Genomic DNA, 72,089 nt, shown 5'->3' with positions numbered 1-72,089 from the left:
CAAAAGACACAATGCCGACTTAAGTACAAGAGGACTGACAGTCTACCTTTCTATGATGTAAACCACTCCTGTGAGTCCAAATTTAGATTCCGATGCTTCACATCAGGTTTACTGTATACTTTGGACCTTCTTATTGACGATGAAACACAGAAAATGCATCCGAATTTAATACAAAAGGCACAATGCCGGCTTAAGTACAAGAGGACTGACATTCTAACTTTCTATGATTTGAACCTCTCCTGTGAGTCCAGTTTTAGATTCCGATGCTTTACTTCAGGATTACTGTGTACCTTGGTCCTTCTTAGTGACGATGAAACACAGAAATTGTATCCGAATTTAATACAAAAGACACAATGCCGCCTTAAGTACAAGAGGACTGACACTCTACCATTCTATGATGTAAACCTCTCCAGTGAGTCCAGTTTTAGATTCCGATGCTTCACATCAGGTTTACTGTATACCTTGGACCTTCTTATTGACGATGAAACGCAGAAAATACTTCCGAATTTAATACAAAAGTCACAATGCCGACTTAAGTACAAGAGGACTGACCCTCTAACTTTCTATTATTTGAACCAATCGTGTGAGTTGAGTTTTAGATTCCGATGCTTCACTTCCGGATTACTGTATAAATTGAACGTTCTTATTGACGATGAAACACAGAAATTCCATACGAATTTAATACAAAAGGCCTAATGCCGTCTTAAGTACAAGAGGACAGACTTCTAACTTTCAATGATTGAAACCTCTCCTGTGAGTCCATTTTTAGATTCCGATGCTTCACTTCAGGTTTACTGTATACCTCGGACCTTCTTATTGACGATGAAACACAGAAAGTGCATCCGAATGTAATACAAAAGGCACAATGCCGACTTAAATACCAGCGGACTGACACTATATATTTCTATGATTTGAACCACTCCTGTGAGCTGAGTTTTAGATTCCGATGCTTCACTTCCGGTTTACTGTATACCTTGGACTTTCTTATTGACGATGAATCACAGAAACTGCATCCGAATTTAATACAAAAGGCACAATACCGAGTTAAGTACAAGAGGACTGACACTCTAAGTTTCTATGATTGAAACCTCTCCTGTGAGTCCAGTTTTAGATTCCGATGCTTCACTTCAGGTTTACTGTATACCTTGGACCTTCTTATTGACGATGAAACGCAGAAATTGCATCCGAATTTAATACAAAAGGCACAATGCCGACTTAAGTACAAGAGGACGGCCACTCTCACTTTAATGATTTGAACCTCTCCTGTCAGTCCAGTTTTAGATTCCGATGCTTCACTTCAGGCTTACTGTATACCTTGGACCTACTTATTGACGATGAAACACAGAAATTGTATCCGAATTTAATACAAAAGACACAATGCCGACTTAAGTACAAGAGGACTGACAATCTACCTTTCTATGATGTAAACCTCGCCTGTGAGTCCAGATTTAGATTCCGATGCTTCACATCAGGTTTACTGTATACCTTGGACTTTCTTATTGACGATGAATCACAGAAATTGCATCCGAATTTAATACAAAAGGCACAATACCGAGTTAAGTACAACAGGACTGACACTCTAAGTTTCTATGTTTGAAACCTCTCCTGTGAGTCCAGTTTTAGATTCCGATGCTTCACTTCAGGTTTACTGTATACCTTGGACCTTCTTATTGACGATGAAACACAGAAATTGCATCCGAATTTAATACAAAAAGCACAATGCCGACTCAAGTACAAGAGGACGGCCACTCTCACATTCTATGATTTGAACCCCTCCTGTGAGTCCAGTTTTAGATTCCGATGCTTCACTTCAGGCTTACTGTATACCATGGACCTTCTTATTGACGATGAAACACAGAAATTGTATCCGAATTTAATACAAAAGACACAATGCCGACTTAAGTACAAGAGGACTGACACTCCACCTTTCTATGATGTAAACCCCTCCTGTGAGTCCAGATTTAGATTCCGATGCTTCACATCAGGTTCACTGTATACTTTGGACCTTCTGATTGACGATGAAACACAGAAAATGCATCCGAATTTAATACAAAAGGCACAATACCGGGTTCAGTACAAGAGGACTGATACTCTAACTTTCGATGATTTAAACCTCTACTGTGAGTCCAGTTTTAGATTCCGACGCTACACTTCAAGTTTTCTGTATACCTTAAACCTTCTTATTGACGATGAAACTCAGAAATTGCATCCGAATTTACTACAAAAGCACAATGCCGACTTAAGTACAAGAGGACTGACACTCGAACTTTCAATGATTTGAACCTCTCCTGTGAGCCCAGTTTTAGATTCCGATGCCTCACGTGAGGTTTACTGTATACCTTGGACCTCCTTATTGACGATGAATCACAGAAATTGCATCCGAATTTAATACAAAAGGCACAATACTGAGATAAGTACAAGAGGACTGACACTCTAGGTGTCTATGATTAAAACCTCTCCTGTGAGTTGAGTTTTAGATTCCGATGCTTCACTTCAGGTTTACTGTATACCTTGGACCTTCTTATTGACGATGAAACACAGAAATGTTATCTGAATTTATTACAAAAGGCACAATGCCGACTTAAGTACAAGAGGACTGACATTCTAACTTTCTATGATTTGAACCTCTCCTGTGAGTCCAGTTTCAGATTCCGATGCTTTACTTCAGGATTACTGTATACCTTGGTCTTTCTTGGTGACGGTGAAACACAGAAATTGTATCCGAATTTAATACAAAAGACACTATGCCGCCTTAAGTACAAGAGGACTGACACTCTACCATTCTATGATGTAAACCTCTCCTGTGAGTCCAGTTTTAGATTCCGATGCTTCACATCAGGTTTACTGTATACCGTGGAACTTCTTATTGACGATGAAACGCAGAAAATACATCCGAATTTAATACAAAAGTCACAATGCCGACTTTAGTACAAGAGGACTGACCCTCTAACTTTCTATTATTTGAACCACTCGTGTGAGTTGAGTTTAGGATTCCGATGCTTCACTTCCGGATTACTGTATACCTTGGACTTTCTTATTGACGATGAAACACAGAAATTGCATCCGAATTTAATACAAAAGGCACAATACCGAGTTCAGTACAAGAGGACTGACACTACAACTTTCTATGCTTTGAACCACTCCTGTGAGTTGAGTTTTAGATTCCGATGCTTCACTTCCGGTTTACTGTATACCTTGGACTTTCTTATTGACGATGAATCAGAAAAATTGCATCCGAATTTAATACAAAAGGCACAATACCGAGATAAGTACAAGAGGACTGACACACTAAGTTTCTATGATTGAAACCACTCCTGTGAGTCCAGTTTTAGATTCCGATGCTTCACTTCAGGTTTACTGTATACCTTGGACCTTCTTATTGACGATGAAACACAGAAATTGCATCCGAATTTAATACAAAAGGCACAATGCCGAGTTAAGTACAAGAGGACGGCCACTCTCACTTTAATGATTTGAACCTCTCCTGTGAGTCCAGTTTTAGATTCCGATGCTTCACTTCAGGCTTACTGTATACCTTGGACCTTCTTATTGACGATGTAACACAGAAACTGTATCCGAATTTAATACAAAAGACACAATGCCGACTTAAGTACAAGAGGACTGACACTCTACCTTTCTATGATGTAAACCTCTCCAGTGAGTCCAGATTTAGATTCCGATGCTTCACATCAGGTTTACTGTATACTTTGGACCTTCTTATTGACGATGAAACACAGATAATGCATCCGAATTTAATACAATAGTCACAATGCCGACTTAAGTACAAGCGGACTGACACTATAACTTTCTATGATTTGAACCACTCCTGTGAGTTGAGTTTTGGATTCCGATGCTTCACTTCCGGTTTACTGTATACCTTGGACTTTCTTATTGACGATGAAACACAGAAATTGCATCCGAATTTAATACAAAAGGCACAATACCGAGTTCAGTACAAGAGGACTGACACTCTAACTTTCTATGATTTAAATCTCTCCTGTGAGTCATGTTTCAGATTCCGACGCTACACTTCGGGTTTACTGTATACCTTAAACCTCCTTATTGACGATGAAACTCGGAAATTGCATCCGAATTTAATACAAAAGCACAATGCCGACTTAAGTACAAGAGGACTGACACTCTAACTTTCTATGACTTAAACCTCTCCTGTGAGTCCAGTTTTAGATTCCGATGCTTCACTTCAGGTTTACTGTATACCTCGGACTTTCTTATTGACGATGAAACACAAAAATTGCATCCGAATTTAATACAAAAGGCACAATGCCGACTTGAGTACAAGCGGACTGACACTACAACTTTCTATGCTTTGAACCACTCCTGTGAGTTGAGTTTTAGATTCCGATGCTTCACTTCCGGTTTACTGTATACCTTGGACTTTCTTATTGACGATGAATCACAGAAATTGCATCCGAATTTAATACAAAAGGAACAATACCGAGTTAAATACAAGAGGACTGACACTCTAAGTTTCTATGATTGAAACCTCTCCTGTGAGTCCAGTTTTAGATTCCGATGCTTCACTTCATGTTTACTGTATACCTTGGACCTTCTTATTGACGATGAAACACAGAAAATGCATCCGAATTTAATACAAAAGGCACAATGGCGACTTAAGTACAAGAGTACGGCCACTCTCACTTTCTATGATTTGAACCCCTCCTGTGTGTCCAGTTTTAGATTCCGATGCTTCACTTCCGGTTTACTGTATACCTTGGACTTTCTTATTGACGATGAAACACAGAAATTGCATCCGAATTTAATACAATAGGCACAATACTGGGTTCAGTACAAGATGACTGACACTCTAACATTCTATGATTTAAACCTCTCCTGTGAGTCCAGATTTAGATTCCGACGCTACACTTCAGGTTTTCTGTATACCTTAAACCTTCTTATTGACGATGAAACTCAGAAATTGCATCCGAATTTAATACAAAAGCACAATGCCGACTAAAGTACAAGGGGACTGACACTCGAACTTTCAATGATTTGAACCTCTCCTGTGAGTCCAGTTTTAGATTCCGATGCCTCACGTCAGGTTTACTGTATACCTTGGACCTTCTTATTGACGATGAAACACAGAAATAGCATCCGAATTTAATACAAAAGGCACAATGCCGACTTAAGTACAAGAATACTGACACTCTAAATTTCTTAGGTTTGAACTTCTCCTGTGAGTCCAGTTTTATATTCCGATGCTTCACTTCAGGTTTACTGTTTTCCTTGGACATTCTTATTGACGATGAAGCACAGAAATTTTATCTGAATTTATTATAAAAGGCACAATGCCGACTTAAATACAAGAGGCCCGACATTCTAACTTCTATGATTTGAACCTTTCCTGTGAGCCCAGTTTTAGATTCCGATGCTTCACTTTAGGCTTACTGTATACCTTGGACCTTCTTATTGACGATGAAACACAGAAATTGTATCCGAATTTAATATAAAAGACACAATGCCGACTTAAGTACAAGAGGACTGACACTCTACCTTTCTATGATGTAAACCTCTCCTGTGAGTCCAGATTTAGATTCCGATGCTTCACATCAGGTTTACTGTATAGTTTTGACCTTCTTATTGACGATGAAACACAGAAAATGCATCCGAATTTAATACAAAAGGCACAATGCCGACTTAAGTACAAGAGGACTGACACTCTAACTTTCTATGATTTGAACCACTCGTGTGAGTTGAGTTTTAGATTCCGATGCTTCACTTCCGGTTTACTGTATTCCTTGGACCTTCTTATTGACGATGAAACACAGAAATTGCATCCGATCTTAACACAAAAGGCACAATGCCGACTTAAGTACAAGAGGACTGACACTCTAAATTTCTTAGATTTGAACTTCTCCTGTGAGTCCAGTTTTAGATTCCGATGCTTCACTTCAGGTTTACTGTATACCTTGGACGTTCTTATTGACGATGAAACACAGAAATGGCAACCGAATTTAATACAAAAGTTACAATGCCGACTTAGGTACAAGAGGACTGACACTCTAATTTTCTATGATTAGTACCTCTCCTGTGAGTCCAGTTTTAGATTCCGATGCTTCACTTCAGGCTTACTGTATACCTTGGACCTTCTTATTGACGAAGATACACAGAAATTGTATCCGAATTTAATACAAAAGACACTATGCCGACTTAAGTACAAGAGGACTGACACTCTACCTTTCTATGATGTTAACCTCTCCTGTGAGTCCAGTTTTACATTCCGATGCTTCACACCAGGTTTACTGTATACCTTGGACCTTCTTATTGACGATGAAACCCAGAAAATGCATCCGAATTTAATACAAAAGGCACAATGCTGACTTAAGTACAAGAGGACTGGCTCTCGAACTATCTATGATTTGAACCCCTCGGGTGAGTTGAGTTTTAGATTCCGATGCTTCACTTGCGGTTTACTGTATACCTTGGACGTTCTTACTGACGATGAAACACAGACATTGCATCCGAATTTAATACAAAAGGCACAATGCCGACTTAAGTACAAGAGGACTGACACTCTAACTTTCTATGACTTAAACCTCTCCTGTGAGTCCAGTTTTAGATTCTGATGCTTCACTTCTGGTTTACTGTATACTTTGGACCTTCTTATTGACGATGAAACACCGAAATTGCATCCGAATATAATACAAATGGCACAATGCCGACTTAAGTACAAGAGGACTGACACTCTAACCTTCTATAATTTGAACCTCTCCTGTGAGGCGAGTTTTAGATTCCGATGGTTCACTTCAGGTGTACTGTATTCCTTGGACCTTCTTATTGACGATGAAACTTAGAAATTGCAACCGAAATTAATACAAAAGGCACAATGCCGACTTAAGTACAAGAAGGCTGACACTCCAACTTGCTATGATTTGAACCACTCGTGTGAGTTGAGTTTTAGATTCCGATGCTACACTTCCGGTTTACTGTATACCTTGGACCTTCTTATTGACCATGATACGCAGATATTGCATCCGAATTTAATACAAAAGGCTCAATGCAGACTTAAGTACAAGAGGACTGACACTCTAACTTTCTATGATTTGAACCTCTCCTGTGAATTGAGTTTTAGATTCCGATGCTTCACTTCCGGTTTACTGTATATCTTGGACTTTCTTATTGACGATGAAACACAGAAATTGCATCCGAATTTAATACAAAATGCTCAATGCAGACTTAAGTACAAGAGGACTGACACTCTAACTCTGTATGATTTGAACCTCTGCTGTGAGTTGAGTTTTAGATTCCGATGCTTCACATCAGGTTTTACTGTATACCTTGGACCTTCTTATTGACGATGAAACACAGAAAATGCTTCCGAATTTAATACAAAAGGCACAATGCCGACTTAAGTACAAGAAGGCTGACACTCCAACTTTCTATGATTTGAACCACTCGTGTGAGTTGAGTTTTAGATTCCGATGCTACACTTCCGGTTTACTGTATACCTTGGACCTTCTTATTGACCATGATACGCAGATATTGCTTCCGAATTTAATACAAAAGGCCTAATGCAGACTTAAGTACAAGAGGACTGACACTCTAACTTTCTATGATTTGAACCTCTCCTGTGAGTTGAGTTTTAGATTCCGATGCTTCACTTCCGGTTTACTGTATATCTTGGACTTTCTTATTGAGGATGAAACACAGAAATTGCATCCGAATTTAATACAAAATGCTCAATGCAGACTTAAGTACAAGAGGACTGACACTCTAACTCTGTGTGATTTGAACCTCTTCTGTGAGTTGAGTTTTAGATTCCGATGCTTCACATCAGGTTTACTGTATACCTTGGACCTTCTTATTGACGATGAAACACAGAAATTGCATCCGAAATTAATACATAAGGCACAATGCCGACTTAAGTATAAAAGGACTGACACTCTAACTTTCTATGATTGAAATCTTTCCTGTGAGTTCAGTTTTAGACTCTGATGCTTCACGTCTGGTTTACTGTATACCTTGGACCTTCTTATTGACGATGAAACACAGAAATTGCATCCGAATTTAATACAAAAGGCACAACGCCGACTTAAGTACAAGAGGACAGACACTCGAACTTTCTATGATTTGAACCCCTCCTGTGAGTTGAGTTTTAGATTCCGATGCTTCACTTCCGGTTTACTGTATACCTTGGACTTTCTTATTCACGATGAAACACAGAAATTGCAGCCGAGTTTAATACAAAAGGCTCAATGCAGACTTAAGTACAAGAGGACGGACACTCTAACTATCTATGATTTAAACCTCTCCTGTGAGTCCAGTTTTAGATTCCGATGCTTCACATGTGGTTTACTGTATCCCCTAGACCTTCTTATTGACGATGAAACACCGAAATTGCATCCGAATTTAATACAAATGGCACAATGCCGACTAAAGTACAAGAGGACTGACACTCTAACATTCTGTGATTTCAACCTCTCCTGTGAGTCCAGTTTTAGATTCCGATGCTTCACTTCACGTTTACTGTATACCTTGGACATTCTTATAGACGCTGAAACACAGAAATTGCATCCGAATTTAATACAAAAGGCACAATGCCGACTTAAGTACAAGAGGACTGACATTCTAACCTTCTATAATTTGAACCTCTCCTGTTAGGTGAGTTTTAGATTGCGATGGTTCACTTCAGGTTTACTGTATACCTTGGACCTTCTTATTGACGATGAAACACAGAACTCGTATCCGAGTTTAATACAAAAGGCACAAGGTCGACTTAAGTACAAGAGTGCAGACACTCTATCTTTCCATGATTTGTACCTGTCCTGTGAGTCCAGTTTTAGATTCCGATGCTTTACTTGAGGTTTACTGTATACCTTGGACCTTCTTATTGACGATGAAACTTAGAAATTGCAACCGCAATTAATACAAAAGGCACAATGCCGACTTAAGTACAAGAGGACAGACACTCTATCTTTCCATGATTAGTACCTCTCCTGTGAGTCCAGTTTTAGATTCCGATGCTTCACTTCAGGCTTACTGTATACTTTGGACCTTCTTATTGACGAAGATACACAGAAATTGTATCCGAATTTAATACAAAAGACACAATGCCGACTTAAGTACAACAGGACTGACACTCTACCTTTCTATGATGTTAACCTCTCCTGTGAGTCCAGTTTTACATTCCGATGTTACACATCAGGTTTACTGTATACCTAGGATCTTCTTATTGACGATGAAACACAGAAAATGCATCCGAATTTAATACAAAAGGCACAATGCCGACTTAAGTACAAGAAGACTGACACTCCAACTTTCTAGGATTTGAACCACTCGTGTGAGTTGAGTTTTAGATTCCGATGCTACACTTCCGGTTTACTGTATACCTTGGACCTTCTTATTGACCATGAAACGCAGATATTGCATCCGAATTTAATACAAAAGGCTCAATGCAGACTTAAGTACAAGAGGACTGACACTCTAACTTTCTATGATTTGAACCTCTCCTCTGAGTTGAGTTTTAGATTCCGATGCTTCACTTCCGGTTTACTGTATATCTTGGACTTTCTAATTGACGATGAAATACAGAAATTGCATCCGAATTTAATACAAAAGGCTTAATGCAGACTTAAGTACAAGAGGACTGACACTCTAACTCTCTATGATTTGAACCTCTTCTGTGAGTTGAGTTTTAGATTCCGATGCTTCACATCAGGTTTACTGTATACTTTGGACCTTCTTATTGACGATGAAACACAGAAATTGCATCCGAAATTAATACAAAAGGCACAATGCCGACTTAAGTATAAAAGGACTGACACTCTAACTTTCTATGATTGAAACCTCTCCTGTGAGTTCAGTTTTAGACTCTGATGCTTCACGTCTGGTGTACTGTATACCTTGGACCTTCTTATTGACGATGAAACACAGAAATTGCATCCGAATTTAATACAAAAGGCACAACGCCGACTTAAGTACAAGAGGACAGACACTCGAACTTTCTATGATTTGAACCCCTCCTGTGAGTTGAGTTTTAGATTCCGATGCTTCACTTCCGGTTTACTGTATACCTTGGACTTTCTTATTGACGATGAAACACAGAAATTGCAGCCGAGTTTAATACAAAAGGCTCAATGCAGACTTAAGTACAAGAGGACGGACACTCTAACTATCTATGATTTAAACCTCTCCTGTGAGTCCAGTTTTAGATTCCGATGCTTCACATCTGGTTTACTGTATACCTTAGACCTTCTTATTGACGATGAAACACCGAAATTGCATCCGAATTTAATACAAATGGCACAATGCCGACTAAAGTACAAGAGGACTGACACTCTAACATTCTGTGATTTCAACCTCTACTGTGAGTCCAGTTTTAGATTCCGATGCTTCACTTCACGTTTACTGTATACCTTGGACATTCTTATAGACGCTGAAACACAGAAATTGCATCCGAATTTAATACAAAAGGCACAATGCTGACTCAAGTACAAGAGGACTGACACTCTAACCTTCTATAATTTGAACCTCTCCTGTGAGGTGAGTTTTAGATTGCGATGGTTCACTTCAGGTTTACTGTATACCTTGGACCTTCTTATTGACGATGAAACACAGAAATCGTATCCGAGTTTAATACAAAAGGCACAAGGTCGACTTAAGTACAAGAGGGCAGACACTCTATCTTTCCATGATTTGTACCTGTCCTGTGAGTCCAGTTTTAGATTCCGATGCTTTACTTGAGGTTTACTGTATACCTTGGACCTTCTTATTGACGATGTAACTTAGAAATTGCAACCGAAATTAATACAAAAGGCACAATGCCGACTTAAGTACAAGAGGACAGACACTCTATCTTTCCATGATTAGTACCTCTCCTGTGAGTCCAGTTTTAGATTCCGATGCTTCACTCCAGGCTTACTGTATACTTTGGACCTTCTTTTTGACGAAGATACACAGAAATTGTATCCGAATTTAATACAAAAGACACAATGCCGACTTAAGTACAACGAGACTGACACTCTACCTTTCTATGATGTTAACCTCTCCTGTGAGTCCAGTTTTACATTCCGATGCTACACATCAGGTTTACTGTATACCTTGGACCTTCTTATTGACGATGAAACACAGAAAATGCATCCTAATTTAATACAAAAGGCACAATGCCGACTTAAGTACAATAAGACTGACACTCCAACTTTCTATGATTTGAACCACTCGTGTGAGTTGAGTTTTAGATTCCGATGCTACACTTCCGGTTTACTGTATACCTTGGACCTTCTTATTGACCATGAAACGCAGATATTGCATCCGAATTTAAACAAAAGGCTCAATGCAGACTTAAGTACAGGAGGACTGACACTCTAACTTTCTATGATTTGAACCTCTCCTGTGAGTTGAGTTTTAGATTCCGATGCTTCACTTCCGGTTTACTGTATATCTTGGACTTTCTAATTGACGATGAAATACAGAAATTGCATCCGAATTTAATACAAAAGGCTTAATGCAGACTTAAGTACAAGAGGACTGACACTCTAACTCTCTATGATTTGAACCTCTTCTGTGAGTTGAGTTTTAGATTCCGATGCTTCACATCAGGTTTACTCTATACCTTGGACCTTCTTATTGACGATGAAACACAGAAATTGCATCCGAAATTAATACAAAAGGCACAATGCCGACTTAAGTATTAAAGGACTGACACTCTAACTTTCTATGATTGAAACCTCTCCTGTGAGTTCAGTTTTAGACTCTGATGCTTCACGTCTGGTTTACTGTATACCTTGGACCTTCTTATTGACGATGAAACACAGAAATTGCATCCGAATTTAATACAAAAGGCACAACGCCGACTTATGTACAAGAGGACAGACACTCGAACTTTCTATGATTTGAACCCCTCCTGTGAGTTGAGTTTTAGATTCCGATGCTTCACTTCCGGTTTACTGTATAACTTGGACTTTCTTATTGACGATGAAACACAGAAATTGCAGCCGAATTTAATACAAAAGGCTCAATGCAGACTTAAGTACAAGAGGACTGACACTCTAACTTTCTGTGATTTGAACCTCTCCTGTGAGTTGAGTTTTAGATTCCGATGCTTCACTTCAGGTTCACTGTATGCCTTGTACCTTCTTATTGACGATGAAACACAGAAATTGCATCCGAATTTAATACAAAAGGCACAATGCCGACTTAAGTACAAGAGGACTGACACTCTAACTTTCTTAGATTTGAACTTCTCCTGTGAGTCCACTTTTAGTTTCCGATGCTTCACTTCAGGTTTACTGTATACATTGGACCTTCTTATTGACGATGAAATACAGAAATTGCATCCGAATTTAATACAAAAGGCACAATGCTGACTTAAGTACAAGAGGACGGACACTCTAACTATCTATGATTTAAACCTCTCCTGTGAGTCCAGTTTTAGATTACGATGCTTCACTTCTGGTTTACTGTATACCTTAGACCTTCTTATTGACGATGAAACACCGAAATTGCATCCCAATTTAATACAAATGGCACAATGCCAACTAAAGTACAAGAGGACTGACACTCTAACATTCTGTGATTTCAACCTCTCCTGTGAGTCCAGTTTTAGATTCCGATGCTTCACTTCACGTTTACTGTATACCTTGGACATTCTTATAGACGCTGAAACACAGAAATTGCATCCGAATTTAATACAAAAGGCACAATGCCGACTTAAGTACAAGAGGACTGACACTCTAACCTTCTATAATTTGAACCTCTCCTATGAGGTGAGTTTTAGATTGCGATGGTTCACTTAAGGTTTACTGTATACCTTGGACCTTCTTATTGACGATGAAACACAGAAATCGCATCCGAGTTTAATACAAAAGGCACAAGGTCGACTTAAGTACAAGAGGACAGACACTCTATCTTTCCATGATTTGTACCTGTCCTGTGAGTCCAGTTTTAGATTCCGATGCTTTACTTGAGGTTTACTGTACACCTTGGACCTTCTTATTGACGATGAAACTTAGAAATTGCAACCGAAATTAATACAAAAGGCACAATGCCGACTTAAGTACAAGAGGAATGACACTCTAATTTTCAATGATTAGTACCTCTCCTGTGAGCCAGTTTTAGGTTCCGATGCTTCACTTCAGGTTTACTGTATACCTTGGACGTTCTTATTGACGATGAATCACAGAAATGGCAACCGAATTTAATACAAAAGTTACAATGCCGACTTAAGTACACGAGGACTGACACTCTAATTTTCTATGATTAATACCTCTCCTGTGAGTCCAGTTTTAGATTCCGATTCTTCACTTCAGGCTTACTGTATACCTTGGACCTCTTTATTGACGATGATACACAAAAATTGTATCCGAATTTAATACAAAAGACACAATGCCGACTTAAGTACAAGAGGACTGATACTCTACCTTTCTATGATGTTAAGATCTCCTGTGAGTCCAGTTTTAGATTCCGATGCGTCACATCAGGTTTACTGTATACCTTGGACCTTCTTATTGACGATGAAACACAGAAAATGCATCCGAATTTAATACAAAAGGCACAATGCCGACTTAAGTACAAGAGGACTGTCACTCCAACTTTCTATGATTTGAACCACTCGTGTGAGTTGAGTTTTAGTTTCCGATGCTACACTTCCGGTTTACTGTATACCTTGGACCTTCTTGTTGACGATGAAACACAGATATTGCATCCGAATTTAATACTAAAGGCACAATGCCGACTTAAGTAAAAGAGGGCTGACACTCGCCTTTCTATGATTTGAACAACTCCTGTGAGTTGAGTTTTAGATTCCGATGCTTCACTTCCGGATTACTGTATACCTTGGACGTTCTTAATGACGATGAAACACAGAAATTGCATCCAAATGTAATACAAAAGGCACAATGCCGACTTAAGTACAAGCGGACTGACACTATAATTTTCTATGATTTGAACCACTCCTGTGAGTTGAGTTTTAGATTCCGATGCTTCACTTCCGATTTACTGTATACCTTGGACTTTCTTGTCGACGATGAAACACAGAAATTGCATCCGAACTTAATACAAAAGGTACAATACTGAGTTAAGTACAAGAGGACTGACACTCTCACTTTCTATGATTTAAACCTCTCCTGTGAGTCCAGTTTTAGTTTCCGATGCTACACTTCAGGTTTACTGTATACCTTAAACCTTCTTATTGACGATGAAACTCAGATATTGCATCCGAATTTAATACAAAAGCACAATGACGACTTAAGTACAAGAGGACTGACACTCAAACTTTCTATGATTTAAACCACTCCTGTGAGTAGAGTTTTTAATTCCGATGCTTCACTTCCGGTTTACTGTATACCTTGGACTTTCTTATTGACGATGAAACTCAGAAATTGCATCCGAATTTAATACAAAAGCACAATGCCGACTTAAGTACAAGAGGACTGACAATCTAACTTCTATGATTTAAACCTCTCCTGTGAGTCCAGTTTTAGATTCCAATGCCTCACTTCAGGTATACTGTATACCTCGGACCTTCTTATTGACGATGAAACACAGAAATTGCATCCGAATTTAATACAAAAGGCACAATGCCGACTTAAGTACAAGCGGACTTACACTATAACTTTCTATGATTTGAACCACTCCTGTGAGTTGAGTTTTAGATTCCGATGCTTCACTTCCGGTTAACTGTATACCTTGGTCCTTCTTATTGACGATGAAACTCAGAAATTGCATACGAATTTAATACAAAAGGCACAATGCCGACTTAAGTACAAGAGGAATGACACTCCATATTTCTATGATTTGAACCTCTCCTGTGAGTCCAGTTTTAGATTCCGATGCTTCACGTCAGGTTTACTGTATATCTTGGACTTTCTTATTGACGATGAAACACAGAGATTGCATCCGAATTTAATACAAAAGGCACAATGCTGACTTAAGTACAAGAGGACTGACACTCGAACTTTCTATGATTTGCACCCCTCCTGTGAGTTGAGTTTTAGATTCCGATGTTTCACTTCTGGTTTACTGTATACCTTGGACCTTCTTATTGACGATGAAACACAGAAATTGCATCCGAATTTAATACAAAAGGCACAATGCTGACTTTAGTACAAGAGGACTGACACTCTAACTTTCTATGATTGAAACCTCTCCTGTGAGTCCAGTTTTAGATTCCGATGCTTCACTTCAGGTTAACTGTATACCTCGGGCCTTCTTATTGACGATGAAACACAGAAATAGCATCCGAATTTAATACAAAAGGCACAATGCCGACTTAAGTACAAGCGGATTGACACTATAACTTTCTTTGATTTGAACCACTCCTGTGAGTTGAGTTTTAGATTCCGATGCTTCACTTCCGTTTTACTGTATACGTTGGACTTTCTTATTGACGATGAAACACAGAAATTGCATCCGAATTTAATACAAAAGGCACAATACCGAGTTAAGTTCAAGAATACTGACACTCTAACTTTCTACGATTTAAACCTCTCCTGTGAGTCCAGTTTTGGATTCCGATGCTACACTTTAGGTTTACTGTATACCTTGGACCTTCTTATTGACAATGAAACACAGAAATTGCATCCGAATTTAATACAAAAGCACTATGCCGACTTAAGTACAAGAGGTTTGACACTCTAATTTTCTATGATTTAAACCTCTCCTGTGAGTAAAGTTTTGGCTTCCGAAGCTTAACTTTAGTTTTACTGTATACTTCGGACCTTCTTATTGACGATGAAACACAGAAATTGCAATCCGAATTTAATACAAAAGGCACAATGCCGACTTAAGTACAAGCGGACTGACACTATAACTTTCTATGATTTGAACCACTCCTTTGAATTGAGTTGTAGATTCCGATGCTTCACTTCCGGTTCACTGTATACCTTGGACCTTCTTATTGACGATGAAACACAGAAATTGTATCCGGATTTAATACAAAAGACACAATGCCGACTTAAGTACAAGAGGACTGACACTCTACCTTTCTATGATGTAAACCTCTCCTGTGAGTCCAGTTTTAGATTCCTCTGCTTCACAACAGGTTTACTGTATACCTTGGAACTTCTTATTGACGATGAAACATAGAAAATGCATCCGAAGTTAATACAAAAGGCACAATGCCGACTTAAGTACAAGATGACTGACACTCTAACTTTCTATGATTTGAAACACTCCTGTGAGTTGAGTTTTAGATTCCGATTCTTCACTTCCGGTTTACTGTGTACCTTGGACTTTGTTATTGACGATGAAACACAGAAATTGCATCCGAATTTAATACAAAAAGCACAATGCCGACTTAAATACAAGAGGGCTGACACGCTATTTTTCTTAGATTTGAACGTCCCCTGTGAGTCCAGTTTTAGATTCTGATGCTTCAGTTCAGGTTTACTGTATACCTTGGACCTTCCTATTGACGATGAAGCACAGAAATTTTATCTGAATTTATTACAGAAGGTACAATGGCGACTTAAGTACAAGAGGAGTGACACTCTAACTTTGTATGATTGAAACCTCACCTGTGAGTAGAGTTTTACATTCCGATGCTTTACTTTAGGTTCACTATATACCTTGGACCCTCTTATTGACGATGAAACACAGAAATTGCATCCGAATTTAATACAAAAGGCACAATACCGACTTAAGTACAAGCGGACTGACACTATAACTTTCTATGATTTGAACCACTCCTGTGAGTTGAGTTTTTGATTCCGAAGATTCACTTCCGGTTTACTGTATAGCTTGGACTTTCTTATTGACGATGAAACTCAGAAATTGCATCCGAATTTAATACAAAAGTCTCAATGCAGACTTACGTACAAGAGGACTGACACTCTAACTTTCTATGATTTAAACCTCTCCAGTGAGTCCAGTTTTAGATTCCGATGCTTCACTTCTGGTTTACTGTATACCTTGGACCTTCTTATTGACGATGAAACACCGAAATTACATCCGAAATTAATACAAATGGCACAATGCCGACTTACGTACAAGAGGACTGACACTCTAACTTTCTATGATTTAAACCTCTCCAGTGAGTCCAGTTTTAGATTCCGATGCTTCACTTCTGGTTTACTGTATACCTTGGACCTTCTTATTGACGATGAAACACCGAAATTACATCCGAAGTTAATACAAAAGGCACAATGCCGACTTAAGTACAAGATGACTGACACTCTAACTTTCTATGATTTGAAACACTCCTGTGAGTTGAGTTTTAGATTCCGATTCTTCACTTCCGGTTTACTGTGTACCTTGGACTTTGTTATTGACGATGAAACACAGAAATTGCATCCGAATTTAATACAAAAAGCACAATGCCGACTTAAATACAAGAGGGCTGACACGCTATTTTTCTTAGATTTGAACGTCCCCTGTGAGTCCAGTTTTAGATTCTGATGCTTCAGTTCAGGTTTACTGTATACCTTGGACCTTCCTATTGACGATGAAGCACAGAAATTTTATCTGAATTTATTACAGAAGGTACAATGGCGACTTAAGTACAAGAGGAGTGACACTCTAACTTTCTATGATTGAAACCTCACCTGTGAGTAGAGTTTTACATTCCGATGCTTTACTTTAGGTTCACTATATACCTTGGACCCTCTTATTGACGATGAAACACAGAAATTGCATCCGAATTTAATACAAAAGGCACAATACCGACTTAAGTACAAGCGGACTGACACTATAACTTTCTATGATTTGAACCACTCCTGTGAGTTGAGTTTTTGATTCCGAAGATTCACTTCCGGTTTACTGTATAGCTTGGACTTTCTTATTGACGATGAAACACAGATATTGCATCCGAATTTAATACAAAATGCTCAATGCAGGCTTAAGTACAAGAGGACAGACACTCTAACTTTCTATGATTTCAACCTCTCCTGTGAGTTGAGTTATAGATTCCGATGCTTCACTTCCGGTTTACTGTTTATCTTGGACTTTCTTATTGACGATGAAACACAGAAATTGCATCCGAATTTATTACAAAAGGCTCAATGCAGACTTAAGTACAAGAGGACTGACACTCTAACTTTCTGTGATTTGAACCTCTTCTGTGAGTTGAGTTTTAGATTCCGATGCTTCACATCAGGTTTACTGTATACCTAGGACCTTCTTATTGACGATGAAACACAGAAATTGCATCCGAAATTAATACAAAAGGCACAATGCCGACTTAAGTATAAGAGGACTGACACTCTAACTTTCTATGATTGAAACCTCTCCTGTGAGTTCAGTTTTAGACTCCGATGCTTCACGTCTGGTTTACTGTATACCTTGGACCTTCTTATTGACGATGAAACACAGAAATTGCATCCGAATTTAATACAAAAGGCACAATGCCGACTTAGGTACAAGAGGACTGACACTCTAACTTTCTATGATTGAAACCTCTCCTGTGAGTCCAGTTTTAGTTTCCGATGCTACACTTCAGGTTTACTCTATACCTCGGACTTTCTTATTGACGATGAAACACAGAAAGTGCATCCGAATTTAATACAAAATGCACAATGCCGACTTAAATACAAGCGGACTGACACTATAACTTTCTATGATTTGAACCACTTCTGTGAGATGAGTTTTAGATTCCGGTGCTTCACTTCCGGTTTACTATATATCTTGGACTTTCTTATTGACGATGAAACACAGAAATTGCATACGAAATTAATACAAAAGGCTCAATGCAGACATAAGTACAAAGGGACTGACACACTAACTTTCTGTGATTTGAACCTCTCCTGTGAGTTGAGTTTTAGATTCCGATGCTTCACTTCAGGTTCACTGTATACCTTGTACCTTCTTATTGACGATGAAACACAGAAATTGCATCCGAATTTAATACAAAAGGCACAATGCCGACTTAAGTACCAGAGGAATGACACTCTAACTTCCTTAGATTTGAACTTCTCCTGTGAGTCCACTTTTAGTTTCCGATGCTTCACTTCAGGTTTACTGTATACCTTGGACCTTCTTATTGACGATGAAACACAGAAATTTTATCTGAATTTATTACAAAAGGCACAATGCCGACTTAAGTACAAGAGGCCTGACAATCTAACTTTCTATGATTTCAATCTTTCCTGTGAGTCCAGTTTTAGATTACGATGCTTCACTTCAGGTTTACTGTATACATTGGACCTTCTTATTGACGATGAAACACAGAAATTGCAACCGAATTTGATACAAAAGGCACAATGCCGACTTAAGTACAAGGGGACGGACACTCTAACTATCTATGATTTAAACCTCTCCTGTGAGTCCAGTTTTAGATTCCGATGCTTCACTTCTGGTTTACTGAATACCTTATACCTTCCTATTGACGATGAAACACCGAAATTGCATCCGAATTTAATACAAATGGCACAATGCCGACTAAAGTACAAGAGGACTGACACTCTAACATTCTGTGATTTCAACCTCTCCTGTGAGTCCAGTTTTAGATTCCGATGGTTCACTTCACGTTTACTGTATTCCTTGGACATTCTTATAGACGCTGAGACACAGAAATTGCATCCGAATTACATACAAAAGGCACAATGCCGACTTAAGTACAAGAGGACTGACACTCTAACCTTCTATAATTTGAACCCCTCGTGTGAGGTGGGTTTTAGATTGCGATGGTTCACTTTAGGTTTACTGTATACCTTGGACCTTCTTATTGACGATGAAACACAGAAATCGCATCCGAGTTTAATACAAAAGGCACAAGGTCGACTTAAGTACAAGAGGACAGACACTCTATCTTTCCATGATTTGTACCTCTCCTGTGAGTCCAGTTTTAGATTCCGATGCTTCACTTCAGGTTTACTGTATACCTTCGACCTTCTTATTGACGATGAAACGTAGAAATTGCAACCGAAATTAATACAAAAGGCACAATGCCGACTTAAGTACAAGAGGACTGACACTCTAATTTTCAATGATTAGTACCTCTCCTGTGAGTCCAGTTTTAGATTCCGATGCTTCACTTTAGGTTTACTGTATACCTTGGACGTTCTTATTGACGATGATTCACAGAAATGGCAACCGAATTTAATACAAAAGTTACAATGCCGACTTAAGTACAAGAGGACTGACACTCTAATTTTCTATGATTAGTACCTCTCCTGTGAGTCCAGTTTTAGATTCCGATGCTTCACTTCAGGCTTACTGTATACCTTGGACCTTCTTATTGACGATGATACACAGAAATTGTATCCGAATGTAATACAAAAGACACAATGCCGGCTTAAGTACAAGATGACTGACACTCTACCTTTCTATGATGTTAAGATCTCCTGTGAGTCCAGTTTTAGATTCCGATGCTTCACATCAGGTTTACTGTATACCTTGGACCTTCTTTTTGACGATGAAACACAGAAAATGCATCCGAATTTAATACAAAAGGCACAATGCCGACTTAAGTAAAAGAGGACTGACACTCCAACTATCTATGATTTGAAACACTCGTGTGAGTTGAGTTTTAGATTCCGATGCTACACTTCTGGTTTACTGTATACCTTGGACCTTCTTATTGACGATGAAACGCAGATATTGCATCCGAATTTAATACTAAAGGCACAATGGGGACTTAAGTACAAGAGGGTTGACACTCGCCTTTCTATGATTTGAACAACTCCTGTGAGTTGAGTTTTAGATTCCGATGCATCACTTCCGGATTACTGTATACCTTGGACCTTCTTATTGACGATGAAACACAGAAATTGCATCCAAATGTAATACAAAAGGCACAATGCCGACTTAAGTACAAGCGGTCTGACACTATAACTTTCTATGATTTGAACCACTCCTGTGAGTTGAGTTTTAGATTCCGATGCTTCACTTCCGATTTACTGTATACCTTGGACTTTCTTGTCGACGATGAAACACAGAAATTGCATCCGAATTTAATACAAAAGGTACAATACTGAGTTAAGTACAAGAAGACTGACACTCTCACTTTCTATGATTTAAACCTCTCCTGTGAGTCCAGTTTCAGTTTCCGATGCTACACTTCAGGTTTACTGTATACCTTAAACCTTCTTATTGACGATGAAACTCAGAAATTGCATCCGAATTTAATACAAAAGCACAATGCCGACTTAAGTACAAGAGGACTGACACTCTACCTTTCTATGATGTAAACCTCTCCTGTGAGTCCAGTTTTAGATTCCGATGCTTCACATCAGGTTACTGTATACCTTGGACCTTCCTATTGACGATGAAACACAGAAAATGCATCCGAATTTAATACAAAAGGCACATTGCCGTCTTAAGTACAAGAGCACTGACACTCTAACTTTCTATGATTTGAACCACTCGTGTGAGTTGAGTTTTAGATTCCGATGCTTCACTTTTGGTTTACTGTATACCTTGGACCCTCTTATTGACGATGAAACACAGAAATTGCATCCGAATTTAATACAAAAGGCACAATGCCGACTTAAGTACAAGATGACTGACACTCTTACTTCCAATGATTTGAACCTCTCCTGTGAGTCCAGTTTTAGATTCCGATGCTTCTCTTCCGGTTAACTGTATACCTTGGACCTTCCTATTGACGATGAAACTCAGAAATTGCATCCGAATTTAATACAAAAGGCACAATGCCGACTTAAGTACACGAGGACTGACACTCTATATTTCTATGATTTGAATTTCTCCTGTGAGTCCAGTTTTAGATTCCGATGCTTCACGTCAGGTTTACTGTATATCTTGGACCATCTTATTGACGATGAAACACAGAGATTGCATCCGAATTTAATACAAAAGGCACAATGCTGACTTAAGTACAAGAGGACTGACACTCGAACTTTCTATGATTTGCACCCCTCCTGTGAGTTGAGTTTTATATTCCGATGTTTCATTTCCGGTTTACTGTATACCTTGGACGTTCTAATTTACGATGAAACACAGAACTTGCATTCGAAATTAATACAAAAGGCACAATGCCGACTTAAGTACAAGAGGACTGACACTCTAACTTTCTATGATTGAAACCTCTACTGTGAGTCCACTTTTAGATTCCGATGCTTCACGTCAGGTTTACTGTATATCTTGGACCTTCTAATTGACGATGAAGCATAGAAATTTTATCTGAATTTATTACAAAAGGCACAATGCCGACTTAAGTACAAGAGGACTGACATTCTAACATTCAATGATTTGAACCCCTCCTGTGAGTTGAGTTTGAGATTCCGATGCTTCACTTCTGGTTTACTGTATACCTTGGACGTTCTTATTGACAATGAAACACAGAAAATGCATGCGAATTTAATACAAAAGGCACAATGCCGACTTTAGTACAAGAGGACTGACACTTTAACTTTCTATGACTGAAACCTCTCCTGTGAGTCCAGTTTTAGGTTCTGATGCTTCAGGTTAACTGTATACCTCGGGCCTTCTTATTGACGATGAAACACAGAAATAGCATCCGAATTTAATACAAAAGGCACAATGCCGACTTAAGTACAAGCGGATTAACACTATAACTTTCTATGATTTGAACCACTCCTGTGAGTTGAGTTTTAGATTCCGATGCTTCACTTCCGGTTTACTGTATACCTTGGATTTTCTTATTGACGATGAAACACAGAAATTGCTTCCGAATTTAATTCAAAAGGCACAATACCGAGTTAAGTACAGGAGGACTGACACTCTAAGTTTCCATGATTTAAACCTCTCCTGTGAGTCCAGTTTTAGATTCCGATGCTACACTTCAGGTTAACTGTATACCTTGGACCTTCTTATTGACGATGAAACACAGAAATTGCATCCGAATTTAATACAATAGCGCAATGCCGACTTAAGTACAAGAGGACTGGCACTCTAACATTCTATGATTTAAACCTCTCCAGTGAGTCCCGTTTCAGATTCCGATGATTCACTTCAGGTTTACTGTATACCTTGGACCTTCTTATTGACGATGAAACACAGAAATTGCATCCGAATTTAATACCAAAGCCACAATGCCGACTTAAGTACAAGAGGACGGCCACTCTCACTTTCTATGATTTGAACCTCTCCAGTGACTCCAGTTTTAGATTCCGATGCTTCACTTCAGGCTAACTGTATACCTTGGACCTTCTTATTGACGATGAAACACAGAAATTGTATCCGAATTTAATACAAAAGACACAATGCCGTCTTAAGTACAAGAGGACTGACAGTCTACCTTTCTATGATGTAAACCTTTCCTGTGAGTCCAGTTTTAGATTCCGATGCTTCACGTCAGATTTACTGTATACCTTGGACCTACTTATTGACGATGAAACACAGAAATTGCATCCGAATTTAATACAAAAGGCACAATGCCGACTTAAGTACAAGAGGACTGACACTCGAACTTTCTATGATTTGAACCCCTCCTGTGAGTTGAGTTTTAGATTCCGAAGCTTCACTTCCGGTTTACTGTATACCTCGGTCCTTCTTATTGACGATGAAACGCAGAAATTGCATCCGAATTTAATACAAAAGGCACAATGCCGACTTAAGTACAAGCGGACTGACACTATATGTTTCTATGATTTGAACCACTCCTGTGAGTTAAGTTTTTGTTTCCGATGCTTCACTTCCGGTTTACTGTATACCTAGGACTTTCTTATTGACGATGAATAACAGAAATTGCATCCGAATTTAATACAAAAGGCTCAATGCAGACTTAAGTACAAGAGGACTGACACTCTAACTTTCTATGATTTAAACCTCTCCAGTGAGTCCAGTTTTAGATTCCGATGCATTACCTCTGGTTTAATGTATACCTTGGACCTTCTTATTGACGATGAAACACAGGAATTACATCCGTATTTAATACAAATGGCACAATGCCGACTTAAGTACAAGAGGACTGACACTCTAACTTTCTATGATTTCAACCTCTCCTGTGACTCCAGTTTCAGATTCCTATGCTTCACTTCACGTTTACTGTATAACTTGGAGATTCTTATAGACGCTGAAACACAGAAATTGCATCCGAATTTAATACAAAAGGCACAATGCCGACTTAAGTACAAGAGGACTGACACTCTAACCTTCTATAATTTGAACCTCTCCTGTGAGGTGAGTTTTAGATTCCGATGCTTCACTTCAGGTTTACTGTATACCTTGGACCTTCTTATTGACGATGAAACACAGAAATTGCAACCGAATTTAATACAAAAGGCACAATGCTGACTTAAGTACAAGAGGACTGACACTCTAATTTTCTATGATTAGTACCTCTCCTGTAGGTCCAGTTTTAGATTCCGAAGCTTCACTTCAGGCTTACTGTATACCTTGGACCTTCTCATTGACGATGAAACACAGAAATTGTATCCGAATTTAATACAAAAGACACAATGCCGTCTTAAGTACAAGAGAACTGACAGTCTACCTTTCTATGATGTAAACCTTTCCTGTGAGTCCAGTTTTAGATTCCGATGCTTCACATCAGGTTTACTGTATACCTTGGACGTTCATATTGACGATGAAACACAGAAATTGCATCCGAATTTATTACAAAAGTCACAATGCCGACTTAAGTACAAGAGGACTGACACTCTAACTTTCTATGATCTCAACCTCTCCTGTGAGTCCAGTTTTAGATTCCTATGCCTCACGTCACGTTTACTGTATACCTTGGACATTCTTATATACGCTGAAACACAGAAATTGCATCCGAATTTAATAGAAAAGGCACAATGCCGACTTAAGCACAAGAGGACTGACACTCTAACTTTTTATGATTAGTACCTCTCCTGTGAGTCAAGTTTTAGATTACGATGCTTCACTTCAGGTTTACTGTATTTCTTGGACCTTCTTATTGACGATGAAACTCAGAAATTGCAACCGAATTTAATACAAATGGCACAATGCCGACTTAAGCACAAGAGGACTGACACTCTAACTTTCTATGATTAGTACCTCTCCTGTGAGTCAAGTTTTAGATTACGATGCTTCACTTCAGGTTTACTGTATATCTTGGACCTTCTTATTGACGATGAAACACAGAAATTGCAACCGAATTTAATACCAAAGGCACAATGCCGACTTGAGTACAAGAGGACTGACACTCTAATTTTCTATGATTAGTACCTCTCCTGTGAGTCCAGTTTTAGATTCCGATGCTTCACTTCAGGCTTACTGTATACCTTGGACCTTCTCATTGATGATGAAACACAGAAATTGTATCTGAATTTAATACAAAAGACGCAATGCCGTCTTAAGTACAAGAGGACTGACAGTCTACCTTTCTATGATTTGAACATCTCCTGTAAGTCCAGTTTTAGATTCCGATGCTCGACTTCAGGTTTACTGTATACCTTGGACCTTCTTATTGGCGATGAAGCACAGAAATTTTATCTGACTTTATTACAAAAGGCACAATGCCGACTTAAGTACAAGAGCACTGACACTCTACCTTCTATAATTTGAACCTCTCCTGTGAGGTGAGTTTTAGATTTCGATGCTTCTCTTCAGGTTTACTGTGTACCTTGGACCTTCTTATTGACGATGAAACACAGAAAACGCATCCGAATTAAATAGAAAAGGCACAATGCCGACTTAAGTACCAGAGGGCTGACACTCTGACTTTCTATGATTTGTACCTCTCATGTGAGTGCAGTTTTAGATTCCGATGCTTCACGTCAGGTTTACTGTATACCTTGGACCTTCTTATTGACGATGAAACACAGAAATTGCATCCGAATTTAATACAAAAGGCTCAATGCCGACTTAAGTACAAGAGGAGTGACACTCTAACTTTCTATGATTTGAACGTCTCCTGAGATCCCAGTTTTAGTTTCCGATGCTTCACTTCAGGTTTACCGTATCACTTGGACCTTCTTATTGACGATGAAACACAGAAATTGCAATTGAATTTAATACAAAAGGTACAATGCCGGCTTAAGTACAAGAGGACTGACACTCTAAACTTCTATAATTTGAACCTCTCCTGTGAGGAGAGTTTTGGATTCCGATGCTTCACTTCAGGTGTACTGTATACTTTGGACCTTCTTATTGACGATGAAACACAGAAATCGCATCCGAATTTAATACAAAGGGTACAATGCCGACTAAGGTACAAGAAGACTGACACTCTAACTTTCTATGAGTTGTACCTCTCCTATGAGGACAGTTTTAGATTCCGACGCTTCACTTCAGGTTTACTGTATAACTTGGACCTTCTTATTGGCCATGAAGCACAGAAATTTTATCTGAATTTATTACAAAAGGCACAATGCCGACTTAAGTACAAGAGGACTGACATTCTAAGTTTCTATGATTTGAACCTCTCCTGTGAGTCCAGTTTTAGATTCCGATGCTTCAATACAGGTTTACTGTATACCTTGCACTTTCTTATTGACGATGTAACACAGAAATTGCATCCCAATTTAATACAAAGGGCACAATGCCAACTTAAGTACACGGGGCCTGACACTCTAACTTTCTATGATTTGTACCTCTCCTTTGAGTCCAGTTTTAGATTCCGATGCTTCACTTCTCGTTTACTGTATACCTTGGACCTCCTTATTGAGGGGGAAACACCGAAATTGCATCCCAATTTAATACAAAAGGCACAATGCCGACTTAAGTACAAGATTACTAACACTCTATCTTTCAGTGATTTCAATGTCTCCTGTGAGTCCAGTTTTAGATTCCGATGCCTCACTTCACGTTTACTGTATACCTTGGACAATCTTATAGACGCTGAAACACAGAAATTGCATCCGAATTTAATACAAAAGGCACAATGATGACTTAAGTACAAGAGGACTGACACTCTAATTATCTATGATTAGAACCTGTCCTGTGAGTCCAGTTTTAGATTCCGATGCTTCACTTCAGGTTTACTGTATACCTTGGACCATCTTATTGACGATGAAACACCGTAATTGCATCCGAATTTAATACAAAAGGCACAATGCCGACTTAAGTACAAGAGGACTGACACTCTAATTTTCTATCATTAGTACCTCTCCCGTGAGTCCCGTTTTAGATTCCGATGCTTCACATCGTGTTTACCATATACCTTGGACCTACTTACTGACGATGAAACACAGAAATTGCATCCGAACCTAATAAAAAAGGCACAATGCCGACTTAAGTACACGAGGACTGACACTGTAACTTTCTATGATTTAAACCTCTCCTGTGAGTCCAGTTTTAGATTCCGATGCTTCACTTCTGGTTTACTGTATACCTTGGACCTTCTTATTGAGGGGGAAACACGGAAATTGCATCCGAGTTTAATACATAAGGCACAATGCCGACTTAAGTACAAGAAGTCTGACACTCTATCTTTCTTAGATTTGAACCTCTCCTGTGAGTCCAGGTTTAGATTCCGATGCTTCACTTCAGGTTTACTGTATACCTTGGACCTTCTTATTGACGATGAAGCACAGAAATTTTATCTGAACTTATTACAAAAGGCACAATGCCGACTTAAATACGATAGGACTGACATTCTAACTTTCTATGATTTGAACCTCTCCTGTGAGAACAGTTTTAGTTTCCGATGCTTCACTTCAGGTTCACTGAATACCTTGGACCTTCTTATTGACGATGAAGCACAGAAATAGCATCCAAATTTAATACAAACGGCACAATGCCGACCTAAGTACAAGAGGACAGACACTCTAACTTTCTATTATTGAAACCTCTCCTGTAAGTCTGGTTTTAGATTCCGATGCTTCACTGCAGGTTAACTGTATACCTTGGACCTTCGTATTGACGCTGAAACACAGAAATTGCATCCGAATTTAATATAAAAAGCACAATGCCGACTTAAGTACAAGAGCACTGATACTCTACCTTCTATAATTTGAACCTCTCCTGTGAGGTGAGTTTTAGATTTCGATGCTTTACTTCAGGTTTGCTGTATAGCTTGGACCTTCTTATTGACGATGAAACACAGAAATTGCATCCGATTTAATACGAAAGGCACAATGCCGACTTAAGTACAAGAGGAGTGACACTCTAACTTTCTATGATTTGAACGTTTCCTGAGAGTCCAGTTTTAGTTTCCGATGCTTCACTTCAGGTTTACTGTATCCCTTGGACCTTTATATTGACGTTGAAACACAGAAATTGCATTTGAATTTAATACAAATGGCACAATGCCGACTTAAGTACAAGTGGAATAACACTCTAACTTTCTATGATTTGAACCTCTCCTGTGAGTCTAGTTTTAGATACCGATGCTTCACTTCAGGTTTACTGTATACCTTGGACCTTCGTATTGACGATGAAACACAGATATTGCATCCGAACTTAATACAAAAGGCACAATGCCGACTTAAGTACAAGCGGACTGACTTTCTAACTTTCTATGATTTGAATCCTCTCCTGTGAGTCCAGTTTTGGATTCTGATGCTTCACTTCAGGTTTACTGTATACCTTGGACCTTCTTACTGACGATGAAACACAGAAATTGCATCCGAATTTAATACAATAGGCAAAATGCCGACTTAAGTACAAGAGGAATGACACTTCAACTTTCAACGATTTGAACCTCTCCTGTGAGTCCAGTTTTAGATTCCAATGCTTCACTTCAGGTTTAGTGTATCCCTTGGACCTTCTTATTGCCGGTGAAACACAGAAATTGCATCCGAATTTAATACAAAAGGCACAATGCCGACTTAAGTACAAGAGGACAGACACTCTAACATTCTATGATTGAACCTCTCCTGTGAGTCCAGTTTTAGATTCCGTTCTATATCTTCAGGTTTACTGTATACCTTGGACCTTCTTATTGACGAAGAGACACAGAAATAGCATCCGAATTTAATACAATAGGCACAATGCCGACTCAAGTACAAGAGGACAAACACACTAACTTTCTATGATTTGAACCTCTCCTGTGAGTCCAGTTTTAGATTCCGTTTTCTTACTTCAGGTTTGCTTTCTTCCTTGGACCTTCTTATTGACGATGAAACACAGAAATAGCATCCGAATTTAGTACAAAAGCCACAATGCCGACTTAAGTACAAGTGGAATAACACTCTAACTTTCTATGATTTGAACCTCTCCTGTGAGTCTAGTTTTAGATGCCGATACTTCACTTCAGGTTTACTGTATCCCTGGGACCTTCTTATTGACGATGAAACACAGAAATTGCATCCGAATTTAATACAAAGGGCAAAATGCCGACTTAGGTACAAGAGGACTGACACTCTAATTTACTATGATTTGAACCCATCCTGTGAGTCCAGTTTTAGATTCCGATGCTTCACTTCAGGTTTACTATACCCCTGGGACCATCTCATTGACAATGAAACACAGAAATTGCATCCAAATTTAATACAAAAGGCACAATGCCGACTTAAGTACAGGAGGACTGACACTCAAACTTTCAATGTTTTGAACCTCTCCTGTGAGTCTAGTTTTAGATTCCGATGCTTCACTTCAGGTTTACAGTATACCTTGGACATTCGTATTGACGATGAAACACAGAAATTGCTTGCGAATTTAATACAAAAGGCACAATGCAGACTTAAGTACAGTAGGACTGACACTCTAACTTTCTGTGATTTCAACCTCTCCTATGAGTCCAGTTTTAGATTACGATGCCTCACTTCAAGTTTACTGTATACCTTGGACATTCTTATTGACGCTGAATTACAGAAATTGCATCCGAATTTAATACAAAGGGCACAATGCCGACTTAAGTACAAGAGCACTGACACTCTACCTTCTATAATTTGAACCTCTCCTGTGAGGTGAGTTTTAGATTTCGATGCTTCACTTCAGGTTTACTGTATACCTTGGACCTTCTTATTGACGATGAAACACAGAAAACGCATCCGAATTTAATAGAAAAGGCACAACGCCGACTTAAGTACCAGAGGACTGACACTCTAACTTTCTATGATTTGTACCTCTCATGTGAGTGCAGTTTTAGATTCCGATGCTTCACGTCAGGTTTACTGTATACCTTGGACCTTCTTATTGACGATGAAACACAGAAATTGCATCCGAATTTAATACAAAAGGCACAATGCCGATTTAAGTACAAGAGGACTGACCCTCTAATTTTCTATGATTAGTACCTCTCCAGTTAGTCCAGCTTTAGATTCCGATGGTTCACTTCAGGTTTACTGTATACCTTGGACCTTCTTATTGACGATGAAACACAGAAATTGCATCCGAATTTAATACAAAAAGCTCAATGCCGACTTAAGTACAAGAGGAGTGACACTCTAACTTTCTATGATTTAAACCTCTCCTGTGAATCCAGTTTTAGATTCCGATGCTTCACTTCTGGTTTACTGTATCCGTTGAACCTTCTTATTTGCGATGAAACACAGAAATTTTATCTGAATTTACTACAAAAGGCACAATGCCGACATAAGTATAAGAGTACTGACATTCTAACTTTCTATGATTTGAACCTCACCTGTGAGTCCAGTTTTAGATTCCGATGCTTCACTTCAGGTTTAGTATATCCCTTTGACCTTCTTATTGACGATGATACACAGAAATTGCATCCGAATTTAAAACAAAAGGCACAATGCCGACTTAAGTACAAGAGGACAAACGCACTAACTTTCTATGATTTGAACCTCACCTGTGAGTCCAGTTTTAGATTCCGTTCTTTTACTTCAGGTTTGCTTTCTACCTTGGACCTTGTTATTGACGATGAAACACAGAAATAGCATCCGAATTTAATACAAAAGCCACAATGCCGACTTAAGTACAAGTGGAATAACACTCTAACTTTCTATGATTTGAACCTCTCCTGTGAGTCTAGTTTTAGATACCGATGCTTCACTTCAGGTTTACTGTATCCCTGGGACCTTCTTATTGACGATGAAACACAGAAATTGCATCCGAATTTAATACAAAAGGCAAAATGCCGACTTAGGTACAAGAGGTCTGACACTCTAATTTTCTATGTGTTGAACCCATCCTGTGAGTCCAGTTTTAGATTCCGATGCTTCACTTCAGGTTTACTATACCCCTGGGACCATCACATTGACAATGAAACACAGAATTTGCATCCGAATTTAATACAAAAGGCACAATGCCGACTTAAGTACAGGAGGACTGACTCTCAAACTTTCTATGTTTTGAACCTCTCCTGTGAGTCCAGTTTTAGATTCCGATGCTTCACTTCAGGTTTACTGTATACCTTGGACCTCCGTATTGACGATGAAACACAGAAATTGCATGCGAATTTAATACAAAAGGCACAATGCAGACTTAAGTACAGTAGGACTGACACTCTAACTTTCTGTGATTTCAACCTCTCCTGTGAGTCCAGTTTTAGATTCCGATGCCTCACTTCAAGTTTACTGTATACCTTGGACATTCTTATTGACACTGAAATACAGAAATTGCATCCGAATTTAATACAAAGGGCACAATGCCGACTTAAGTACAAGAGCACTGACACTCTACCTTCTATAATTTGAACCACTCCTGTGAGGTGAGTTTTAGATTTTGATGCTTCACTTCAGGTTTACTGTATACCTTGGACCTTCTTATTGACGATGAAACACAGAAAACGCATCCGAATTTAATAGAAAAGGCACAATGCCGACTTAAGTACCAGAGGACTGACACTCTAACTTTCTATGATTTGTACCTCTCATGTGAGTGCAGTTTTAGATTCCGATGCTTCACGTCAGGTTTACTGTATCCGTTGGACCTTCTTATTGAAGATGAAACACAGAAATTGCATCCGAATTTAATACAAAAGTCAAAATGCCGACTTAAGTACAAGAAGACTGACACACTAACCTTCTATAATTTGAACCTCTCCTTTGAGCTGAGTTTTAGATTCCGATGCTTCACTTCAGGTTTACTGTATACCTTGGACCTTCTTATTGACGATGAAACACAGAAATTGCATCCAAATTTAATACAAAAGGCACAATGCCGACTTAAGTACAAGAGGACTGACACTCTAACATTCTATGATTTGAACCTCTCCTGTGAGTCCAGTTTTAGATTCTGATGCTTAATTTCAGGTTCACTGTATATCTTGGACCTTCTTACTGACGATGAAACACAGAAATTGCATCGGAATTTAATACAATATGCACAATGCCGACTTAAGTACAAGAGGAATGACACTCTAAATTACTATGATTTGAACCACTCCTGTGAGTCCAGTTTTCGATTCCGATGCTTCACTTCAGGTTTACTGTTTGCCTTGAACCTTCTTATTGACGATGAAACACAGAAATTGCATCCGATTTTAATACAAAAGGTCCAATGCCGACTTAAGTACAAGAGGACTGACATTCTAACTTTCTATGATTTGAACCTCTCCTGTGAGTCCAGTTTTAGATTCCGATCTTTTACTTCAGGTTTACTGTATACCTTGGACCTTCTTGTTGACGATGACACACAGAAATTGCATCCGAATTTAATACAAAAGGCTCAAGAGGACAGACACTCTAACTTTCTATTATTTAAACCTCTCCTGTGAGTATGGTTTTAGATTCCGATGCTTCACTGCAGGTTAACTGTATACCTTGGACCTTCCTATTGACGATGAAACACAGAAATTGAATCCGAATTTAATACAAAAGGCACAATGCCGACTTAAGTACAAGAGGACTGACGCTCTAACTTTCTTAGATTTGAACCTCTCCTGTGAGCCCAGGTTTAGATTCCGATGCCTCACTTCAGGTTTATAGTATACCTAGGACCTTCTTATTGACGATGAAGCACAGAAATTTTATCTGAACTTATTACAAAAGGCACAATGCCGACTTAAATACAAGAGGACTGACATTCTAACTTTCTGTGATTTGAACCTCTCCTGTGAGTCCAGTTTTAGATTCCGATGCTACACTTCAGGTTTACTGTACACGTTGGCCCTTCTTATTGACGATGAAGCACAGAAATTGCATCCAAATTGAATACAAAAGGCACAAGAGGACAGACACTCTAACTTTCTATTATTTAAACCTCTCCTGTGAGTCTGGTTTTAGATTCCGATGCTTCACTGCAGGTTAACTGTATACCTTGGACCTTCGTATTGACGTTGAAACACAGAAATTGCATCCGAATTTAATACAAAAAGCACAATGACGACTTAGGTACAAGAGCACTGATACTCTACCTTCTATAATTTGAACCTCTCCTGTGAGGTGAGTTTTAGATTTCGATGCTTCACTTCAGGTTTACTGTATACCTTGGACCTTCTTCATGACGATGAAACACAGAAATTGCATCCGAATTTAATACAAAAGGCACAATGCCGACTTAAGTACAAGAGGAGTGACACTCTAACTTTCTATGATTTGAACGTCCTTTGAGAGTCCAGTTTTAGTTTCCGATGCTTCACTTCAGGTTTACTGTATCGCTTGGACCTTCTTATTGACGTTTAAACACAGAAATTGCATTCGAATTTAATACAAATGGCACAATACCGACTTAAGTACAAGAGGACTGACACTCTAACCTTCTACAATTTGAACCGCTCCTGTGAGGTGTGTTTTAGATTCCGATGCTTCACTTCAGGTTTACTGTACACCTTGGACCTTCGTATTGACGATGAAACACAGATATTGCATCCGAACTTAATACAAAAGGCACAATGCCGACTTAAGTACAAGAGGACTGATTTTCTAACTTACTATGATTTGAACCTCTCCTGTGAGTCCAGTTTTAGATTCTGATGCTTCACTTCAGGTTTACTGTATACCTTGGACCTTCTTATTGACGATGAAACACAGAAATTGCATCCGAATTTAATACAATAGGCACAATGCAGACTTAAGTACAAGATGAATGACACTTCAATTCTCTACGATTTGCACCTCTCCTGTGAGTCCAGTTTTAGATTCCGATGCTTCACTTCAGGTTTAGTGTATCCCTTGGACCTTCTTATTGCCGATGAAACACAGAAATTGCATCCGAATTTAATACAAAAGGCACAATGCCGACTTAAGAACAAGAGGACAGACACCCTAACATTCTATGATTGAACCTCTCCTGTGAGTCCAGTTTTAGATTCCGTTTTCTTACTTCAGGTTTACTGTATACCTTGGACCTTCTTATTGGCGATGAGACACAGAAATAGCATCGGAATTTAATACAAATGCCACAATGCCGACTTAAGTACAAGAGTAATGACACTTCAACTTTCTACGATTTGAACCTCTCCTGTGAGTCCAGTTTTAGATTCCGATGCTTCACTTCAGGTTTACTGTATCACTTGGACCTTCGTATTGACGATGAAACACAGAAATTGCATCCGAATTTAATACAAAAGTCACAATGCCGACTTAAGTACAAGAGGACTGACACTCTAACCTTCTATAATTTGAACCTCTCCTGTGAGGTGAGTTTTAGATTCCGATGCTTCACTGCAGGTTTACTGTATACCTTGACCTTCGTATTGACGATGAAACACAGATATTGCATCCGAATATAATACAAAAGGCACAATGCCGACCTAAGAACAAGAGGACTGACTTTCTAACTTTCTACGATTTGAACCTCACCTGTGAGTCCAGTTTTAGATTCTGATGCTTCACATCAGGTTTACTGTATACCTTGGACCTTCTTATTGACGATGAAACAAAGAAATTGCATCCGAATTTAATACAATAGGCACAATGACGACTTAAGTACAAGAGGAATGTACTTCAAATTTCTACGATTTGAACCGCTCCTGCGAGTCCAGTTTTACATTCCGATGCTTCACTTCAGGTTTAGTGTATCCCTTGGACCTTCTTATTGACGATGAAACACAGAAATTGCCTCCGAATTTAATACAAAAGTCACAATGCCGACTTAAGTACAAGAGGACTGACACTCTAACTTTCGATGATTTGAACCTCTCCTGTGAGTCCAGTTTTAGATTCCGATGCTTCACTTCAGGTTTACTGTATCCCTTGGACCGTCTTATTGACGATGAAACACAGAAATTGCATCCGAATTTAATACAAAAGGCACAATGCCGACATAAGTACAAGAGGGGTGACACTCTAACTTTCAATGATTTGAACCTCTCCTGTGAGTACAGTTTTAGATTCCGATTCTTTACTTCAGGTTTACTGTATCCCTTGAACCTTCTTATTGGCGACGAAACACAGAAATTTTATCGGAATTTACTACAAAAGGCACAATGCCGACTTAAGTACAAGAGCACTGACATTCTAATTTTCTATGATTTGAACCTCTCCTGTGAGTCCAGTTTTAGATTCCGATGCTTCACTACAGGTTTACTGTATACCTTGGACCTTCGTATTGACGATGAAACACAGAAATTGCATTCGAATTTAATACAAAAAGCACAATGCCGACTTAAGTACAAGAGGACTGACACTCTAACTTTCTATGATTTAAACCTCTCCTGTGGATCCAGTTTTAAATTCCGATACTTCACTTCTGGTTTACTGTATACCTTGGACCTTCTTATTGACGATGAAACACCGAAATTGCATCCGAATTTAATTCAAATGGCACAATGCCGACTTAAATACAAGAGGACTGACGCTCTAACTTTCAGTGATTTCAATGTCTCCTGTGAGTCCAGTTTTAGATTCCGATGCTTCACTTCACGTTTACTGTATACCTTGGAGATTCTTATAGACGCTGAAACACAGAAATTGCATCCGAATTTAATACAAAAGGCAAATTGCCGACATAAGTACAAGAGGACTGACACTCTAACCTTATATAATTTGAACCTCTCCTGTGAGGTGAGTTTTAGTTTCCGATGCCTCACTTCTGGTTTCTGTCTACCTTGGACCTTCTTATTGACGATGAAACACAGAAATCGCATCCGAATTTAATACAAAGGGTACAATGCCGACTTAAGTACAAGAGGACTGACACTCTAACTTTCTATGATTTGTACCTCTCCTATGAGTCCAGTTTTAGATTCCGATGCTTCACTTCAGGTTTACTGTATACCTTGGACCATCTTATTGGCGATGAAGCACAGAAATTTTATATGAATTTTTTACAAAAGGCACAATGCCGACTTAAGTACAAGAGGACTGACATTCTAACTTTCTATGATTTGAACCTCTCCTGTGAGTCCAGTTTTAGATTCCGATGCTTCACTACAGGTTTACTGTATACCTTGGGCTTTCTTATTGACGATGAAACACAGAAATTGAATCCGAATTTAATACAAAAGGCACTATGCCGACTTAAGTACAAGAGGACTGACACTCTAACTTTCTATGATTTAAACCTCTCCTGTGAGTCCAGTTTTAGATTCCGATGCTTCACTTCTGGTTTACTGTAAACCTTGGACCTTCTTATTGAGGGGGAAACACCGAAATTGCATCCGAATTTAATACAAATGGCACAATGCCGACTTAAGTACAAGAGGACTGACACTCTTACTTTCAGTGATTTCATTGTCTCCTGTGAGTACAGTTTTAGATTCCGATGCTTCACTTAAAGTTTACTGTATACCTTGGACATTCCTATGGACGCTGAAACACAGAAATTGCATCCGAATTTAATACAAAAGGCACAATGATGACTTTAGTACAAGAGGACTGACACTCTAATTATCTATGATTAGTACCTCTCCTGTGAGTCCAGCTTTCGATTCCGATGCTTCACTTCAGGTTTACAGTATACCTTGGACCTTCTTATTGACGATGAAACTAAGAAATTGCATCCGAATTTAATACAATAGGCACAATGCCGACTTAAGTACAAGAGGAATGACACTCTAAATTACTATGATTTGAACCTCTCCTGTGAGTCCAGTTTTAGATTCCGATGCTTCACTTCAGGTTTACTGTTTCCTTTGGACCTTCTTATTGACGATGAAACACAGAAATTGCATCCTATTTTAATACAAAAGGCACAATGCCGACTTAAGTGCAAGAGGACTGACACTCTAACTTTCTATGATTTGAACCTCTCCTGTGAGTCCAGTTTTAGATTCCGATCTTTTACTTCAGGTTTACTGTATACCTTGGACCTTCTTAATGACGATGACACACAGAAATTGCATCCGAATTTAATACAAAAGGCACAATGCCGACTTAAGTACAAGAGGACTAACACTCTAACTTTCTATGATTTGAACCTCTCCTGTGTTTCCAGTTTTAGATTCCGATGCGTCACTTCATGTTTACTGTATCCCTTGGACCTTCCTATTGACGATGAAACACAGAAATTGCATCCGAATTTAATACAAAAGGCACAATGCCGACTTAAGTACAAGAAGACTGACACTCTATCTTTCTTAGATTTGAACCTCTCCTGTGAGTCCAGGTTTAGATTCCGATGCTTCACTTCAGGTTTACTGTATACCTTGGACCTTCTTATTGACGATGAAGCACAGAAATTTTATCTGAATTTATTACAAAAGGCACAATGCCGACTTAAATACAAGGGGACTGACATTCTAACTTTCTATGATTTGAACCTCTCCTGTGAGTCCAGTTTTAGATTCCGATGCTTCACTTTATGTTTACTGTATACCTTAAACCTTCTTATTGACGATGAATCACAGAAATTGCATCCAAATTTAACACAAAACACACAATGCCGACTTAAGTACAAGAGGACAGACACTCTAACTTTCTATTATTTAAACCTCTCCTGTGAGTCTGGTTTTACATTCCGATGCTTCACTGCAGGTTAACTGTATACCTTGGACCTTCGTATTGACGCTGAAACACAGAAATTGCATCCGAATTTAATACAAAAAGCACAATGCCGACTAAGTACAAGAGCACTGATACTCTACCTTCTATAATTTGAACCTCTCCTGTGAGGTGAGTTTTAGATTTCGATGCTTCACTTCAGGTTTACTGTATACCTTGGAACTTCTTATTGACGATGAGACACAGAAATAGTATCCGAATTTAATACAAAATACACAATGCCGACTTAAGTACAAGAGGAATGACACTTCAACTTTCTACGATTTGAACCTCTCCTGTGAGTCCAGTTCTAGATTCCGATGCTTCACTTCAGGTTTAGTATATCCCTTTGACCTTCTTGTTGACGATGAAACACAGAAATTGCATCCGAATTTAATACAAAGGGCACAATGCCGACTTAAGTACAAGAGGACTGACACTCTAACTTCCTATGATTTGAACCTTTCCTGTGTGTCCAGTATTAGATTCCGAAGCTTGACTTCAGGTTTACTGTATCCCTTGGACCTTCTTATTGACGATGAAACACAGAAATTCCATCCGAATTTAATACAAAAGGCACAATGCCGACTTAAGTACAAGAGGAGTGACACTCTAACTTTCGATCATTTAAACCTCTCCTGTGAGTCCAGTTTTAGATTCCGATGCTTCACTTCAGGATTACTGTATCCCTTGGACCTTCTTATTGACGATGAAAAACAGAAATTGCATTGGAATTTAATACAAAAGTCACAATGCCGACTTAAGTACAAGAGGACTGACACTCTAACTTTCTATGATTTGAACCTCTCCTGCGAGTCAGGTTTTAGATTCCGATTTTTCACTTCAGGTTTACTGTATACCTTGGACCTTCTTGTTGACGATGAAACACAGAAATTGTATCCGAATTTAATACAAAAGGCACAATGCCGACTTAAGTACAAGAGGACTAACAATCTAACTTTCTATGATTTGAACCTCTCCTGTGAGTTCAGTTTTAGATTCCGACGCTTCACTTCAGGTTTACTGTATCCCTTGGACCTTCTTACTGACGATGAAACACACAAATTGCATCCGAATTTAATAACATAATGCACAATGCCGACTTAAGTACAAGAGGACTGACATTCTAACTTTCTATGCTTTGAACCTATCCTGTGAGTCCAGTTTTAGATTCCGATACTTGACTTCAGATTTACTGTATCATTTGGACCTTCTTATTGACGATGAAACACAGAAATTGCATCCGAATGTAATACAAAAGTCACAATGCCGACTTAAGTACAAGAGGACTGACACTCTAACTGTCGATGATTTGAACCTCTACTGTGAGTCCAGTTTTAGATTCCGATGCTTCACTTCATGTTTACTGTATCCCTTGGACCTACTTATTGACGAAGAAATACAGAAATTGCATCCGAATTTAATACAAAAGGCACAACGCCGACTTAAGTATAAGAGGAGTGACACTCTAACTTTCTATGGTTTGAACCTCTCCTGTGAGTCCAGTTTTAGATTCGGATGCTTCACTTCAGGTTTACTGTATCCCTTGGACCTTCTTATTGACGCTGAAACACAAAAAATTGCATCCGAATCTAATACAAAAGGCACAATGCCGACTTAATTACAAGAGGCTTGACACTCTAACCTTCAATAATTTGAACCTTTCCTGTGAGGTGAGTTTTAGATTCCGTTGCTTCACTTCAGGTTTACTGTATACCTTGGATCTTCTTATTGACGATGAAACACAGAAATCACATCCGAAATTAATACAAAAGCCACAACGCCGACTTAAGTACAGTAGGACTGACACTCAAACTTTCTGTGATTTGAACCTCTCCTGTGAGTCCAGTTTTAGATTACGATGCTTCACTTCAGATATACTTTATCCCTTGGACCTTCTTATCGACGATGAATCACAGAAATTGCATCCGAATTTAATACAAAAGGCACAATGCCGACTTAAGTACAGTAGGACTGACACTCTAACTTTCTGTGATTTGAACCTCTCCTGTGAGTCCAGTTTTAGATTCCGATGCTTCACCTAACGTTTTCTGTATACCTTGGACATTGTTATTGACGCTGAAACACAGAAATTGCATCCGAATTTAATACAAAAGGCACAATGCCGACTTAAGTACAAGAGCACTGACACTCTAACCTTCTATAATTGGAACCTCTCCTGTGAGGTGAGTTTTAGATTTCGATGCTTCACTTCAGGTTTACTCTATACCTTGGACCTTGTTATTGACGATGAAACACAGAAATTGCATCCGAATTAAATACAAAAGGCACAATGCCGACTGAAGTACAAGAGGACTGACACTCTAACTTTCTATGATTTGAACCTCTCCTGTGAGTCCAGTTTTAGATTCCGATGCTTCACTTCAGGTTTACTGTATACCTCGGACCTTCTTATCGACGATGAAACACAGAAATTGCATCCGAATTTAATACAAAAGGCACAATGCCGACTTAAGTACAAGAGGACTGACAGTCAAACTTCCTATGATTTGAACCACTCCTGTGAGTCCAGTTTTGGATTCCGATGCTTGACTTCAGGTTTACTGTATCCCTTGGACCTTCTTATTGACGATGAAACACAGAAATAGCATCCAAATTTAATACAAAAGGCACAATGACGACTTAAGTACAAGAGGACTGACACTCTTAACTTTCTATGATATGAACCTCTCCTGTGAGTCCAGTTTTAGATTCCGATTTTTCACTTCTGGTTTACTGTATACCTTGGACCTTCTTATTGACGATGAAACACAGAAATTGCATCCGAATTTAATACAATAGGCACAATGCCGACTGAAGTACAAGAGGACTGACACTCTAACTTTCTATGATTTGAACCTCTCCTGTGAGTCCAGTTGTAGATTCCGATGCTTCACTTCAGGTTTACTGTACACCTTGGACCTTCTTATTGACGATGAAACACAGAAATAGCATCCGAATTTAATACAAAAGGAACAATGCCAACTTAAGTACAAGAGGACTGACACTCTAACTTTCTATGTTTTGAACCTCTAATGGGAGTCCAGTTTTAGATTCCGATTTTTCACTTTTGGTTTACTGTATACCTTGGACCTTCTTATTGACGATGAAACAGAGAAATTGCATCCGAATTTAATACAAAAGGCACAATGCCGACTTAAGTACAAAAGGACTGACACACTAACCTTCTATAAGTTGAACCTCTCCTGTGAGGTGAGTTTTAGATTCCGATGCTTCACTTCAGGTTTACTGTATACCTTGGACCTTCTCATTGACGATGAAACACAGACATTGCATCCGAATTTAATACAATAGGCACAATGCGGACTTAAGTACAAGAGGACTGACACTCTAACTTTCTATGATTTGAACCTCACCTGTGAGTCCAGTTTGAGTTTCTGATGCTTCACTTCAGGATTACTGTATACCTTGGACCTTCTTATTGACGATGAAACACAGACATTGCATCCGAAATTAATGCAAAAGGCATAATGCCGACTTAAGCACAAGAGGACTAACACACTAACTTCCTATGATTTAAACCTCTCCTGTGAGTCCACTTTTAGATTCCGATCTTTTACTTCAGGTTTACTGGATACCTTGGACCTTCGTATTGACAATGAAACACAGAAATTGCATCCGAATTTAATACAATAGGCACAATGCCGACTTAAGTACAAGAGGACTAACACTCTAACTTTCTATGATTTAAACCTCTCCTGTGAGTCCAGTTTTAGATTACGATGCTTCACTTCAGGTATACTGTATACCTAGCACCTTCTTATCGACGATGAAACACAGAAATTGCATCCGAATTTAATACAAAAAGCACAATGACGACTTAGGTACAGTAGGACTGACACTCTAACTTTCTGTGATTTGAACCTCTCCTGTGAGTCCAGTTTTGGATTCCGATGATTCACCTAACGTTTACTGTATACCTTGGACATTCTTATTGACGCTGAAACACAGAAATTGCATCCGAATTTAATACAAAAGGCACAATGCCGAATTAAGTACAAGAGCACTGACACTCTAACCTTCTATAATTGGAACCTCTCCTGTGAGGTGAGTTTTAGATTTCGATGCTTTACTTCAGGTTTACTGTATACCTTGGACCTTGTTATTGACGATGAAACACAGAAATCGCATCCGAATTTAATGCAAAAGACACAATGCCGACTTAAGTACAAGAGGACTGGCACTCTAACTTTCTATGATTTGTACCTCTAATGTGCGTCCAATTTTAGATTCCGATGCTTCACTTCAGGTTTACTATATACCTTGGACCTTCTTATCGACGATGAAACACAGAAATTGCATCCGAATATAATACAAAAGGCACAATGCCGACTTAAGTACAAGAGGACTGACACTCTAAATTCCTATGATTTGAACCTCTCCTGTGAGTCCAGTTTTGGATTCCGATGCTTGACTTCAGGTTAACTGTATCCCTTGGACCTTCTTATTGACGATGAAACACAGAAATAGCATCCGAATTTAATACAAAAGGCACAATGACGACTTAAGTACAAGAGGACTGACACTCTAACTTTCTATGATTTGAACCTCTCCTGTGAGTCCAGTTGTAGATTCCGATTTTTCACTTTAGGTTTACTGTATACCTTGGACCATCTTATTGACGATGAAACACAGAAATTGCATCCGAATTTAATACAAATGGCACAATTCCGACTGAAGTACAAGAGGACTGACACTCTAACTTTCTATGATTTGAACCTCTCCTGTGAGTCCAGTTTTAGATTCCGATGCTTCACTTCAGGTTTACTGTATCCCTGGGACCTTCGTATTGACGATGAAACACAGAAATTGCATCCGAATTTAATACAAAAGGCACAATGCCGACTTAAGTACAACAGGACTGACACATTAACCTTCTATAAGTTGAACCTCTCCTGTGAGGTGAGTTTTAGATTCCGATGCTTCACTTCAGGTTTACTGTATACCTTGGACCTTCATATTGTCGATGAAACACAGAAATTGCATCCGAATTTAATACAAAAGGCACAATGCCGACTAAAGTACAAGAGGACTGACACTCTAACTTTCTATGATTTGAACCTCTCCTGTGAGTCCAGTTTTAGATTCTGATGCTTCACTTCAGGTTTACTGTATACCTTGGACCTTCTTATTGACGATGAATCACTGAAATTGCATCCGAATTTATTACAATAGGCACAATGCCGACTTAAGTACAAGAGGAATGACACTCTAAATTTCTATGATTTGAACCTCTCCTGTGAGTCTAGTTTTAGATTCCGATGCTACACTTCAGGTTTACTGTATCCCTTGGACCTTCTTATTGACGATGAAACACAGATATTGCTTCCGAATTTAATACAAGAGGCACAATGCCGACTTAAGTACAAGAGGACTGACACACTAACTTTCTATGATTTGAACCTCTCCTGTGAGTCCAGTTTTACATTCCGATGCTTCACTTCAGGTTTACTGTATCCCTTGGGCCATCTTATTGACGATGAAACACAGATATTGCATCCGAATTTAATACAAAAGGCACAATGCCGACTTAAGTACAAGAGGACTAACACACTAACTTTCTATGATTTGAACCTCTCCTGTGAGTCCAGTTTTGGATTCCGATGCTTCACCTAACGTTTACTGTATACCTTGGACATTCTTATTGACGCTGAAACACAGAAAGCGCATCCAAATTTAATACAAATTGCACAATGCCGACTTAAATACAAGATGACTGACACTCTAACTTCCTATGATTTGAACCTCTCCTGTGAGTCCAGTTTTGGTTTCCGATGCTTGACTTCAGGTTCACTGTATCCCTTGGACCTTCTTGTTGACGATGAAACACAGAAATAGCATCCAAATTTTACACAAATTGCACAATGCCGACTTAAGTACAAGAGGACTGACACTCTAACTTTCTATGTTTTGAACCTCTAATGAGAGACCAGTTTTAGATTCCGATTTTTCACTTTTGGTTTACTGTATACCTTGGGCCTTCTTATTGACGATGAACACAGAAATTGCATCCGAATTTAATACAAAAGGCACAATGCCGACTTAAGTACGAGAGGACTGACCCTCTAACTTTCTATGATTTGAACCTCTCCTGTGAGTCCAGTTTTAGATTCCGATGCTACACTTCAGGTTTACTGTATCCCTGGGGCCTTCCTATTGACGATGAAACACAGAAATTGCATCCCAATTTAATACAAAAGGCACAATGCCGACTTAAGTACAAGAGGAGTGACACTTTAACTTTCCATGGTTTGAACCTCTCCTGTGAGTCCAGTTTAAGATTCCGATGCCTCACTTCAGGTTTACTGTATCCCTTGGACCATCTTATTGACGATGAAACAGAGAAATTGCATCCGAATTTAATACAAAAGGCACAATGCCGACTTAAGTACAAGAGGAGTGACACTCTAACTTTCTATGATTTGAACGGCTCCTGTGAGTCCACTTTTAGATTCTGATGCTTCACTTCAGGTTTACTGTATCCCTGGGACCTTCTTATTGACGATGAAACACAGAAATTTGCATCCGAATTTAATACAAAAGCCACAATGCCGACTTAAGTACAAGAGAAGTGACACTCTAACTTTCTATGATGTGAACCTCTCGTGTGAGTCCAGTTTTAGATTCCGATGCTTCACTTGAGGTTTACTGTATACCTTGGACCTTCTTATTGACGATAAAGCACAGAAATTGCATCCGAATGTAATACAAAAGGCACAATGCCGACATAAGTACAAGAATACTGACACTCTAACTTTCGATGATTTAAATCTCTCCTGTGAGTCCAGTTTTAGATTCCGATGCTTCACTTCAGATTTACTGTATTCCTTGGACCTTCTTATTGCCGATGAAACACAGAAACTGCATCCGAAGTTAATACAAAAGGCACAATGCCGACTTAAGTACAAGAGCACTGACACTCTAACCTTCTATAATTGGAACCTCTCCTGTGAGGTGAGTTTTAGATTTCGATGCTTCACTTCAGGTTTACTGTATACCTTGGACCTTGTTATTGACGATGAAACACAGAAATCGCATCCGAATTTAATACAAAAGGCACAATGCCGACTTAAGTACAAGAGGACTGGCACTCTAACTTTCTATGATTTGTACCTCTAATGTGCGTCCAGTTTTAGATTCCGATGCTTCACTTCAGGTTTACTGTATACCTTGGACCTTCTTATCGACGATGAAACACAGAAATTGCATCCGAATTTAATACAAAAGGCACAATGCCGACTTAAGTACAAGAGGACTGACATTCTAACTTCCTATGATTTGAACCACTCCTGTGAGTCCAGTTTTGGATTCTGATGCTTGACTTCAGGTTTACTGTATCCCTTGGACCTTCTTATTGACGATGAAACACAGAAATAGCACCCGAATTTAATACAAAAGGCACAATGACGACTTAAGTACAAGAGGACTGACACTCTAACTTTCTATGATTTGAACATCTCCTGTGAGTCCAGTTTCAGAATCCGATTTTTCACTTCTGGTTTACTGTATACCTTGGACCTTCTTATTGACGATGAAACACAGAAATTGCATCCGAATTTAATACAAAAGGCACAATGCCGACTGAAGTACAAGAGGACTGACATTCTAACTTTCTATGATTTGAACCTCTCCTGTGAGTCCAGTTTTAGATTCCGATGCTTCACTTAAGGTTTACTGTATACCTTGGACCTTCTTATTGCCGATGAAACACAGAAATAGCATCCGAATTTAATACAAAAGGCACAATGCCAACTTAAGTACAAGAGGACTGACACTCTAACTTTCTATGTTTTGAACCTCTAATGAGAGTCCAGTTTTAGATTCCGATTTTTCACTTTTGGTTTACTGTATACCTTGGACCTTCTTATTGACGATAAAACACAGAAATTGCATCCGAATTTAATACAAAAGGCACAATGCCGACTTAAGTACAAGCGGACTGACACTCTAACTTTCTATGATTTGAACCTCTCCTGTCAGTCCAGTTTTAGATTCCGATGCTTCACTTCAGGTTTACTGTATCCCAGGGACCTTCTTATTGACGATGAAACACAGAAATTGCATCCGAATTTAATGCAAAAGGCACAATGCCGACTTAAGTACAAGAGGAGTGACACTTTAACTTTCCATAATTTGAACTTCTCCTGTGAGTCCAGTTTTAGATTCCGATGCTTCACTTCAGGTTTACTGTATCCCTTGGACCATCTTATTGACGATGAAACACAGAAATTGCATCCGAATTTAATACAAAAGGCACAATGCCGACTTAAGTACAAGAGGACTGACACTCTAACTGTCTATGTTTTGAAATTCTAATGAGAGTCCAGTTTTATATTCCGATTTTTCACTTTTGGTTTACTGTATACCTTGGACCTTCTTATTGACGATGAAACACAGAAATTGCATCCGAATTTAATACTTAAGGCACAATGCCGACTTAAGTACGAGAGGACTGACACTCTAACTTTCTATGATTTGAACCTCTCCTGTGAGTCCAGTTTTAGATTCCGATGCTTGACTTCAGGTTTATTGTATCCCTTGGAGCTTCTTATTGACGATGAAACACAGAAATTGCATCCGAATTTAATACAAAAGGCACAATGCCGACTTAAGTACAAAAGGACTGACACACGAACCTTCTATAAGTTGGACCTCTCCTGTGAGGTGAGTTTTAGATTCCGATGCTTCACTTCAGGTTTACTGTATACCTTGGACCTTCTTATTGACGATGAAACACAGAAATTGCATCCGAATTTATTACAATAGGCACAATGCCGACTTAAGTACAAGAGGAATGACACTCTAAATTTCTATGATTTGAACCTCTCCTGTGAGTCCAGTTTTAGATTCCGATGCTTCACTTCAGGTTTACTGCATCCCTTGGACCTTCTTATTGACGATGAGACACAGATATTGCACCCGAATTTAATACAAAAGGCACAATGCCGACTTAAGCACAAGAGGACTAACACACTAACTTTCTATGATTTAAACCTCTCCTGTGAGTCCAGTTATAGATTCCGATCTTTTACTTCAGGTTTACTGGATACCTTGGACCTTCGTATTGACGATGAAACACAGAGATTGATCCCAATTTAATACAAAAGGCACAATGCTGACGTAAGTACAAGAGGACTAAAACTCTAACTTTCTATGATTTGAACCTCTCCTGTGAGTCCAGTTTTAGATTACGATGCTTCACTTCAGGTATACTGTATCCCTTGGACCTTCTTATCGACGATGAATCACAGAAATTGCATCCGAATTTAATACAAAAAGCACAATGCCGACTTAAGTACAGTAGGACTGACACTCTAACTTTCTGTGATTTGAACCTCTCCTGTGAGTCCAGTTTTGGATTCCGATGCTTCACCTAACGTTTACTGTATACCTTGGACATTCTTATTGTCGCTGAAACACAGAAATTGCATCCGAATTTAATACAAAAGGCACAATGCCGAATTAAGTACAAGAGCACTGACACTCTAACATTCTATAATTGGAACCTCTCCTGTGAGGTGAGTTTTAGATTTCGATGCTTCACTTCAGGTTTACTGTATACCTCGGACCATGTTATTGACGATGAAACACAGAAATCGCATCCGATTTTAATGCAAAAGGCACAATGCCTACTTAAGTACAAGAGGACTGGCACTCTAAAATTCTATGATTTGTACCTCTAATGTGCGTCCAATTTTAGATTACGATGCTTCACTTCAGGTTTACTGTATACCTTGGACCTTCTTATCGACGATGAAACACAGAAATTGCATCCGAATTTAATACAAAAGGCACAATGCTGACTTAAGTACAAGAGGACTGACACTCTAACTTCCTATGATTTGAACCTCTCCTGTGAGTCCAGTTTTGGATTCCGATGCTTGACTTCAGGTTTACTGTATCCCTTGGACCTTCTTGTTGACGATGAAACACAGAAATAGCATTCGAATTTAATACAAAAGGCACAATGACGACTTAAGTACAAGAGGACTGACACTCTAACTTTATAAGATTTGAACCTCTCCTGTGAGTCCAGTTTTAGATTCCGTTTTTTCACTTCTGGTTTACTGTATACCTTGGACCTTCTTATTGACGATGAAACACAGAAATTGCATCCGAATTTAATACAAAAGGCACAATGCCGACTGAAGTACAAGAGGACTGACACTCTAACTTTCTATGATTTGAACCTCTCCTGTGAGTCCAGTTTTAGATTCCGATGCTTCACTTCAGGTTTACTGTATCCCTGGGACCTTCGTATTGACGATGAAACACAGAAATTGCATCCGAATTTAATACAAAAGGCACAATGCCGACTTAAGTACAAGAGGACTGATACTCAAACTTTCTGTGATTTGAACCTCTCCTGTGAGTCCAGTTTTAGTTTCTGATGCTTCACTTCAGGTTTACTGTATACCTTGGACCTTCTTATTGACGATGAATCACAGAAATTGCATCCGAATTTATTACAATACGCACAATGCCGACTTAAGTACAAGAGGAATGACACTCTAAATTTCTATGATTTGAACCTCTCCTGTGAGTCCAGTTTTACATTCCGATCTTTTACTTCTGGTTTACTGGATACCTTGGACCTTCTTATTGACGATGAAACACAGAAATTGCATCCAAATTTAATACAAAAGGCACAATGCCGACTTAATTACAAGAGGACTAACACTCTAACTTTCTATGATTTGAACCTCTCCTGTGAGTCCAGTTTTAGATTACGATGCTTCACTTCAGGTATACTGTATCCCTTGGACCTTCTTATTGACGATGAAACACAGAAATTGCATCCGAATTTAATACAAAAGGCACAATGCCGACTTAAGTACAGTAGGACTGACACTCTAACTTTCTGTGATTTGAACCTCTCCTGTGAGTCCAGTTTTAGATTCCGATGCTTCATCTAACGTTTACTGTATACCTTGGACATTCTTATTGACGCTGAAACACAGAAATTGCATCCGGATTTAATACAAAAGGCATAATGCCAACTTAAGTACAAGAGCACTGACACTCTAACCATCTATAATTGGAACCTCTCCTGTGAGGTGAGTTTTAGATTTCGATGCTTCACTTCAGGTTTACTGTATACCTTGGACCTTCTTATTGAATGATGAAACACAGAAAGCGCATCCAAATTTAATACAAGTTGCACAATGCCGACTTAAATACAAGAGGACTGACACTCTAACTTCCTATGATTTGAACCTCTCCTTTGAGTCCAGTTTTGGATTCCGATGCTTGACTTCAGATTCACTGTATCCCTTGGACCTTCTTGTTGAGGATGAAACACAGAAATAGCATCCGAATTTCATACAAAAGGCACAATGACGACTTAAGTACAAGAGGACTGACACTCTAACTTTCTATGTTTTGAACCTCTAATGAGAGTCCAGTTTTAGATTCCGATTTTTCACTTTTGGTTTACTGTATATCTTGGACCTTCTTTTTGACGATGAAACACAGAAATTGCATCCGAATTTAATACAAAAGGCACAATGCCGACTTACGTACAAGAGGACTGACACTCTAACTTTCTATGATTTGAACCTCTCCTGTGAGTCCAGTTTTAGATTCCGATGCTACACTTCAGGTTTACTGTATCCCTGGGACCTTCTTATTGACGATGAAACACAGAAATTGCATCCGAATATAATACAAAAGGCACAATGCCGACTTAAGTACAAGAGGTGTGACACTTTAACTTTCCATGGTTTGAACCTCTCCTGTGAGTCCAGTTTTAGATTCCGATGCTTCACTTCGGGTTTACTGTATACCTTGGACCATCTTACTGACGATGAAACACAGAAAGTGCATCCGAATTTAATACAAAGGGCACAATGCCGACTTAAGTACAAGAGGAGTGACACTCTAACTTTCTATGATTTGAACCTCTCCTGTGAGTCCAGTTTTAGATTCGGATGCTTCACTTCAGGTTTACTGTATACCTTGGACCTTCTTATTGACGATGAAGCACAGAAATTGCATCCGGATGTAATTCAAAAGGCACAATGCCGACATAAGTAGAAGAGTACTGACACTCTAACTTTCTATGAATTGAACCTCTCCTGTGAGTCCACTTTTAGATTCCGATGCTTCACTTCAGGTTTACTGTATACCTTGGACCTTCTTATTGACGATGAAACACAGAAATTGCATCCGAATTTAATACAAAAGGCACAATGCCGACTTAAGTACATGAGGACTGACGCTTTAACTTCCAATGATCTGAATCTTTCCTGTGAGTCCAGTTTTAGATTCCGATGCTTGTCTTCTGGTTTACTGTATTCCTTGGACCTTCTTATTGACGATGAAACACAGAAATTGCATTCGAATTTAATACAAAAGGCACAATGCCGACTTAAGTACAAGAGGAGTGACACTCTAACTTTCGATGATATAAATCTCTTCCTGTGAGTCCAGTTTTAGATTCCGATGCTTCACTTCAGATTTACTGTATCCCTTGGACCTTTTTATTGCCGATGAAACACAGAAATTGCATGCGAATTTAATACAAGAGGCACAATGCCGACTTAAGTACAAGAGCACTGACACTATAACTTTCTATGATTTGAACCTCTCCTGTGAGTCCAGCTTTAGATTCCGATGCTTCACTTCACGTTTACTGTATCCCTTGGACCTTCTTATTGACGATAAGACACAGATATTGCATCCGAATTTAATACAAAAGGCACAATGCCGACTTAAGTACAAGAGAAGTGACACTCTAACTTTCTATGATTTGAACCTCTCCTGTGAGTCCAGTTTTAGATTCGGATGCTTCACTTCAGGTTTACTGTATACCTTGGACCTTCTTATGGACGATAAAGCTCAGAAATTGCATCCCAAAGTAATACAAAAGGCATAATGCCGACATAAGTACAAGAATACTGACACTCTAACTTTAGCTGATTTAAATTTCTCCTGTGAGTCCAGTTTTAGATTCCGATGCTTCACTTCAGATTTACTGTATACCTTGGACCATCTTATTGACGATGAAACACAGACATTGCATCCAAATTCAATACAAAAGCCACAATGCCGACTTAAGTACAAGAGGAGTGACACTCTAACTATTTAAAGTTTGAACCTCTCCTGTGAGTCCAGTTTTAGATTGCAATGCTTCACTTCAGGTTTACTGTATCCCTTGGACCTTCATATTGACGATGAAACACAGAAATTGCATCCGAATATAATACAAAAGGCACAAGGCCGACTTAAGTACAAGAGGACTGACAGTCTAACTTTCTATGATTTCAGCCTCTCCTGTGAGTCCAGTTTTAGATTCGGATGCCTCACTTCAGGTTTACTGTCTACCTTGGACCTTCTTATTGACAATGAAACACAGAAATTGCATCCGAATTTAATACAAAAGGCACAATGCTGACTTAAGTACAAGATTACTGACACTCTAACTTTCTATGATTTGAACCTCTCCTGTCAGTCCACTTTTAGATTCCGATGCTTCACTTCAGGTTTACTGTATACCTTGGACCTTCTTATTGACGATGAAACACAGAAATTGCATCCGAATTTAATACAAAAAACACAATGCCGACTTAAGTACAAGAGGACTGACACTCTAACTTCCTATGATTAGAACCACTCCTGTGAGTCCGGTTTTGGATTCCGATGCATGACTTCAGGTTTACTGTATCACTTGGACCTTCTTATTGACGATGAAACACAGAAATTGCATCCGAATTTAATACTAAAAGGACAATGCCGACTTAAGTACAAGAATACTGACACTCTAACTTTCTATGATGTGAACCTCTCCTGTGAGTCCAGTTTTGGATTCCGATGCTTGACTTCAGGTTTAGTGTATCCCTTGGACCTTCTTATTGACGATGAAACACAGAAATTGCATCCGAATTTAATACAAAAGGCACAATGCTGACTTAAGTACAAGAGGAGTGACACTCTAACTTTCTATGGTTTGAACCTCTCCTGTGAGTCCAGTTTCAGATTCCGATGCTTCACTTCAGGTTTACTGTATCCCTTGAAACTTCTTACTGACGATGAAACACAGAAATTGCATCCGAATTTAATACAAAAGCCACAATGCCGACTTAAGTACAAGAGAAGTGACACTCTAACTTTCTATGATTTGAACCTCTCCTGTGAGTCCAGTTTTTGATTCGGATGCTTCACTTCAGGTTTTCTGTATACCTTGGACCTTCTTATTGACGAAAAAGCACAGAAATTGCATCCCAATGTAATACAAAAGGCACAATGCCGACTTAAGTACAGTAGGACTGACACTCTAACTTTCTGTGATTTGAACCTCTCCTGTGAGTCCAGTTTTAGATTCCGATGCTTCACCTAACGTTTACTGTATACCTTGGACATTCTTATTGACGCTGAAACACAGAAATTGCATCCGGATTTAATACAAAAGGCATAATGCCAACTTAAGTACAAGAGCACTGACACTCTAACCATCTATAATTGGAACCTCTCCTGTGAGGTGAGTTTTAGATTTCGATGCTTCACTTCAGGTTTACTGTATACCTTGGACCTTCTTATTGAATGATGAAACACAGAAAGCGCATCCAAATTTAATACAAGTTGCACAATGCCGACTTAAATACAAGAGGACTGACGCTTTAACTTCCAATGATCTGAATCTTTCCTGTGAGTCCAGTTTTAGATTCCGATGCTTGTCTTCTGGTTTACTGTATCCCTTGGACCTTCTTATTGACGATGAAACACAGAAATTGCATTCGAATTTAATACAAAAGGCACAATGCCGACTTAAGTACAAGAGGAGTGACACTCTAACTTTCGATGATATAAATCTCTCCTGTGAGTCCAGTTTTAGATTCCGATGCTTCACTTCAGATTTACTGTATCCCTTGGACCTTCTTATTGACGATGAAACACAGAAATTGCATCCGAATATAATACCAAAGGCACAATGCCGACTTAAGTACAAGAGGTGTGACACTTTAACTTTCCATGGTTTGAACCTCTTCTGTGAGTCCAGTTTTAGATTCCGATGCTTCACTTCGGGTTTAATGTATCCCTTGGACCATCTTACTGACGATGAAACACAGAAAGTGCATCCGAATTTAATACAAAGGGCACAATGCCGACTTAAGTACAAGAGGAGTGACACTCTAACTTTCTATGATTTGAACCTCTCCTGTGAGTCCAGTTTTAGATTCGGATGCTTCACTTCAGGTTTACTGTATACCTTGGACCTTCTTATTGACGATGAAGCACAGAAATTGCATCCGAATGTAATTCAAAAGGCACAATGCCGACATAAGTAGAAGAGTACTGACACTCTAACTTTCTATGAATTGAACCTCTCCTGTGAGTCCACTTTTAGATTCCGATGCTTCACTTCAGGTTTACTGTATACCTTGGACCTTCTTATTGACGATGAAACACAGAAATTGCATCCGAATTTAATACAAAAGGCACAATGCCGACTTAAGTACAAGAGGACTGACGCTTTAACTTCCAATGATCTGAATCTTTCCTGTGAGTCCAGTTTTAGATTCCGATGCTTGTCTTCTGGTTTACTGTATCCCTTGGACCTTCTTATTGACGATGAAACACAGAAATTGCATTCGAATTTAATACAAAAGGCACAATGCCGACTTAAGTACAAGAGGAGTGACACTCTAACTTTCGATGATATAAATCTCTCCTGTGAGTCCAGTTTTAGATTCCGATGCTTCACTTCAGATTTACTGTATCCCTTGGACCTTCTTATTGCCGATGAAACACAGAAATTGCATGCGAATTTAATACAAGAGGCACAATGCCGACTTAAGTACAAGAGCACTGACACTCTAACTTTCTATGATTTGAACCTCTCCTGTGAGTCCAGCTTTAGATTCCGATGCTTCACTTCACGTTTACTGTATCCCTTGGACCTTCTTATTGACGATGAGACACAGAAATTGCATCCGAATTTAATACAAAAGGCACAATGCCGGCTTAGATACAAGAGGAGTGACACTCTAACTTCCGATGGTTTGAACCTCTCCTGTGAGCCTAGTTTTAGATTCCGATGCTTCACTTCAGGTTTACTGTATCCCTTGGACCATCTTATTGACGATGAAACACAGAACTTGCATCCGAATTTAATACAAAAGCCACAATGCCGACTTAAGTACAAGAGAAGTGACACTCTAACTTTCTATGATTTGAACCTCTCCTGTGAGTCCAGTTTTAGATTCGGATGCTTCACTTCAGGTTTACTGTATACCTTGGACCTTCTTATTGACGATAAAGCTCAGAAATTGCATCCCAATGTAATACAAAAGGCATAATGCCGACATAAGTACAAGAATACTGACACTCTAACTTTAGCTGATTTAAATTTCTCCTGTGAGTCCAGTTTTAGATTCCGATGCTTCACTTCAGATTTACTGTATACCTTGGACCATCTTATTGACGATGAAACACAGAAATTGCATCCAAATTCAATACAAAAGCCACAATGCCGACTTAAGTACAAGAGGAGTGACACTCTAACTATTTAAAGTTTGAACCTCTCCTGTGAGTCCAGTTTTAGATTGCAATGCTTCACTTCAGGTTTACTGTATCCCTTGGACCTTCATATTGACGATGAAACACAGAAATTGCATCCGAATATAATACAAAAGGCACAAGGCCGACTTAAGTACAAGAGGACTGACAGTCTAACTTTCTATGATTTCAACCTCTCCTGTGAGTCCAGTTTTAGATTCGGATGCCTCACTTCAGGTTTACTGTCTACCTTGGACCTTCATATTGACAATGAAACACAGAAATTGCATCCGAATTTAATACAAAAGGCACAATGCTGACTTAAGTACAAGATTACTGACACTCTAACTTTCTATGATTTGAACCTCTCCTGTGAGTCCACTTTTAGATTCCGATGCTTCACTTCAAGTTTACTGTATACCTTGGACCTTCTTATTGACGATGAAACACAGAAATTGCATCCGAATTTAATACAAAAGGCACAATGCCGACTTAAGTACAAGAGGACTGACACTCTAAATTCCTATGATTAGAACCTCTCCTGTGAGTCCGGTTTTGGGTTCCGATGCATGACTTCAGGTTTACTGTATCACTTGGACCTTCTTATTGACGATGAAACACAGAAATTGCATCCGAATTTAATACTAAAAGGACAATGCCGACTTAAGTACAAGAATACTGACACTCTAACTTTCTATGTTTTGAACCTCTCCTGTGAGTTCACTTTTAGATTCCGATGCTTCGCTTCAGGTTTACTGTATACCTTGGACCTTCGTATTTACGATGAAACACAGAAATTGCATCCGAATTTAATACAAAAGGCACAATGCCGACTTAAGTACAAGAGGGCTGACACTCTAACTTCCTATGTTTTGAACCTCTCCTGTGAGTCCAGTTTTGGATTCCGATGCTTGACTTCAGGTTTAGTGTATCCCCTGGACCTTCTTATTGACGATGAAACACAGAAATTGCATCCGAATTTAATACAAAAGGCACAATGCTGACTTAAGTACAAGAGGAGTGACACTCTAACTTTCTATGGTTTGAACCTCTCCTGTGAGTCCAGTTTCAGATTCCGATGCTTCACTTCAGGTTTACTGTATCCCTTGAAACTTCTTACTGACGATGAAACATAGAAATTGCATCCGAATTTAATACAAAAGCCACCATGCCGACTTAAGTACAAGAGTAGTGACACTCTAACTTTCTGTGATTCGAACCTCTCCTGTGAGTCCAGTTTTTGATTAGGATGCTTCACTTCAGGTTTTCTGTATACCTTGGACCTTCTTATCGACGAAAAAGCACAGAAATTGCATCCCAATGTAATACAAAAGGCACAATGCCGACATAAGTACAAGAATACTGACACTCTAACTTTCGATGATTTAAATTTCTCCTGTGAGTCCAGTTTTAGATTCCGATGCTTCACTTCAGATTTACTGTATACCTTGGACCATCTTATTGACGATGAAACACAGAAATTGCATCCGAATTCAATACAAAAGCCACATTGCCGACTTAAGTACAAGAGGAGTGACACTCTAACTATTTAAAGTTTGAACCTCTCCTGTGAGTCCAGTTTTAGATTGCAATGCTTCACTTCAGGTTTACTGTATCCCTTGGACCTTCATATTGACGATGAAACACAGAAATTGCATCCGAATTTAATACAAAAGGCACAAGGCCGACTTAAGTACAAGAGGACTGACAGTCTAACTTTCTATGATTTCAACCTCTCCTGTGAGTCCAGTTTTAGATTCGGATGCCTCACTTCAGGTTTACTGTATACCTTGGACCTTCTTATTGACAATGAAACACAGAAATTGCATCCGAATTTAGTACAAAAGGCACAATGCCGACTTAAATACAAGATTACTGACACTCTAACTTTCTATGATTTGAACCTCTCCTGTGAGTCCACTTTTAGATTCCGATGCTTCACTTCAGGTTTACTGTATACCTTGGACCTTCTTATTGACGATGAAACACAGAAATTGCATCCGAATTTAATACAAAAGGCACAATGCCGACTTAAGTACAAGAGGACTGACACTCTAACTTCCTATGATTTGAACCTCTCCTGTGAGTCCGGTTTTGGATTCCGATGCATGACTTCAGGTTTACTGTATCACTTGGACCTTCTTATTGACGATGAAACACAGAAATTGCATCCGAATTTAGTACTAAATGGACAATGCCGACTTAAGTACAAGAATACTGACACTCTAACTTTCTATGTTTTGAACCTCTCCTGTGAGTCCACTTTTAGATTCCGATGCTTGACTTCAATTTTACAGTATCCCTTGGACCCTCTTATTGACGATGAAACACAGAAATTGCATCCGAATTTAATACAAAAGGCACAATGCCGAATTAAGTACAAGAGGACTGACACTAACTTTCAATGATTTGCACCTCTCCTGTGAGTCCAGTTTTAGATTCCGATGCTTCACTTCAGGTTTACTGTATACCTTGGACCTTCATATTGATTATGAGACACAGAAATTGCATCTGAATCAAATACAAAAGGCACAATGCCGACTTAAGTACAAGAGGACTGACACTCTAATTTTCAATGATATGAACCTCTCCTGTGAGTCCAGTCATAGATTACGATGCTTCACCTCAGGGTTACTGTATCCCTTGGACCTTGTTATTGACGATGAAACGCAGAAATAGCATCCGTATTTAATACAAAAGGCTCAATGCCGACTTAAGTACAAGAGGACTGACACTCTAACTTTTCTATGATTTGAACCTCTCCTGTGAGTCCAGTTTTAGATTCCGATGCTCCACTTCAGGTTTATTGTATCCCTTGGACCTTCTTATAGACGTCGAAGCACAGACATTGCATCCGAATTTAATACAAAAGGCACAATGCCGGCTTAAGTAGAAGAGGACTGACACTCTAACTTTCAATGATTTAAACCTGTCCTGCGAGTCCAGTTTTGTTTCCGATGTTTCACTTCAGGTTTACTGTATCCCTTGGACCTTCTGATTGACCATGAAACACAGAAATTGCATCCGAATTTAATACAAAAGGCACAATGCCAACTTAATTACATGAGGACTGACACTTAAACTTTCAATGATTTGAAAATCTCCTGAGAGTCCAGTTTTAGATTCCGATGTTTCACTTCAGGTTTACTGTATACCTTGGACCGTAGTATTGACGATGAGACACAGAAATTGCATCCGAAATTAATACAAAAGGCACAATGCCGACTTAAGTACAAGTGGACAGACACTCTAACTTTCAATGATTTGAACCTCTCCTGTGAGTCCAGATTTAGATTCCAATGCTTCACTTCAGCTTTACTGTATCCCTTGGACCTTCTTATTGACGACGAAACACAGAAATTGCATCCGAATTTAATACAAAAGGCACAATGCCGACTAAAGTACAAGAGGACTGACACTCTAACTTTCTATGATTTGAACCTCTCCTGTGAGTCCAGTTATAGATTACGATGCTTCACCTCAGGGCTACTGTATCCCTTGGACCTTCTTATTAACGATGAAACACAGAAATAGCATCCGAATTTAATACAAAATGCACAATGCCGACTTAAGTACAAGAGGACTGACACTCAAATTTTCTATGATTAGAACCGCTTCTGTGAGTCCATTTTTACATTCCGATGCTTCACTTCAGGTTTACTGTAGTCCTTGGACCTTCTTATTGACGATGAGACACAGAAATTGCATCCGAATTTAATACAAAAGGCACAATGCCGACTTAAGTACAAGAGGACTGACACTCTAACTTTCTATGAATAGAACCGCTCCTGTGAGTCCAGTTTTAGAATCCGATGCTTCACTTCAGGTTTTCTGTATCCCTTGGACCTTCTTATTGACGATGAAACACAGAAATTACATCCGAATTTAATAGAAGTGGCACAATGCCGACTTAAGAACAAGAGGACTGATACTCTAACTTTCTGTGATTTAAACCTCTCCTGTGAGTCTAGTTTTAGATTCCGATGCTTCAGTTCAGGTTTACTGTATGCCTTGGACCTTCTTATTGACGATGAAACACAGAAATTACATCCGAATTTAATACAAATGGCACATTGATGACTTAAGTACAAGAGGACTGACACTCTCACTTTCTATGATTTAAACCTCTCCTGTGAGTTCAGTTTTAGATTCCGATGCTTCACTTCAGGTTTACTGTATCGCTTGGATCTTCTTATTGACGATGAAACACAGTAATTGCATCCGAATTTAATATAAAAGGCACAATGCCGACTTAAGTAAAAGAGGACTGGCACTCTAACTTTCTACGATTTGAACCTCTCCTGTAAGTCCAGTTTTTGATTCCGATGCTTCACTTCAGGCTTACTGTATCCCTTGGACCTTCTTATTGTCGATGAAACACAGAATTTGCATCCGAATTTAATACAAAAGGCACAATGCCGACTTAAGTACAATAGGACTGACACTCTAACTTTCTTTGATTTGAACCTCTCCTGTGAGTCCAGTTTTAGATTCCGATGCTTCACTTCAGGTTTACTGTAATCCTTGGGCCTTCTTATTGACGATGAAACACTAAAATAGCATTTGAATTTAATGCAAAAGGCACAATGCCGACTTAAGTACAATAGGACTGACGCTCTAATTTTCTATGGTTTGAACCACTTCTGTGAGTCCAGTGTTAGATTCCGATGCTTCAGTTCAGGTTTAGTGTATACCTTGGACCTTCTTATTGACGATGAAACACAGAAATTGCATCCGAATTTAATACAAGTCACAATGCCGACTTAAGTACAAGAGGACTGAAACTCTAACTGTCTATGATTGGAACCTCTCCTGTGAGTCCAGGTTTAGATTCCGATGCTCCACTTCAGGTCTACTGTATACCTTGATCCTTCTTATTGCCGATGAAACACAGAAATTGCATCCGAATTTAATACAAAAGGCACAATGCCGACTTAATTACATGAGGATTGACACTTAAACTTTCAATGATTTGAACCTCTCCTGAGAGTCCAGTTTTAGATTCCGATGTTTCACTTCAGGTTTACTGTATACCTTGGACCGTAGTATTGACGATGAGACACAGAAATTGCATCCGAAATTAATACAAAAGGCACAATGCCGACTTAAGTACAAGTGGACAGACACTCTAACTTTCAATGATTTGAACCTCTCCTGTGAGTCCAGATTTAGATTCCAATGCATCACTGCAGCTTTACTGTATCCCTTGGACCTTCTTATTGACGACGAAACACAGAAATTGCATCCGAATTTAATACAAAAGGCACAATGTCGACTTAAGTACAAGAGGACTGACACTCTAACTTTCTATGATTTGAACCTCTCCTGTGAGTCCAGTTATAGATTACGATGCTTCACCTCAGGGCTACTGTATCCCTTGGACCTTCTTATTAACGATGAAACACAGAAATAGCATCCGAATTTAATACAAAATGCACAATGCCGACTTATGTACAAGAGGACTGACACTCCAAATTTCTATAACTTGAACCTCTCCTGTGAGTCCAGTTTTAGATTCCAATGCTTCACTTCAGGTTTACTGTATCCCTTGGACCTTCTTATTGACGATGAAACACAGAAATTGCATCCGAATTTAATACAAAAGGCACAATGCCGACTTAAGTACAAGAGGACTGACACTCTAATTTTCTATGATTAGAACCGCTTCTGTGAGTCCATTTTTACATTCCGATGCTTCACTTCAGGTTTACTGTAGTCCTTGGACCTTCGTATTGACGATGAGACACAGAAATTGCATCCGAATTTAATACAAAAGGTACAATGCCGACTTAAGTACAAGAGGACTGACACTCTAACTTTCTATGAATAGAACCGCTCCTGTGAGTCCAGTTTTAGAATCCGATGCTTCACTTCAGGTTTTCTGTATCCCTTGGACCTTCTTATTGACGATGAAACACAGAAATTACATCCGAATTTAATAGAAATTGCACAATGCCGACTTAAGAACAAGAGGACTGATACTCTAACTTTCTGTGATTTAAACCTCTCCTGTGAGTCTAGTTTTAGATTCCGATGCTTCAGTTCAGGTTTACTGTATGCCTTGGACCTTCTTATTGACGAAGAAACACAGAAATTACATCCGAATTTAATACAAATGGCACATTGATGACTTAAGTACAAGAGGACTGACACTCTAACTTTCTATGATTTAAACCTCTCCTGTGAGTCCAGTTTTAGATTCCGATGCTTCACTTTAGGTTTAGTGTATACCTTGGACCCTCTTATTGACGATGAAACACAGAAATTGCATCCGAATTTAATACAAGTCACAATGCCGACTTAAGTACAAGAGGACTGAAACTCTAACTTTCTATGATTTGAACCTCTCCTGTGAGTCCAGGTTTAGATTCCGATGCTCCACTTCAGGTCTACTGTATACCTTGGACCTTCTTATTGCCGATGAAACACAGAAATTGCATCCGAATTTAATACAAAAGGCACAATGCGGACATAAGTAAAAGAGGACTAACACTCTAACTTTCTATGATTTGAACCTCTCCTATGAGTCCAGTTTTAGATTCCTATGCTTCACTTCAGGTTTACTGTATCCCTTGGATCTTCTTATTGACGATGAAACACAGTAATTGCATCCGAATTTAATATAAAAGGCACAATGCCGACTTAAGTAAAAGAGGACAGGCACTCTAACTTTCTACGATTTGAACCTCTCCTGTAAGTCCAGTTTTTGATTCCGATGCTTCACTTCAGGCTTACTGTATCCCTTGGACCTTCTTATTGTCGATGAAACACAGAATTTGCATCCGAATTTAATACAAAAGGCACAATGCCGACTTAAGTACAAGAGGACTGACACTCTAACTTTCTATGATTTGAACTTCTCCTGTGAGTCCAGTTTTAGATTCCGATGCTTCACTTCAGGTTTACTGTAATCCTTGGACCTTCTTATTGACGATGAAACACTAAAATAGCATTTGAATTTAATGCAAAAGGCACAATGCCGACTTATGTACAATAGGACTGACGCTCTAATTTTCTATGGGTTGAACCTCTTCTCTGAGTCCAGTGTTAGATTCCGATGCTTCAGTTCAGGTTTACTGTATGCCTTGGACCTTCTTATTGACGATGAGGCACAGAAATTGCATCCGAATCTAATACAAAAGGCACAATGCCGACTTAATTACAAGAGGACAGACACTCTAACTTTCTATGATTTGAACCTCTCCTGTGAGTCCAGTTTTGCTTCACTTCATGGTTACTTTATACCATGTACCTTCTTATTGACGATGAAACACAGAAATGCATCCGAATGTAATACAAAAGGCACAATGCCGACTTAAGTACAAGAGGACTGACACTATAACTTTCTATGATTTGAACCTCTCCTGTGAGTCCAGTTTTAGATTCCGATGCTTCACTTCAGGTTTACTGTATCCCTTTGACCTTCTTATTGACGATGAAACACAGAAATTGCATCCGAAATTAATACAAAAGGAACAATGCCGACTTAAGTACATGAGGACTGACACTCTAATTTTCTATGATTTGAACCTCTTCTGTGAGTCCAGTTTTAGATTCCGATGATTCACTTCAGGTTTCCTGTATTCCTTGGACCTTCTTATTGACGATGAGACACAGAAATTGCATCCGAATTTAATACAAAAGGCACAATGCCGATTTACGTACAAGAGGACTGACACTCTAACTTTCTCTGATTTGAACCTCTCCTGTGAGTCCTGTTATAATTCCGATGCTTCACTTCAGGTTTGCTGTATCCCTTGGACCTTCTTATTGACGATGAAACACAGTAATTGCATCCGAGTTTAATACAAAAGGCACAATGCCGACTTAAGTACATAGGACTGACATTCTAAATCTCTATGATTTGAACCTCTCCTGTGAGTCCAGTTTTCGATTCCGATGCTTAACTTCAGATTTACTGTATCCCTTGGACCTTCGTATTGACGATGAAACACAGAAATTGCATCCGAATTTTATACAAAAGGCACAATGCCGACTTAAGTACAAGAAAAATGACACTCTAACCCTCTATGATTTGAATCTCTCCTGTGAGTCCAGTTTTAGATTCCGATGCTTCACTTCAGGTTTACCGTATCCCTTGGACCTTCTTACTGACGATGAAACACAGAAATTACATCCGAATTTAATACAAAAGGCACATTGATGACTTATGTACAAGAGGACTGACACTCTAATTTTCTATGATTTAAACCTCTCCTGTGAGTCCAGTTTTAGATTCCGATGCTTCACTTCAGGTTTAGTGTATACCTTGGACCTTCTTAATGACGATGAAACACAGAAATTGCATCCGAATTTAATACAAGAGGCACAATGCCGACTTAAGTACAAGAGGACTGACACTCTAACTTTCTATGATTTGAACTGCTCCTGTGAGTCCAGTTTTAGATTCCGATGCTTCACGTCAGGTTTACTGTATAGTATGGACCTTCTTATTGACGATGAGGCACAGAATTTGCATCCGAATTTAGTACAAGAGGCACAATGCCGACTTAAGTACAAGAGGACTGACACACTAACTTACTATGATTTGAACGTCTCCTGTGAGTCCACTTTTGCTTCACTTCAGGATTACTCTATACCATTGACCTTCTTATTGACGATGAAACACAGAAATTGCATCCGACTTTTATACAAAAGGCACAATGCGGACATAAGTAAAAGAGGACTAACACTCTAACTTTCTATGATTTGAACCTCTCCTATGTGTCCAGTTTTATATTCCTATGCTTCACTTCAGGTTTACTGTATACCTTGGATCTTCTTATTGACGATGAAACACAGTAATTGCATCCGAATTTAATATAAAAGGCACAATGTCGACTTAAGTACAAGAGGACTGACACTCTAACTTTCTATGATTTGAACCTCTCCTGTGAGTCCAGTTATAGATTACGATGCTTCACCTCAGGGCTACTGTATCCCTTGGACCTTCTTATTAACGATGAAACACAGAAATAGCATCCGAATTTAATACAAAATGCACAATGCCGACTTAAGTACAAGAGGACTGACACTCTAAATTTCTATGACTTGAACCTCTCCTTTGAGTCCAGTTTTAGATTCCAATGCTTCACTTCAGGTTTACTGTATCCCTTGGACCTTCTTATTGACGATGAAACACAGAAATTGCATCCGAATTTAATACAAAAGGCACAATGCCGACTTAAGTACAAGAGGACTGACACTCTAATTTTCTATGATTAGAACCGCTTCTGTGAGTCCATTTTTACATTCCGATGCTTCACTTCAGGTTTACTGTAGTCCTTGGACCTTCTTATTGACGATGAGACACAGAAATTGCATCCGAATTTAATACAAAATGCACAATGCCGACTTAAGTACAAGAGGACTGACACTCTAACTTTCTATGAATAGAACCGCTCCTGTGAGTCCAGTTTTAGTATCCGATGCTTCACTTCAGGTTTTCTGTATCCCTTGGACCTTCTTATTGACGATGAAACACAGAAATTACATCCGAATTTAATAGAAATGGCACAATGCCGACTTAAGAACAAGAGGACTGATACTCTAACTTTCTGTGATTTAAACCTCTCCTGTGAGTCTAGTTTTAGGTTCCGATGCTTCAGTTCAGGTTTACTGTAAGCCTTGGACCTTCTTATTGACGATGAAACACAGAAATTAAATCCGAATTTAATACAAATGGCACATTGATGACTTAAGTACAAGAGGACTGACACTCTAACTTTCTATGATTTAAACCTCTCCTGTGAGTCCAGTTTTAAATTCCGATGCTTCACTTCAGGTTCAGTGTATACCTTGGACCTTCTTATTGACGATGAAACACAGAAATTGCATCCGAATTTAATACAAGTCCCAATGCCGACTTAAGTACAAGAGGACTGAAACTCTAACTTTCTATGATTTGAACCTTTCCTGTGAGTCCAGGTTTAGATTCCGATGCTCCACTTCAGGTCTACTGTATACCTTGGACCTTCTTATTGCCGATGAAACACAGAAATTGCATCCGAATTTAATACAAAAGGCACAATGCGGACATAAGTAAAAGAGGACTAACACTCTAACTTTCTATGATTTGAACCTCTCCTATGAGTCCAGTTTTAGATTCCTATGCTTCACTTCAGGTTTACTGTATCCCTTGGATCTTCTTATTGACGATGAAACACAGTAATTGCATCCGAATTTAATATAAAAGGCACAATGCCGACTTAAGTAAAAGAGGACTGGCACTCTAACTTTCTACGATTTGAACCTCTCCCGTAAGTCCAGTTTTTGATTCCGATGCTTCACTTCAGGCTTACTGTATCCCTTGGACCTTCTTATTGTCGATGAAACACAGAATTTGAATCCGAATTTAATACAAAAGGCACAATGCCGACTTAAGTACAAGAGGACTGACACTCAAACTTTCTATGATTTGAACCTCTCCTGTGAGTCCAGTTTTAGATTCCGATGCTTCACTTCAGGTTTACTGTAATCCTTGGACCTTCTTATTCACGATGAAACACTAAAATAGCATTTGAATTTAATGCAAAAGGCACAATGCCGACTTAAGTACAATAGGACTGACGCTCTAATTTTCTATGGATTGAACCTCTTCTGTGAGTCCAGTGTTAGATTCCGATGCTTCAGTTCTGGTTTACTGTATGCCTTGGACCTTCTTATTGACGATGAGGCACAGAAATTGCATCCGAATCTAATACAAAAGGCACAATGCCGACTTAAGTACAAGAGGACTGACACTCTAACTTTCTATGATTTGAACCGCTTCTGTGAGTCCAGTTTTAGATTCCGATGCTTCACTTCAGATTTACTGTATTCCTTGGTCCTTCTTATTGACGATGAGACACAGAAATTGCATCCGAATTTAATACAAAGGGCACAATGCCGACTTAAGTACAAGAGGACTCATACTCTAACTTTCTATGATTTGAACCTCTCCTGTGAGTCCAGTTATAGATTCCGATGCTTCACTTCAGGTTTGCTGTATCATTTGGACCTTCTTATTGACGATGAAACACAGAAATTGCATCCGAATTTCTATATAAGAGGCACAATGCTGACTTAAGTACATGAGGACTGACACTCTAACTATCTATGATTTGAACCTCTCCTGTGAGTCCAGTTTTAGATTCCGATGCTTCAGTTCAGGTTTACTGTATGCCTTGGACCTTCTTATTGACGATGAGGCACAGAAATTGCATCCGAATCTAATACAAAAGGCACAATGCCGACTTCAGTACAAGAGGACTGACACACTAACTTTCTATGATTTGAACCGCTTCTGTGAGTCCAGTTTCAGATTCCGATGCTTCACTTCAGGTTTACTGTATCCCTTTGACCTTCTTATTGACGATGAAACACAGAAATTGCATCCGAAATTAATACAAAAGGAACAATGCCGACTTAAGTACAAGAGGACTGACACTCTAATTTTCTATGATTTGAACCTCTTCTGTGAGTCCAGTTTTAGATTCCGATGATTCACTTCAGGTTTCCTGTATTCCTTGGACCTTCTTATTGACGGTGAGACACAGAAATTGCATCCGAATTTAATACAAAAGGCACAATGCCGATTTACGTACAAGAGGACTGACACTCTAACTTTCTCTGATTTGAACCTCACCTGTGAATCCTGTTATAATTCCGATGCTTCATTTCAGGTTTCCTGTATCCCTTGGACCTTCTTATTGACGATGAAACACAGTAATTGCATCCGAATTTAATACAAAAGGCACAATGCCGACTTAAGTACATAGGACTGACATTCTAACTCTCTATGATTTTAACCTCTCCTGTGAGTCCAGTTTTAGATTCCGATGCTTAACTTCAGATTTACTGTATCCCTTGGACCTTCGTATTGACGATGAAACACAGAAATTGCATCCGAATTTTATACAAAAGGCACAATGCCGACTTAAGTACAAGAGGAATGACACTCTAACCCTCTATGATTTGAATCTCTCCTGTGAGTCCAGTTTTAGATTCCGATGCTTCACTTCAGGTTTACTGTATCCCTTGGATCTTCTTATTGACGATAAAACACAGTAATTGCATCCGAACTTAATATAAAAGGCACAATGCCGACTTAAGTAAAAGAGGACTGGCACTCTAACTTTCTACGAATTGAACCTCTCCTGTAAGTCCAGTTTTTGATTCCGATGCTTCACTTCAGGCTTACTGTATCCCTTGGACCTTCTTATTGTCGATGAAACACAGAATTTGCATCCGAATTTAATACAAGTCCCAATGCCGACTTAAGTACAAGAGGACTGAAACTCTAACTTTCTATGATTTGAACCTCTCCTGTGAGTCCAGGTTTAGATTCCGATGCTCCACTTCAGGTCTACTGTATACCTTGGACCTTCTTATTGCCGATGAAACACAGAAATTGCATCCGAATTTAATACAAAAGGAACAATGCGGACATAAGTAAAAGAGGACTAACACTCTAACTTTCTATGATTTGAACCTCTCCTATGAGTCCAGTTTTAGATTCCTATGCTTCACTTCAGGTTTACTGTATCCCTTGGATCTTCTTATTGACGATGAAACACAGTAATTGCATCCGAATTTAATATAAAAGGCACAATGCCGACTTAAGTAAAAGAGGACTGGCACTCTAACTTTCTACGATTTGAACCTCTCCCGTAAGTCCAGTTTTTGATTCCGATGCTTCACTTCAGGCTTACTGTATCCCTTGGACCTTCTTATTGTCGATGAAACACAGAAATTGCATCCGAATTTAATACAAAAGGCACAATGCGGACATAAGTAAAAGAGGACTAACACTCTAACTTTCTATGATTTGAACCTCTCCTATGAGTCCAGTTTTAGATTCCTATGCTTCACTTCAGGTTTACTGTATCCCTTGGATCTTCTTATTGACGATGAAACACAGTAATTGCATCCGAATTTAATATAAAAGGCACAATGCCGACTTAAGTAAAAGAGGACTGGCACTCTAACTTTCTACGATTTGAACCTCTCCCGTAAGTCCAGTTTTTGATTCCGATGCTTCACTTCAGGCTTACTGTATCCCTTGGACCTTCTTATTGTCGATGAAACACAGAATTTGAATCCGAATTTAATACAAAAGGCACAATGCCGACTTAAGTACAAGAGGACTGACACTCAAACTTTCTATGATTTGAACCTCTCCTGTGAGTCCAGTTTTAGATTCCGATGCTTCACTTCAGGTTTACTGTAATCCTTGGACCTTCTTATTCACGATGAAACACTAAAATAGCATTTGAATTTAATGCAAAAGGCACAATGCCGACTTAAGTACAATAGGACTGACGCTCTAATTTTCTATGGTTTGAACCTCTTCTGTGAGTCCAGTGTTAGATTCCGATGCTTCAGTTCTGGTTTACTGTATGCCTTGGACCTTCTTATTGACGATGAGGCACAGAAATTGCATCCGAATCTAATACAAAAGGCACAATGCCGACTTAAGTACAAGAGGACTGACACTCTAACTTTCTATGATTTGAACCGCTTCTGTGAGTCCAGTTTTAGATTCCGATGCTTCACTTCAGATTTACTGTATTCCTTGGTCCTTCTTATTGACGATGAGACACAGAAATTGCATCCGAATTTAATACAAAGGGCACAATGCCGACTTAAGTACAAGAGGACTCATACTCTAACTTTCTATGATTTGAACCTCTCCTGTGAGTCCAGTTATAGATTCCGATGCTTCACTTCAGGTTTGCTGTATCATTTGGACCTTCTTATTGACGATGAAACACAGAAATTGCATCCGAATTTCTATATAAGAGGCACAATGCTGACTTAAGTACATGAGGACTGACACTCTAACTATCTATGATTTGAACCTCTCCTGTGAGTCCAGTTTTAGATTCCGATGCTTCAGTTCAGGTTTACTGTATGCCTTGGACCTTCTTATTGACGATGAGGCACAGAAATTGCATCCGAATCTAATACAAAAGGCACAATGCCGACTTCAGTACAAGAGGACTGACACACTAACTTTCTATGATTTGAACCGCTTCTGTGAGTCCAGTTTCAGATTCCGATGCTTCACTTCAGATTTACTGTATTCCTTGGTCCTTCTAATTGACGATGAGACACAGAAATTGCATCCGAATTTAATACAAAAGGCACAATGCCGACTTAAGTACAAGAGGACTCATACTCTGACTCTCTATGATTTGAATCTCTCCTGTGAGTCCAGTTTTAGATTCCGATGCTTCACTTCAGGTTTACTGTATCCCTTTGACCTTCTTATTGACGATGAAACACAGAAATTGCATCCGAAATTAATACAAAAGGAACAATGCCGACTTAAGTACAAGAGGACTGACACTCTAATTTTCTATGATTTGAACCTCTTCTGTGAGTCCAGTTTTAGATTCCGATGATTCACTTCAGGTTTCCTGTATTCCTTGGACCTTCTTATTGACGGTGAGACACAGAAATTGCATCCGAATTTAATACAAAAGGCACAATGCCGATTTACGTACAAGAGGACTGACACTCTAACTTTCTCTGATTTGAACCTCACCTGTGAATCCTGTTATAATTCCGATGCTTCATTTCAGGTTTCCTGTATCCCTTGGACCTTCTTATTGACGATGAAACACAGTAATTGCATCCGAATTTAATACAAAAGGCACAATGCCGACTTAAGTACATAGGACTGACATTCTAACTCTCTATGATTTTAACCTCTCCTGTGAGTCCAGTTTTAGATTCCGATGCTTAACTTCAGATTTACTGTATCCCTTGGACCTTCGTATTGACGATGAAACACAGAAATTGCATCCGAATTTTATACAAAAGGCACAATGCCGACTTAAGTACAAGAGGAATGACACTCTAACCCTCTATGATTTGAATCTCTCCTGTGAGTCCAGTTTTAGATTCCGATGCTTCACTTCAGGTTTACTGTATCCCTTGGATCTTCTTATTGACGATAAAACACAGTAATTGCATCCGAACTTAATATAAAAGGCACAATGCCGACTTAAGTAAAAGAGGACTGGCACTCTAACTTTCTACGAATTGAACCTCTCCTGTAAGTCCAGTTTTTGATTCCGATGCTTCACTTCAGGGTTACTGTATCCCTTGGACCTTCTTATTGTCGATGAAACACAGAATTTGCATCCGAATTTAATACAAGTCCCAATGCCGACTTAAGTACAAGAGGACTGAAACTCTAACTTTCTATGATTTGAACCACTCCTGTGAGTCCAGGTTTAGATTCCGATGCTCCACTTCAGGTCTACTGTATACCTTGGACCTTCTTATTGCCGATGAAACACAGAAATTGCATCCGAATTTAATACAAAAGGAACAATGCGGACATAAGTAAAAGAGGACTAACACTCTAACTTTCTATGATTTGAACCTCTCCTATGAGTCCAGTTTTAGATTCCTATGCTTCACTTCAGGTTTACTGTATCCCTTGGATCTTCTTATTGACGATGAAACACAGTAATTGCATCCGAATTTAATATAAAAGGCACAATGCCGACTTAAGTAAAAGAGGACTGGCACTCTAACTTTCTACGATTTGAACCTCTCCCGTAAGTCCAGTTTTTGATTCCGATGCTTCACTTCAGGTTTACTGTATCCCTTGGACCTTCTTATTGTCGATGAAACACAGAATTTGCATCCGAATTTAATACAAAAGGCACAATGCCGACTTAAGTACAAGAGGACTGACACTCTAACTTTCTATGATTTGAACCTCTCCTGTGAGTCCAGTTTTAGATTCCGATGCTTCACTTCAGGTTTACTGTAATCCTTGGACCTTCTTATTCACGATGAAACACTAAAATAGCATTTGAATTTAATGCAAAAGGCACAATGCCGACTTAAGTACAATAGGACTGACGCTCTAATTTTCTATGGTTTGAACCTCTTCTGTGAGTCCAGTGTTAGATTCCGATGCTTCAGTTCTGGTTTACTGTATGCCTTGGACCTTCTTATTGACGATGAGGCACAGAAATTGCATCCGAATCTAATACAAAAGGCACAATGCCGACTTAAGTACAAGAGGACTGACACTCTAACTTTCTATGATTTGAACCGCTTCTGTGAGTCCAGTTTTAGATTCCGATGCTTCACTTCAGATTTACTGTATTCCTTGGTCCTTCTTATTGACGATGAGACACAGAAATTGCATCCGAATTTAATACAAAGGGCACAATGCCGACTTAAGTACAAGAGGACTCATACTCTAACTTTCTATGATTTGAACCTCTCCTGTGAGTCCAGTTATAGATTCCGATGCTTCACTTCAGGTTTGCTGTATCATTTGGACCTTCTTATTGACGATGAAACACAGAAATTGCATCCGAATTTCTATATGAGAGGCACAATGCCGACTTAAGTACATGAGGACTGACACTCTAACTATCTATGATTTGAACCTCTCCTGTGAGTCCAGTTTTAGATTCCGATGCTTCAGTTCAGGTTTACTGTATGCCTTGGACCTTCTTATTGACGATGAGGCACAGAAATTGCATCCGAATCTAATACAAAAGGCACAACGCCGACTTCAGTACAAGAGGACTGACACACAAACTTTCTATGATTTGAACCGCTTCTGTGAGTCCAGTTTCAGATTCCGATGCTTCACTTCAGATTTACTGTATTCCTTGGTGATTCTAATTGACGATGAGACACAGAAATTGCATCCGAATTTAATACAAAAGGCACAATGCCGACTTAAGTACAAGAGGACTCATACTCTGACTCTCTATGATTTGAATCTCTCCTGTGAGTCCAGTTTTAGATTCCGATGCTTCACTTCAGGTTTACTGTATCCCTTTGACCTTCTTATCGACGATGAAACACAGAAATTGCATCCGAAATTAATACAAAAGGAACAATGCCGACTTAAGTACAAGAGGACTGACACTCTAATTTTCTATGATTTGAACCACTTCTGTGAGTCCAGTTTTAGATTCCGATGATTCACTTCAGGTTTCCTGTATTCCTTGGACCTTCTTATTGACGGTGAGACACAGAAATTGCATCCGAATTTAATACAAAGGGCACAATGCCGATTTACGTACAAGAGGACTGACACTCTAACTATCTCTGATTTGAACCTCACCTGTGAGTCCTGTTTTAATTCCGATGCTTCATTTCAGGTTTACTGTATGCCTTGGACCTTCTTATTGCCGATGAAACACAGAAATTGCATCCGAATTTAATACAAAAGGCACAATGCGGACATAAGTAAAAGAGGACTAACACTCTAACTTTCTATGATTTGAACCTCTCCTATGAGTCCAGTTTTAGATTCCTATGCTTCACTTCAGGTTTACTGTATCCCTTGGATCTTCTTATTGACGATAAAACACAGTAATTGCATCCGAATTTAATATAAAAGGCACAATGCCGACTTAAGTAAAAGAGGACTGGCACTCTAACTTTCTACGATTTGAACCTCTCGTGTAAGTCCAGTTTTTGATTCCGATGCTTCACTTCAGGCTTACTGTATCCCTTGGACCTTCTTATTGTCGAAGAAACACAGAATTTGCATCCGAATTTGATACAAGTCCCAATGCCGACTTAAGTACAAGAGGACTGAAACTCTAACTTTCTATGATTTGAACCTCTCCTGTGAGTCCAGGTTTAGATTCCGATGCTCCACTTCAGGTCTACTGTATACCTTGGACCTTCTTATTGCCGATGAAACACAGAAATTGCATCCGAATTTAATACAAAAGGCACAATGCGGACATAAGTAAAAGAGGACTAACACTCTAACTTTCTATGATTTGAACCTCTCCTATGAGTCCAGTTTTAGATTCCTATGCTTCACTTCAGGTTTTGTGTATACCTTGGACCTTCTTATTGACGATGAAACACAGAAATTACATCCGAATTTAATACAAGTGACAATGCCGACTTAAGTACAAGAGGACTGACACTCTAACTTTCTATGATTTGAACCTCTCCTGTGAGTCCAGTTATAGATTCCGATGCTTCACTTCAGGTTTACTGTATCCCTCGGACCTTCTTACTGACGGTGAAACACAGAAATTGCATCCGAATTTAATTCAAAATAGCACAATGGCGACTTATGTACAA

Source organism: Schistocerca serialis, chromosome 2, assembly GCF_023864345.2.
Source record: "Schistocerca serialis cubense isolate TAMUIC-IGC-003099 chromosome 2, iqSchSeri2.2, whole genome shotgun sequence".
NCBI lineage: Eukaryota > Metazoa > Arthropoda > Insecta > Orthoptera > Acrididae > Schistocerca > Schistocerca serialis.
This window is presented reverse-complemented; position numbering follows the sequence as displayed.